The sequence below is a fragment of the Microtus pennsylvanicus genome, chromosome 14, assembly GCF_037038515.1.
Source record: "Microtus pennsylvanicus isolate mMicPen1 chromosome 14, mMicPen1.hap1, whole genome shotgun sequence".
Taxonomy (NCBI): domain Eukaryota; kingdom Metazoa; phylum Chordata; class Mammalia; order Rodentia; family Cricetidae; genus Microtus; species Microtus pennsylvanicus.
Genome location: NC_134592.1, coordinates 13,183,040 through 13,254,734, shown reverse-complemented (window position 1 = coordinate 13,254,734; position 71,695 = coordinate 13,183,040). Strand labels below are relative to the sequence as shown.

General features: G+C 48.5%; 1 protein-coding gene across 1 annotated transcript; it reads left to right on the top strand.

Moving 5' to 3' along the window:
* Window positions 1-16,710: 16,710 nt before the first annotated feature.
* C14H14orf132 (chromosome 14 C14orf132 homolog) lies at window positions 16,711-47,726 on the top strand. Its single transcript, XM_075947342.1, has 2 exons — window positions 16,711-17,175; window positions 42,122-47,726. The coding sequence occupies exons 1-2, from the start codon at window positions 16,810-16,812 to the stop codon at window positions 42,344-42,346; spliced, it is 591 nt and encodes a 196-aa protein (XP_075803457.1). The 5' UTR covers window positions 16,711-16,809; the 3' UTR covers window positions 42,347-47,726.
* The last annotated feature ends 23,969 nt before the right edge of the window (window positions 47,727-71,695 follow it).

Sequence of the window (71,695 nt, the reverse complement as noted above, 5' to 3'; positions counted from 1 at the left end):
GGTATGTACAGTATGTGTGTGTGTGCAGTGTATGCGTGTGCTTGTGGTATGTATGTGTATGGTGTATTTGATATGTTTTTGTGGTGTGTGTGTGTATGTGCATGTGGTATATGTGACGTGTGTGTGTCTGTGTGTGGGGGGTGTGCCTGTGTGCATGTGGTATGTACAGTATGTGTGTGTGTGCAGTGTATGCGTGTGCTTGTGGTATGTATGTGTATGGTGTATTTGATATGTGTATGTGGTGTGTGTGTGTGTGCATGTGGTATATGTGACGTGTGTGTGTCTGTGTGTGTGGGGTGTGCCTGTGTGCATGTGGTATGTACAGTATGTGTGTGTGTGTAGTGTATGCGTGTGCTTGTGGTATGTATGTGTATGGTGTGTTCGATGTGTGGTGTGTGTGTGTTGAACTTTGGATCCAAGGCCTTACCACGCTAGTGAAGCTCTCTATCACTCAACTGCCTTCCCAGCCCCTTTTCCCTTTATTTTGAGACAGAATCTTTCTAAATTGCCTGGGTAAGCCTGGAATTTAAATCCTTCCTTAGTGACATGGGAAGCTGGGATCCCAGATGTGCACCACTGTGCCCAACTGCCTCGTTAACCTTCATGATCACCCTGAGATGCAGCATCACTGTGCCTGCTTCACAAGCGAGAAAAGCTGGGGTTTGAACTCAGATCCTCATGCTGTACAGCAAGCATTTTACCGTTCACAGACTTCCTCTCCCCGAACAATTCCCCCGTGAAAGACAAGAACAAAACAAACAAAACAGCTCATCAGAAGAAGCACTCAAGTTACTAAACCCTGCAACTTGTAACCGAAGGCTTGGCTGTGCATCCCAGGGCTGGGGTGTGGGGCACATCCCTGCTTATTGCTGTGAAACTGTCCTCAGCAGCCAACAAATTAATTCCTCAAACACCTCCCCTGTCGTGTCTGTTTTATCCCCCAGGCTTCTATGAGCAGATTTCACCGCAGCTAAAAATAAAATGTCACAAAGACCTGCTGGAAACCCACGGTTTACATCTCACAGATGAGAGACCCAAAGATCCCCCAAGGTCCCTGAGCTGCCAGAGAAGCCTGCCCATTGCAGATGCTGTCCAGAGCTGGGCTCAATGTAGCTCAGAAGCAGAGAGCTGGCTTAGCAGCCTGAGTCCCCATGTTCTATTCCCAGTCCCCCACAAAAGAGTGGTCAAGGCAAATGCTGCCTAGCCCCAGGCTCAATGACAACAAGACTAGAACTTGGTTTATAAGCATCAGTTCCAAAAGCAATCAAGGTTTTGTGAGAAACAATTGCCAGTCCCCAGGCCAGGAAGGCACAATGTGAACTTAGAGCATCTGATAGTCTCTGAAATTAAGGGACCAAAACAACGATGGGGCTATGATAGTCAGTCCTGGTCACCTACCTGCTTGGTTCTGGAATCAACTAAGAGATGCCGCTCTGTGTTGGTCTGTGAGGACATTCTGGGAAGAATTAAATGAGAGGAGATGACTCTCCCCCAGCGTGAGCTTGTCTTCCCACAAGTGGCTCAGAGACAGTGACTTCTGAGGAAGGAGGTTGGTGTTTGTGTGGGAGTACACAGAAGTGGATCCATTCCACTTGGAAGGTCAGCGAGTTTGAGCCTGTTCTTGCTCCTTCAAGGTTATTGACAGGAGATTTCACGTAAGGTGTGGCTACTAACAAAGATATCTTGACTTGGGGTGTGGTTACTTGGGGTTTGGGGTATTACAATGGTAATCACTTTGTTACTTGTATCATGATAAAAAAAAGTCTTGCTTCCCCCCCCCTTTTTTTGGATTGGGTTATTTAAGGATCATAAGAAATAAAACTGGGCACATACAGTATTCACTGGATTGCCCTCCCAGTGCTATCCTGTGTCTCTATCTCTTTCATATCTCTGTTTATCCGGCCTAACATTTCCAAACATTTCTAATCCACATGCCCCAGCCTAGAATGTTCAAACCCATCAAGGCAGACCCTAACAGATGTTTCCCCAATGTGGGGCTATGACATGTTTGCCTGCTTGTCTTCACGTTTTCCTGGTAAGTGCACCTGTTGGTGCTGATGCTGCCACCACCACCCTTCACTGACATCAACCTCCCGCTTCTTTGGCATTCCAACATGGCTGAGGACCAGGAACTCTCCAGGGATCTTCTAAGACCTTCAGTGCTAGATTGAAACAGCTGGAGTACCCAGTTTCATGCATGGAGCAACCAGAAGGTGCTCTGCCTCTCCAGCGCAATGATTCAGCCCAATACCAAATTGCAAAATTACTTACTGCTGTAGGAGAACATTCTGCTCCTTCAGCCAATAGCCTTTAAGATATCAGCCCACTTGGGCTTGTAAAAGCAGCGGTAAGTGTGTGCCTACTCTCTTGCTTCCGGCTCTCAGCTCTGGCTGCTAGACTCTGTTTCTGTTCACTCAGAGGACTGTTGTCTAGGACAGTGATCTGTAAATTTTCCCCTTAAATAAATAACCCTCTTATTATTCATAATTTTGAACAGGTATGGGATTGTTTTGTGACTTACATCATCAACTTACAACATGACAAGGTATCTTCTGCATCACAATTGTGTGTTCTAGAGTATGAATTTTGTAGATATCCATGTCAGGTCACAATGTCAAGAGGTTAGACACCTCTGGTAAACTAAGTTTAATAAATGTGCTTTTATAATACACACATTCTATTGGTTCTGTGCCTCTGGGGAACCCCGTCTAATATGAGAATATAGAAAAGGATGGCACCAAAGAGACTTAGTTTGGCTTCCATAGCCAAGCCCGGCCAGAGTAATACAATAATGATTAATAAAAGCATGTAGCCCTCTGGTGCTTTTGGGGAAGCCCAACCCCACCGGGCTGGCATCTGGAGATGGAACCTTTCCCGAGTGAGTGTGTTTCAGTGAGGCCACGTTGACAGAGCTGCAAGTTGGAATTAGTGACTCCTTATAAGAGAAGACACCAAAAAGTGGCTCTCTCTTTCTCTCAGCCCCGTGGGGACACAGTAAGAAGGCGGCCGTCTGTAGCCCACAGACTGAGCCCACAAGACCTCAACTCTACCTGGGTCTTGAACTTCTAGTCTTCAGAATTATGAGACATTTCTAGTGTTTAAGCCCTCCAGTCTGTTGTGTTTTGTTGTAGGGGAGACGGCAGCTTTCCCATCCAGAAACCTGGAAGACAGCCACCGTAACCTGGCGATTAAATCATCATGGATAATGGAATATGCAACCCCAGGAGACCCTGCATGCTGCACTGGGGAGTGCACAGTAGCGATTTTCTGCTGCAGGGAATGGATTCTCTGCCCCAGCAGCACAGAGGCAACAGAGGAACCTACTAAGAAATACATTGTGGAGCAAAAACCACTTGCGTGGTAAAAACAAACAAGCAAACAAAAATCATAAAGAGACCTCCTCGGACTCATAATGTTGGAGGTTTTAGATCATGTCCAAACAGCCTTTTTGGTCTTGGGTCTATGTGCTGAGACAATACAAAAGGAGGGGGGAAGGAAAGAGGGAGAGACAGAGAAGTGAGGAGATAGACAGAAAAAGAGGGGGGGAATCCCAGAATCCCCTTTAAGGGCATATCTCCAGAAACCTAAAACCCCCCCGCAATGCCCTACGTCTTGCTGCAGTGCCAAGCTAGGGACCAAACAAATCCTCAACCTGCAGGCCCTTGAGGTTGTTCTAAAAAGCACAACAAAGCATTCCTTGGAAGCATGTGTCCTGAGCAATCTGAGTCCGTGACTGCCTTTGGCTCTGAGTTTCTAGGACTGACTGAAAGGCTGGAAAAGATTCCATTTCTGTGCTGGGCCCTTTCGGGACCTTGAACTACACTCCAGCCCCCAGGATAAGCTGAAGGCCGTAGGACCCCTCTTTAAGGGAAAGTATTAGCTAATAGAGAAACCTAAGTTATATAAAGTTGCTGACTACAGCCCATTTCTCCACCCAACTTCCACTCTCAGCTGGGTGATATCAGCTGGGCAATATTTCAAGCAGCCCCTGTGGTAAGCGCAGGGTCAGCAGATGTGTGGAGGACGTAACCAGGGGTCTGTTGCTATTAGATACCAATAGCCTATCAGAAACTAACAGCTGAGCCTTACCTCACCTTTAGCCAATTGTGATATAGGATAAGTAATTTTGTATTTTGAGACCGTAACCTTGTGACTGCTTTGTGGTTTTTGTCTTTATAAACCCCTTACGAAAATAGACGGGGTCCTTCTCCCTCCATCTGCTGTGTCAAACTGGAAGGCAGAGGGCCCATGCTAGCCCATACTTACTAAACGAAACCTTGCTTTTGCATTCGGAAGTGTGGCTCCGTGGTGGGCTTCTTGAGGGTCCTAGGGCTCAGGCACAACACTGACATTTCTCTAGAGCTTAAGACCTTGGGCGAGGGAGACAGCATAGATGGTAAAAGGCCTGCCACGCCAGCACGAGGACCTGAGTTGGATGTCCAGTGCCCAAGCGAGAGCTAAGCATGTTGAATGTGGATCTGTGTGAGGTGTGTGTGTGGGGGGTGGGCAATAGGGAAACAGGCAGACCCCCGGGGTTTGCTGGCCAGGCATCCTAGCCAATCAGTGAGCTCTAGGTTCAGTGAGAGACCCTGCCTCAAAAGAGACGGTGGAGAGTAATCGGAGAAGACACTTCCACACGCATGCATGAGTGTGCAAGCAGAATGCAGAATCTGATCCCGGTTGTCAACTGGAAGGCCACAGGGACCTTACTCTGAAGAGTCACGGCATGTGTGGTGGTGGCCTCTGTACCGGGCTTTTTCTTTTGGGTCACCAACCAGCTCCTAAGTCATGACACAGAGACTTAGTTATGAGTGCTCGGCCTAGCTTAGGCACTTTTCTGGCTAGTTCCATTAAATTAACCTGTTTCTCTTTCTCTACCATTTGCCTCAGGGCTTATTCCCTTTCTTCTGTACATCTTACTTTCACTGCTTCTCTGTATCTGGCTCGTGTCTGCCTGGCTTCTGGCCCCACGGTGTGTCCCTCCTTCTCTCCTTCTCTTGTTTTTCCCTTCTCTTTTCTCTCCAGCCTAGATTTCTCCTCCTATTAAATTTCTCTTCCTGCAAGCCCAGCCTATCCTTGCTCTGCCTGGCTATTGGCCATTCAGTTCTTTATTAGACCCATCTTAGACGGACAAGGTGAAACAGATGCTACACATCTTTACTCAATTAAACACACATCATTAAACAAATGCAGCATAAACACACCTTTACATTGTTAAAGTAATATTCTGCAGCATAAACAAATATAACAACACATCTTTGCATAGTTAAAATCATATTCCACAACAGGCCTTGACTTGCTAGGCCAGGTGCTGGGTTCAAATGCTGACTTACACGCAGTAACCACTCCAGGGAAATGCCTCCTCCTCTCTGAATGACAACTACCCTGCAGGAAAGCTCTGGGGATTGAGGGGACCCGGGACACAACACAGGAAAACAGGAGCAGCCTGGAAACCATGTGGGTCACTGTCATCAGTATCATCACTGTCCCTGTGAGACGACAGGTCAGTGCTGCCCTGGGCTGGAGGAGAAGCTCCTTCCTGCGTCACCCTCACTGCTGGCCACCCACCCACCCCAGCAGAACTGCAGCTCCCTGCCATTTCCTCTGAGTGCAATCAGCTCTTTAATTAAGATGACTTCATCTGCCAGCAAAGAAAGGAAAGGAGGCACAGCCTGGAGGAGAACGCAGGCGGCTCCTGTGAAGGTACGCTGGTGTGGGCAGCACGGAGGATCTGGCTGGGGAACTGGGGCAGGGGATGCACTTTCTGTGGGTGGGGCAAAATAATAGAAAACACATGGGTTTGTGGGGAGACCAGACACTGCTGTGGATAAGCACCCCTTGACCCAGCAGCCCAAGTTCCCAGTTTGCCTGGGACTCCACAGAGCAGCAGACAGCTACATTCCCCCGAGAGTGCAAGGTGAGCTTGGCTGGGCTGGAAATAGCTGTACTGTCAACTTGGGAAATGGGCCCTTGTTTGGGTTAGAGTTTCTCCAATGTGTTCCCTTGCTGAAGCCTCTACCTGTTCTTCTCTCCAGCCACCATCCACACATGTGGGGTCCTCCAAGACCACAGAGACTGCCCAGATCCCTCCAGCCTCCTGCACCCACTGTTTGCTTTGAGCTGTTTGAGCTAAGAATCTTCATTAGAAATGGAATACCATGGAGTGTAGGTGCAGGGGGGGGGGAGGAAGACAGTTCAGTGAAGTGTCTTCTTTGCCAGCACAAAAAGTGAGTTTAGTCCCTAGAGCCCACATGAAACAGCTAGGGATGTTTATGCACTGTGATCCCAGCCCAGAAAGTGGGGGCAGGTTGTAGAAGGAGCTGCGGGCTGCGTTCCTGCACCCAGCTCCCAGCCACCTGGCTAGCTTGTGCCCCAAAATAATGACACACAAACTGTATTCATATAAACACTGCTTGGCCCATTTCTATTAATGTGTGTAGCACCACGAGGTGTACTTACCAGGAAGATTCTAACCTACGTCCATCCTGGATTGGAGCTTCATCACGTCTGCCCTGGAGAGCAGTGCCTTGCATCTGAGCTCAATTCCTCTTCCTCCCAGCATTCTGTTCTGTTTACTCCACCCACCTAAAGACTGGGCTATCAAATGGGCCAAGGCAGTTTCTTTATTAGCCAATGACCTTCCTCCATCATTTCCCCTTTTTCTGTTTAAACAAAAACGAAAGGCTTTCACTTTAACATAGCAAAATTGCATATAACAAAGCAGTTATAAAGCAAGAATTACAGTTACAATATTTACATCTACTTTATCTTTTATCATAACTAAGGAAAACTATAACTATCTATATATTCTTTAACTCCATCAAAGACTCCAGAAGGATATAATATTACCTAAGCAAACAAGAAATAAACAACTTCCAAACTCTAGAAATGACAGAGACATCTCGCTGCCTGGACAGTCACCCAAAGTTCCTCTGTACCGTTGGGGCATCCATCTTCGGCCTACAGCCCATAGTTTCCCATCAGACATTTCCATAAAGCAGTTCAGTCACTATCTGTTGTGTCCTGCAGAATATCTCGCAGACTCTTTCATAAGTCAGGAACCCCAAAAGACTATCTCACCTTTAGGCAAGTTCAGCAGTCCTCTTTCTCTGGGTTCTTGTGTCCAGTTCCTGCATCAGTACAGGCAAGAGTAGTTTCTTGCCCAAATGGCTAACCAACTCCATAAGGAGCCTCTTCGATGCCCATCTTCCTTTTGAAGTAGATTGGTGCTGCCAGGAGCAGACATGTCTCATAGTAATGAAAAGCCCTAAGTTATTAAAACATTAAATGTCATATTCTGTAGTCTTTGAAAGATATGAAGAATATCTATCTAACTGAAATATATCTCTATATACCTAGAAAATCTAACTAACATGACTACAAGCTTGACTATTATTGATGATTATCCATTAACAACCTATATACATTACATTTTTAAATGAACTACACAATCACAATACCCTAATCAATACCAGAAATATATATATACATATAACAAAATTGACCTTAAATTTATATCAAGAAGCAAAACTTATACCAATGTAAATTATCCATATCTATATTATATCCCCTTTAAATGTAAAAGAACATTTATAAACAATATTTGGGAATATGGGTACAGTTATTTCTCTCCAAACTTCTTCCTGCTGAATGGGGGCATTGTTATCCAGGTCTTTCGTGGTATATAACCTGTGTGCTAGATTTATCTCAGTCAGCAGTCGAGTGAAGTAATTTTTGAAGGTGTTCACAGCAACCCTTCAGGAGAGCATGGTCTATCATACCATATTGGGATAGAAGCAATCCACAGGGTCTCATCCTCTGTGAAAACAAAAGAAGAAACTCCTTTCCAAAGCATCATGTCCTTAGATCCAAATTTTAAAGTCAAGGTATTTTCAAAATATCTATGTTGAATTAGTTCAGCAGCATTTATAAACAAATATCTTTTAGCAACTCTTGCTCTTTCCTCAGCATTCAAACAATTCAAACAGAGCATAATAGCATACAGTATCAAAATTCTCTGTGTATTTTCCATCTTTGTGCGCTTTATTTTAACCTCTATTTTGTTTATTTTTACTTTTATTTTTTGCTTTTTGAGACAGGTTCTCTGTATATCTTTGACCTGGAATAACTCTGTAGACCAGGCTGTCCTTGAACTCTCAGAGATTCGTCTGTCTCTGCCTCCCAGGCATTGGGATTAAAGGCATGTGCTACAACACCTTGAAGTCACAGAGGTCAATCTACCTCCCAAGTGTTGGGATTAAAGGTGTGTACCACCACACCCAACTACTCTCTTTCTTCCTTTTTTTTTACTTTAAGAACTTTAACTTTTAGCCTGCATATATTTTTTAACACACTGTAAATCATTTAAAGGTTTTTTGTTTTGTTTTTGAATCTCTCTTTACTATATCTTTATCTCTCTTCCTGACCACATGAGTCTTTAAATTACTGAGCAATATTGGTAGGATTAAAGCCGTGGCTTTGCCGGCTAGATCCAGCCCATTCCTTAGCTTTCCAGCCTCATGGCAGAGGTAACAGCTGTAGCCATTTTTATTGCCACAACTCTATGGCGTTTCAAGGTCCCTGCCAGCAAGCAAGCTGCAACACTATATCCACAGACAACACTCAAGTCCTCTCTCTGTAGCTGGCCCTCCTGCCTCAAAGAGTCAGAGTTTGCCCTGGCAGGATGGCCCAAAAAGCCGGCATTTTTAAACGACACAGCTTTTTTTCTGCTACGGCTGAAAACCTAAAAGCATGCATTCAGCTTTTCATCAACACCGTTTAAGTGTTTCATGGCAGGACCTCTTAAAAGAGCTGCAAGGTTTGCAGCTAAAGCTGAGTCAGGAAGCCTCTCTTAGATGAGAACACTTACTTGCCTCTAGCAGGCAGAGCAGACCCAAGAAATTGTTGCTACCAAGAAAACATGCTTTACTCTATTCTTTCCCAAGCTTTCTCAGGCTTTACATGGAGTTCAGTCATCCACATCTGGGTGCCATTCTGTAGAAGGAGCTGCGGGCTGCGTTCCTGCACCCAGCTCCCAGCCGCCTGGCTAACTTATGCCCCAAAATAATGACACACAAACTGTATTCATATAAACACTGCTTGGCCCATTTTTATTAATGTGTGTAGCATCATGAGGTGCGCTTACCAGGAAGATTCTAACCTACGTCCATCCTGGGTTGGAGCTTCATCGCGTCTGCCCTGGAGAGCAGCGCCTCGCATCTGAGCTCACTTCCTCTTCCTCCCAGCATTCTGTTCTGTTTACTCCACCCACCTAAAGGCTGGCCTATCAAATGGGCCAAGGCAGTTTCTTTATTAGCCAATGACCTTCCTCCATCAGCAGGTAGATCCCTGGGGCTCACTGTGATCCCAGCCCAGGAAGTGGGGTCATGTGGATCCCTGGAGCTCACCGGCTGGTTGGGGGAATGTGCTTGGCAAGTTCCAGTCTGATAGGACACCTTCTTTCTTGCAGGAGAATCTCTTGAGTTCTGAGCCAGCATGCTCTACAGAGCAAGTTCCAGGATAGCCAGGACTACACAGAGAAACCCTGTCTTGTCTTGGGGAAAGTGTGTGTGTGGGGGGGAGATAACTTCTGTTCAAGAGAAGGTTGGCAGCCCCTGAGGAATGGTCCCTGAGGTTGTCCTCAACCACCCCATGCACCCTTCCCCACCACAACAAAGCGACATATATACTGGTATAGTATGTGTTTAACAAATAAAGCTTGCCTGAAGATCAGAGGGCAAAGCAACCACACTAGTCAACCACACAGGCCAGGCAATGATGGCACACACCTTTAATCCCAGCCGCCACACTAGCTAGTCACAGAGGTTGGGCAGTAGTGTGCATGCCTTTAATCCCCTGCACTAGAGAGGAATATAAGACTGGAGGCTATAGGTCTCATACTCAGTCTCAGTCTGAGGATTCGTGGAGGCAGGACCACCGGTTTTGGTCTGAGGTAGAGGTGAGACCTAGTGACTGATTGATTTGCTTCTCTGATCTTCAACTTGAACCCCAAGATCTGTCTCTGGGTTTTTATCATTCGTGCTACAGACATACAAAGCACATAGATGATTTAGAATATTCTAGGCGTGATATTTAAAAAGTAAAAAGAAGCAGATGAAATTAATTCAGTGCTAGGCTTGGTTTAAGTCAGCATATCCAAAGTATTGTCAACTCTACATGTTGTGTTTAGAACGTTAAATGTTTAAACTTCATCTTCAAATCCTGACCACATTATCCCCTTCCCATCCGGCTCCTTGAGTTTCCAGGGCCATAGACAGTTCCCACATTGGCCAGCCCAGGTCTGAACTGTGAGTTCAGGGCTGGGCAGTGGTCATGCTTCCCTCCAGCACAGTACAGACAGACTGTGGTCTGGCAGAGGGTCCTCCCTGACCAGGGAGCCCGGCACAGTGCCCGGTACTTGGTTGGAGGTTCATGCTTTTATAGGTGGATGAGTGATGCATGCGAGAGCCCCTCTGGTCCCTTATGGAAGAGAGCGGTAAGATGTTTCTGATTCTCTGGGTACACCCAAGCCTGGGGACCCTGTTCCACATCTCTTCTTTCATGTGTTAGCTTCTTTTCTGTTTACTGGGGTGAAACACCCTGACTGAAAGAAGCTCAGGGAAGCAAGGGCTTGTTATCACTTCCAGTTCCAGAGGGATGGCATCCATCATGGCAGGGAAGGCCAGCCTGGTATCCAGGAAGCAGTCAGATCACATTTCACCCATATATACCAGAGGGGAGGGCAGAAGGTGTGGCTAAACTATAAAACCTCAAACCCCTGGTTACACACTTCTCCATCAGGGCTCTACCTCCTAAAGGTTCCGTGACCCCCCATACAGCACCACCAACTGGGGACCTAATATTCAAACACAGGAGCCCATGGGGGACATTCTGATTCAAGTCACTGTGTTTCCTGTGCTGCGAGGAACCTTTCACCTGTAGGGGATAGACTAATCCACAGGTGAGCCATGCCTATCCATCCAGTGCCCATTTATAAAAATGTCCTGGTGTGTGTGCCTGGGAAAAGGACACAGGCAAGGCCACTGAGAGTGTTAGAGGGTAGGCTTTGACTCCAGACAGTCTCCTAATTCTTGCATCCATTCATTTATTCACTCAGAAATCCTCCCAGAATCCTCCATTCAAGTCACCTAGGTGCTGGTGAGTTTTGCAAACTCAAGTTCAGGTGCCAAATTACTTTGGGCTACTTTTAGGCCCCATAATAGCCAATCATTCTTATCTCTGTGTTGGACCTGACATCCTGTGACTCTTAGGTAAATGTACAAACAGATCTCTTGCTTCGGGGTTAAAAAAAATGTTAAAAATGTGTAAACAGAGATTACATTTTCATTCCCCAACCATCTAGACCTGAATAATTACACAGGAACTTTATTAATTACAACACTGTTTGGCCAATGGCTCAGGCATATTATGTCTTCAATTAACCCATTTCTATCAATCTGTGTATTACCATGAGACTGTGGCTTACTGGTGCAACATGTTAAATGGTATCTCCTTCAACTCTGCCTATTCTCTCTCTCTCTCTCTCTCTCTCTCTCTCTCTCTCTCTCTCTCTGTTCAGAGTTCCCTCCTGGCTTTACTCTGCTAAGCTATTGGCCAAAACAGCTGTATTCGTTAACCAATAAAAGCAACACATATACAGAAAGACATCTTACTTTATCTCCCCTTTTCTGCCTAAATAAAAGGAAAGTTTTAACTTTGACATAGTTAAATTACATATAACACAACAGTTATCAAGTAAGAGTGACAAAGAGCGACAGTTATAATATTTAATCTATTTGTATTAGGCAAAAATTAAAGAAAATATTCTATCATCTATCTTATCTTTGTGAGTCTAAAGTTTCATATCTAATTTTTCTTTTATTATAACTAAGGAAAAACTGTATCTGTCTTCAATTCCATCAAAGACTCTAGAAGGAAATAATATTGCCTAAGTACACAGAAAGTGCATTGTAAACAACTTCTAAAGCTCTAAAATTGACAGAGACATCTCGCTTCCTGGACAGTCACCCGAAGTTCTTTTGTAATGTTGCGGCAACCATCTTCAACTCATAAATTTGAATGCTTGGTCCCCAGTTGGTGGAACTGTTTGGGAAGGATTAGGGGGTGCAGCCTTGCTGGAGGAGGTGTGTCACTGGGGATAGATTTTTAAGGCTTTAAAAACCTATGCCACTCCCAATTAACTCTCTCTCTCTCTCTCTCCCTCTCCCTCTCTCGCTCCCTCCTTCTCTCCTTCTCTTTCTCCCTCTCTCTCTCTTCCCCTCTCTCTCTCTTTCCCTCCTTCTCTCCTTCTCTTTCTCCCTCTCTCTTTCTCTCCCTCTCTCCCTCCCTCCCTCCCTCTCTCCCCCTCCCTCCTTCTCTCTCTCCCTCCCTTTCCCTCCCTCCTTTTCTCTCCCTTTTTCTCTCTCTCCCTCCTTCCCTCCCTCCCTCCCTCCCTCCCTCTCTTTCCCTCCCTCTCTCTCTCCCTCCATTTCCCTCCATCCATCCCTCCCTCCCTCTCTTTCTCCATGCCATGCATTTGTGGATCAGATGTAAGCTTGAAAGCTCTCAGCTATGCTCCAGTGCCACCATGCCTGCCTGCTGCCAGCCCCCACCCCATCATGATGGTCATGGACTCACCCTCTGGAACTGTAAGCCCTAATAAACACTTTCATGCTTTCTCTTCACAGTTATAGAAAATAACCGAGACACTCTTCAAACTGGACGCTTTGGTCACACTTTCTCCTTTAGAGAATGTAGTACTTGGAACATAATAAATGCTCAGGAAATCTGAACTGAATGGATAATTTTTTTTTTTGGTGTGTGTGTGTGTGTGTGTATTTGAATGTATGTATGCCATGACATGCAAATGGAGGTCAGAGGGCGGCTTTCAGGAGTTAGAAGTCAGTTCTCTCCACCTACCAACTGGATCCCAGGGATGAAACTCAAATCATCAGGTTTGGTGGCAGGCACCTTTATCTACTGAATTATCTCTTTACCCTGTGCTTGTTGAACTAAGGAAACAATGGAGGAGTGAATCCATTCTTCCATACCTGACCATGATTAGAGCTTTTGACCCTATCAGGCCAAGCCAGTTTCTTTATTAACCAATGGTTTTCACAGCATACAGAGGGAATCCCACATCAACCCAGCAATGAGGGGTTTAAACAAGGATGTCTCCAGTCTCCAAGAGAGAGCTGGCAGAGGAGGGACTGCTAGGACCAAGCCTCCAGGGCAGCAGGGTTTCCTCCTTCTTACCTCTATGGTCGTATGCTTTATTCTCTTGTCCGTTCCAGAGATGGGTACTGAGCCATACCCCCTGTCCCACCCCACCCTTTAAACTTCTTGAATAACTTATCAAGTCACTCAGTGGAGATTTCCTGAATTCTCAAAGCTGCCAAGTGTCAGTGGTGAGGTCATGCCCCTGCTGTGGTCTTCTGGCTGGTGCCTTTGAAGGGACACAATGTTCCTAGGCTCTGCATCCCAAATTCTCAGCACACATGAATTATGCATGCAGGGCTTGCCTTGGCAGGAGCACATCCTGACTGTCCCTGGAACCAGAGGCAGGAGTGTTCAGCCCCAGGCCAAGTGGCCAGGACCCAAAGCTTGCAGTAGCTTTTGGCCTCTTGCTTTCACTGGCTCTGAGTGGCAAGGTGAGCCACCGAACTGTTGTTGGCCTCAGACTGGAGAGATCAACCTCACCTGATCCCCAGGAGTAAGCTAGAGGAAAAGCCACCATCAGGCTGCCAGCAGCTCCCAAGACACAGCCGGCGCCATCTTCTCTGTGATTCTCATCACCCCCATGCCTGCAAGTCCCAGAGGCAGGAGTGACCCCAGGCCTGAGACACAGGGTTAGACACGGTGGGCTGTGTTACAGAAGGGCATTGTAGAGCTCCAAGAATCCACTCACTGTTCAGGAGTCAAAAAGGCCATCTCATGTCCAGAAAGGAAGACAGCCTCGCTAAGTCTGCATTACACACTGAAGCACAACTTGATAAACAGATCAGGAAAGAGCTCACCAGGGCCTGTGTTCTTGCCGGCCCTGGGAAAACTCAGGTGCACTAAGAACTATGGCATGTCACCTCTTCCAACAGGTAAGTCTTAAAGACAGAGAAATGCCATGGGGCAAATAAAATAAATAGATAAGATAGGCACAAGCCAGTATGATCTTAAAGGGCCTCCAATTAGACTTAGGTGGGATTTTTAATTTTATTTTTTTATTTCTAAATTTTAATTATGTTTATATATATATACGCATGCACACGTATATATGTTAGACTGTATGGGTAGGTGAGTAACACATGACTGCAGGTGTCTAAGGAAGCTAAGAGAGAGCCTTGGATTCCCTGGAGCTGGGCTCACAGTGGTTGTGAGCCACCCAAATGCAGGTGTGGGGAATGAACCTTGAATCCTTTGCAAGCGCAGGATGCTCTCTTAACTACTGGGCCGTCTCTCCTGCCATGGAGAGGTAGCTTTGGAAATAAAACCTGAACCACTCAGAGAAAGGTCCATTGCAGAAGGAACCACAAAGACTATGTCCCTAAAGGAGGCACACAAGCTGGTAGCCTCCTGGGAGAGAAAGAAGGTCCCTGGGTTGCCCTCAACATGGCATGGGCTGAGAAACGGGTGAGGCAGAAAGGAGCCGGGAGACTGATATCCAGTTCCTGCAAGATTCTCCTCCAAGCCGAGTGGTGGTTGCGCACGCCTTTAATCCCAGCACTAGGGAGGCAGAGGCAGGCGGATCTCTGTGAGTTCGAGGCCAGCCTGGTCTACAAGAGCTAGTTCCAGGACAGAAGACTCAGCAAAGACACTGTAGGAGGCACCGAGGTCCTTGTGCTCACAGATAAACACTAGGAGAAGCTGGACTGTTAGACACAGTGCTGGCCTTCGAAGGAAGGGATGCAGAACCTGTTATCCACCCAGAAGGCTGGGAGCGGATGTGGTTAATTGAGCTGTTTGTGTGGTGGGAGACTACACTGATCCCCCACCCTCTGGTTGTTTGTCTCAGTTTAATCTCTAGAACCATCTTTAGGGAAGGCATTGCGTGTGCTTTACAAAGAGTTTCACTGTAGTCACAGCTGATCTTTATTTAGCTCACTTTGTTCCTCGAGGAGATTTATATGTGCTTTGTTGTGCACACGGGATTGAGTTAATTATCACCAGGAAAGTTTTCACCAAACTGAATATATTTAAATATGCCTAAAATAAATGATGGGGATGGGGCAGGCAGACAGACTCCCGAAGTTTAAACCAACACCAGCTACTGTCATGGTTAACCGAACTACCTTCTGTCTCCCACGGGTGGTTTCTCTGCTGGCCGTGGTTTTCTCAGAAACCCTTGCCAGATACCTCTTCCTCTAGGCATACGGAATCCCTTACCCAGCCACAGAAGGGAGCGTAGCTGGCACCTCTGCACGTATAAGGCTTCGTGGTCAAAGTGCAGAGAAACAATGGGTTCTGGGTAGGCTGAGGAACTGCTAGGCCACACAGCAGTGGTTCTCAACCTCTGGGTCGAGACCCCTTTGGGGGTCCAATGACCCTTTCACAGAGGTCACATATAAGATATTCTGAATATAAGATATTTATATTATGATTCATAACAGTAGCAAAATTACAGTTACAGTTATGAAGTAGCGATGAAAATAATGTCATGGTTGGGGCTGGGGGGTCACCATGACATGAGAAACTGCATTAAAGGGTCGCAGCATTAGGAGGGTTGAGAAACACTGCCATAGAGGAATGGGACCCAGTGGGTAGTTCTGGGCGCTGAGACCGGAAGCAGGTATTTGGACTGTGTCTTAGTTAGCATCTGTATTGCGACAAAACACCATGATCAAAAAGCAAGTTGTAGAGGAGTGGGTTTATTTGGCTTACACTTCCACATTGCTGTTCATCAGTGAAGGAACTCAGGACAGGAACGGTGCTACTTACTGACTTGCTTCTCTTGGCTTGCTCAGCCTGCTTTCTTATAGAACCAAGACCACCAGCCCAGGGATGGCACCACCTACAATGTGCTGGGCCCTTTTCCACTGATCGTTAATTGAGAAAATGCCCTACAGCGGGATCTCATGAAAACATTTTGATAACTAAGGCTCCTTCCTCTCTGATGGCTCTAGCTTGTGTCACGTTGACACACACAACCAGCCAGTACAGACTGGAAGGGTGCAGAAGTGATGGCTGCCAGAGGTGGGGAAGAGTGGGAGGCGGGGAGGGAGAAAAAAGGGAGGAGAGAAAGATAGAGGGATGGACACACCCTGGAGAGCCCACTGGGCATCTCTGGGGCTCCCTGCATTTCAGCTAAGACACCTGCGTGGCTAGGGCTACCTTTCTGAGGTAAGACGTCTTAACAAAGCCACAGACACTATCTGCAGGTTGTGTATGCCGTCCTGGAAGGTCATTCACTCCATGGTCTCCACTAAGGGTCACTGGTCGTGCTACAGCTCACCCTATGGTGACATATGCCGTGTCTTATTTAATTCCTAGGTTTTGTTACTCGTGTTTTACAAATGAGGATACCCAGGCTCAAACACTCAAACTTCACCCAAAACACACAATACAGAAAAGCTAGACTTTCTGCTTTGTTCTGCCCAGTTTAAGTGCCAAGCACTCAGGAGTCTGGGCACAGGGCTTCCACTGAAAGCCGTGTATATATACTCCGGGTCACCCGGTAACTCAGCCAACCCCAGAAAAGCTTGAGTCAGGTGCCCTGGGAAGGGCGCCCACCACGCTGGATTTGGGTTGGAGGCTGGCTCACCAACCCAGCTGGCCACACTGCAGGCCTCAGTTTCCCCTTTTGGCCAAGGTAAAGGGAGGATGGCTAGAAATCAGGGGTCCTGCTCGGCCCGCCCCCGGGGGTGGGGCTGGGAGTGGTCACGTGGAGGGGCGCCGCGCCCGGGGTCTCCCGCCCAGTTGGTGTCGGGAGGCAAAGCCCGGAGTCAGCGAGGACGCCGTGAAGGCTGCAAAAGCGCCACCACGCCGGGGTTGCTGAGGTCACGGTCGCCGGGGCCTGAGGGCACCTGCTCGCTGTTCCGCCCGCTCCCTGATAGCTGTGCGGGTGGCTGGACCCGCAGCGGCGATAGCGACGACAGCAGCAGCAGCGAGGAGTACTGGAGCGCGGGCAGCAACAGCAGCAGCCACGCCAGCAGCGACACCATGGATCTGTCTTTTATGGCCGCGCAGGTAATCCGAAATCTTCCCCACGCTCCCTGGGTCGTCAAGTTTTCAGAACCCCGGCCTCGCTGCCTTCCCCGGTGCAGCTCTAGCGTCCGTGGCCAGGTCCTTTGTCCCGAGCCCGGCAGGCAGTCCCACCTGGTGCGTGTACCCGGGGCGGCAGCTTGACTGTCCTGGGTGGAGTGGCTCATGTTCCTCACACACCGAAGGTGGAGTGGAGCGAAGCTGTCTCCCTTGAGCACCCCACTTTTGAACAAGACAGCTCTGAGGAGCCTGGGGAGCTGAAGTCGCCCCTCCCAGCCCAACCCCCACTCACTATGTTAGTCCTCGAGCCCCCGGACTGGCAGAGGAGAACTGGAGAGAAGCTGCCCTCCCTACTCTGGTTTTGCTTGGCACTGGCACTCTGTCACTTGTTGGTGTCCTCGGGGCAACCCCCTTTCTCTCCACTGTGGGTAAGACTTTAGCCTCTGCTACTTAGGAAGGCGGTGACAGGGCTTTGTGACAGAGATGGATGGTTTAATGCATTTTTGCTTTGTGCTGGGTTTGAGCAGGAGACCACCACCCTTCCCTGCACACAAAGCAGGCTCCTTGTGGCAGATATACAAATGACCTCTTGGTGCATGGTGGTCTTGGAGGCAGGAGAATGCCTTGGAGTTGTGATCTTAGGTGTTGATTCTCTTGAGCCAGAACAAAGGCACACACCCTTTTCTGGGGTTATGCATGGTTCTTGGGAAGACCCAGTGCTGACCACAGTGTGTGGCTATAGAGAGAGGCTACATTTGGCTGGACACAAGTCCCAACCCACAAGACGTTTCCCCTTCTGCGGCCCTGTGAGGAAGCCAACTCTGTTGCCTCCTGGGTGTGTATGTCCAGGGCCCCGATCCCTGTTGCTTGTCTCTAGCAGCAATGTTTGAAGGGACACATTCCTTTCTCCAAACTTCACCCGTGTGGTGGAAGTCTGTTAAAACATAACATCAAAAGCCAGGCTGACTATAGAGGGTTGCTCCCAAATGGGAGCATCAAAGGACACAAAGTCTCCAAGTTAGCTCTGGGGAATCAAGACCCAGGGTTGGGCCGTCTTACGCAAGCAAGCAATAACCCTAAGGACTCTGACGACTCCCCCTTTTTGGCTGACAACCCATCTCATATTCTGCCCGTATGTAAATATTGTCATGCGGAACAGTCACTGCCATTGCAGATGGAAGGGTGTTTAGCTAAGCTGTAGCTGAAGTGAGGAGAGAAACTCACAGGATGTCTGTGGCTGCCTTCCTCTCTGCATCCCACAGAAGCTGGGGTTTCCATGGTTACAAGAGAAATTGATCATTACTGGCCAACCTTGGGGCTGGCTAGAGCATCCACAGTTGCTATGGTGACTTGACAAAACATACAGAGCTTTTCTGTACCTGTGGGCAGAGCCTGCAGGAGTCTGTTTTTTTGTTGTGGTGGCAGTGGGGTTTCACTTTTGTTGTTTTTGTTTTATAATTCACATTTCATGTGGCCAGTTTGTTCCTGCCAAAAGGCGGCACTGATTGCATGCTCAGCACCATGCTGACTAAAAGGAGCGGAAGTGTGAATGGGCACACCAATGGAAGACACACTAAGGTCTTTAGAGGACCTACTGTGTGTGAACTCTGGCAAGTCCTCTTAGCCTGGATTTCTGTAGGTCAACATGCCAGATGGCAGGAATAATTTACCCAAGGGTGTGCTGTTCGTGAGGAAGGGAGCTGATTTTGAATCTAGACCCTAGGCTCTGCAGAGATTCTGGGGTTTCCCCATGTGGCCTCACCTTGGGGACACATTCCAAGATGGCTTCTCTGTCCCCTTCCTCTGAAGGTGCTGGCGCCATGGTGCCTCCTGCTCTGCATGGCCTTGGTTGCGCTCAGTATCGCTTCCTGCTATAGCTCTGTCTCACCGGCCCCACGGGATGAGAACTGATACTTTTTTAAATAGGAAGGACCTAGCAGTATGTGGGAGCGGGCACTTGGCCTCTGTACACCCGGGGTGTGTGTGTGTGTGTGTGTGCGCGTGTAGGTGACAGCCCCTGCTTGTGTGGCAGTGAGCACCCACCGAGAAATCTTGGCACTCCATCTACTCCTTCAGCACCTTGAGTCATGGACCCTGTCGTGCACTAGGACAGGAGTGCTGAGGGACAACGTCGGATGGGACCTAGATCCCTTCTCTGGGTGCTTCCAGGGTATTGGTCAGACTACTAGGACCCAGAAGAGACATAGATCAAGTGCTGAGCCCAGCGCTGAACTGGCATGCAGTAGTTCTTCAACAGCCTCGACTGGATGGTTGGATGAGGATGATGAGATGCGTGCTTGGGAAAAGACACTCAGACCCACAGAGAGTGAATGCAAGGTATCAGATGTGACTACATCACCAGGACTTAGAGAAGGAGGCGGTGGGCATACTAGGACAACCAGCAGATGGTCCTGAACTGAGCAAGCCCGGGAATGCGCCTTCTTGAGAAAGCAACATGTAGTTACTGAGGCCTGGGACGTATTCAGAGCCCTTCAGCGAGCTGGAGGACAGGAGACCCAGTGGGTCAGAGAGTGAGCTGTCAGGGCCAGGTTACAGCAGGTGCTGATTTGCAGATGGGAAATCTGGGTTGAAGCAGAAAGCACTGGGAACCATTGTGGGTTCTTCAGCACAGGAATGGTGTATATGCCTGGGGAAATTCTCTCCCCCTATCCCCTGTGGAAAATGGAAGCTGGAAGAATGGGTGGGGTCAGGAGTGTGTTCCCTGAAGAAGAGAATGAAAGCAGCTCCAGCCCTGGCTTCCTGCCATCAATGCTAAATAGGGTTCCTGCCAGCATCTTCACGTGGTTCAGAGCAGGTAAGACTTTGGAAGCGTCTGGGGCTGCAAACAAGTGTTGAGATGATACTCTATCAGCTGTGCAGTGTGGACATGGTCCCCCGATGCAGAGGTGTGCCCTTTCTCCTTTATAGGACACAGAGAGAGAGAGTGCGCATAGGAGAGGCTCGCCTCAGAGGTTTAGGATAGAGCCCCTGGACCACAGCCTGGGGCACTTGGCCACCTATACTCCACCTGGGGAATATTCCACACAGTCCCTCACAATCTCTGGATCCTGGAAGCTTTGGAGATTGTGGACATGCAGGACATCCATATCTCTGTAGCCAGAGTTAGCCAGATGGCCAGGGTCACTAAGACTCCAGGGCTGGAGAGAGAGGGATGGTCACAGATCTCTAGGACTGAGCCCAGTTCTTACACTCTAAGATGGCTACCGCCCATTCTTTCCCCTCAGGAGCCCAGACCTGCTTTCCTCCCCTTCACCTGGACCGCCATCGTGACTTTACAGACCATGTTCTAGACTTTCTAGGGCATATTGATTTTTTTAGGGGGGGGTATTGTTGTTTAGTTTCAGTTTACATTCCAACCACAGTTCTCAGCCCCACCCCTCCTCCCGAGCCCCCTCGCTTCCTCCCCCCAGCCATCCACTCCTTCCAACAGGTAAGGGCTCCCATGAGGTGTCAACAAGTCTGGCACATTAAGTTGGGCAGGACCAAGCCCCCCTCCACCTCGTGGTATTAAAGCTGAGCATGGCATCTCCTCATAGGGAATGGGCTCCAACAAGCCAGCTCATGCACCAGGGATAGGGCCTGGACTCTGGAGCATATTGTGGAACGTATCGTATTGGTGAAACTTAGGAATCTCTGACATTGGCTTCATGGAGTGAAACAGGGAGGTGCTGCATTGTGGTGTCCTTAAGAGTAAGAGCCTGGTCTGCAGGTGTGACAGACACTAGTTTCCATGTGCCAGGCATATCTCTCTCTCTCTCTCTCTCTCTCTCTCTCTCTCTCTCTCTCTCTCTCTCTCTCTCTCTCTCTCGTGTGTGTGTGTATTTATAAATGTGGAGGCCAATAGTCAATGGTGGGTACTTTTCCCAACTGCTTTCTACTTAGCTTTTAATACAAGGTCTCTTGCTGAACAAGGGGACTGGTGGCTAGTGAACCTCGGGATCCTTCTGTCTCTAATCCCAGCACTGAGATTGCTAGTGTGTACCATCGTGCCTGGCTTCTTATGAGGGTTCTGGGCTTCAAACTCAGGTCCTGTTCTTGCTGTACAAGCCTGTCACCTATTATGCCATCTCCCCAGCCTCCAGACTGGATTTTTAAATGCTAACAATTAACTAGAAATCTGTAGCACACTGGCCAGCCACAGCATGGGCTGCTTGGTTACTGTTGATTACTGAGGTTGCTAGGAGATGGAAGGAGTTGTCTGAACTGCTCACAGTTTTGTGGGACAGATTCAAGAAGGACCCTGCTGGGTAGTTTGTATCTGCTGAAATGGTCTCTGTGTGACACTTAGGCTCCAGCTCATGGCTTCTGCACAGATGTTTCTGTCACCTCCCCACATGGTCACTCTCTATATGGTGTTCCTCTCTGCAGGGTTTGTTTTTAGCAGCTGGGGCCTCCTCCTCCCAGCACAGAGCCCACTCCTTGTGTAGTCTGTGTAGTGCTGGTTCTTCTAATGGGAGAGTCCAGTGGTCCTAGGTAGAAGCTTCAGGCTCTTGAGGACCCACCCTCAGATGTCCTCCCATGTCTGTGACAAATGCAGAGGGAGTAGCCCAGCCCATAACTCTCCATGTCCAGGAGGGTGGGAAGGCATGGACCACGGCATCCTGGAGACTGGGGACTGCACTGAAGCACACAGGACAGGGGTGTGGGCTGCGTCCATCCTGGAGCTCTGCTGGGTTTTCAAGGTCTTGTCTCAGCAAGCCTAGGGGAGAAGATAGTTACTCTGAGCTAGCTGGTGCTTATGGTGGTTATGCTGGGTGAACTAGCTGGTGCTTGTGCTGGGTGAACTAGCTGGTGGTTATGCTAGGAGAAGTGGCTGGTGGTTATGCTAGGTGAACTAGCTGGCAGTTATGCTAGGTGAACTGGCTGGCAGTTATGCTAGGTGAACTAGCTGGTGCTTGTGCTGGGTGAACTAGCTGGTGGTTATGCTAGGTGAACTAGCTGGCAGTTATGCTAGGTGAACTAGCTGGTGGTTATGCTGGGTGAACTAGCTGGCGGTTATGCTAGGTGAACTAGCTGGTGGTTATGCTGGGTGAACTAGCTGGTGGTTTGCTGGGTGAACTAGCTGGTGGTTATGCTGGGTGAACTAGCTGGTGGTTTGCTGGATGAACTAGCTGGTGGTTATGCTGGTGAACTAGCTGGTGTTTGCTTATACTAGGTGAACTAACTGGTGACTATGCTGGGTGAACTAGCTGGTGGTTATACTAGATGAACCAGCTGGTGGTTATGCTGGGGGAGCCATATGCAGCTGCAAATATTTGACCATTTCAGACCTGACACTTGTGTGACTTACCCTCATGGCAGAGGAGTCTGAGAAGGCTTTCTGTGTGTGGGGGGGAATGAGATTACCCCCTCATCTTCCCGCAGCCCACCCCACAGCATGACCTTGGCAGGTGGGAAGGCACCTGGAACAGGTACTAACCCTGGGCTATTTCTGGGAGGCAACCTGAGGGTCTAATCAATACTGGGAGATTTCCTGCCACCCCTTTTGCCTTCTCTCACCTCCAGGGCCTTAGGAGACTCACAGTAAATTTTCTTTTCCATTTTGTTTTTCCACAAAGCGGGAAAACCACAAAAGGCTTCTAGTCATAAGGGACACATGACTCTGTTTTCTCTTTAAAATAGAGGCCTTCTTTGTTTTGTATAAAGGAGTCTGTGGGATCATTCCAACAGATCTGTAAGAAATTAGCAGACATTTCTTGTCCAGAGAAACACCACTGCCCCAAAAATAGAATCTTGGGGAGCCAGGCAACCTGTTACTAGGACCGTTGACAGAGGCGGGAAGAGGGGCTGGAGGTTTTGGGGATGCCAGGCCTCTGCAGATGTCAGGCAGAGGAACAGAGAAGAATTGAGGTGGGACTGAAAACTCGGTTTGGACTGATATCATCAACCTGGACCACACCTCAGCGAGTTGGATGCCAGGCGGTTTACTGTCAGCATGATTTTAAATAAATTGTTTACTTATTCTACTTTTTTGACAGTACTGGGGAGTTGAACCTAGGACCACATGTATGCTAAGCACAATAAAACCTAAGGTGCAACTACACAGAAACTCCTTGGCAAAGTCCATGCGACCTTGAGGGTGGGCTCCACGCTAAAAGACCTAGGATCTGGTGTGGTGTCTGACTGAGACAGCACAGAGGTCAGCAGGCCATAAAATACATGTGACATTTCCCCTACGGGTGGGTTCTATTAACTGGGAGCTAAAGATAGAGGTTTGGGGAGGGAGAGTCTGGGGTAGACATTCTGGGGGATTTGGGTGTGGTCTGCCTCCACAGATAGCAAAAAGGTCACCAGGCCACTCACAATATCCACTCCCAGTCTTCTGGGTGGAAATAGTCAATTCTTCCTTAGAGGAGAGGCCGCTGAGTGTTTAATATTCCTGGCTCCCACAGTCTCTATGGGCTCAAGGGCTTTCATGCTAACAACAGCCCGTGTTTTCTTAAAGCAAGAATTATCATAAAGTACAAATTATCTATTATCTCAGGTGGTTCTAACCAGAGGGCCTGTCTTCTTCAAATTCTCACTGAAAAGACCTCGTAAGTCCTTGGGCATCGTCATCAGACCTCAGAAGGGGCTGTGTGTTGTTTCTTCAGGAAGGTAATGCACAATTAACAAAGGCATCAAATCTCTAGGTAGTATTTTAAAACCTAGGACTTCAGGGACCCTAGAGAACAGGCCTGGGGGGTGGGCGTGCGTTTCCAGGAAGATACTGCTTATATAACAATTTTGTGTGCTCTGCCTTGTATCGGGCCAAGCTCTAGCTTCTGTCCTGAGATCTGGAGACCCAGGGTTGCCCCTTCCCTGCCCATTCTGTCTCCCTGAGATGTGTGTGTGTGTTATAAACCACAATACATTATTGTGCTTATGTTATAAACCATAATACACTATTGTGTTTATGTTATAAACCATAATACTTTATTACTATCTTTGCTAAAAGTCAGTTTTCTTCCATTTATTTCAGTAATAAGGGGAAGTCTTACGTGTTTCCCCCATGCACTAGTTACTCCTGGTGCCTTTCTTTCATTGGTGTAGACTCTCATTTCTTTGGGGCATCGTTTTCTTTCTGCCTGGAAGGGCGTTGGCATCTCTAGTGCTACCGAATTGCTGGATGAATTCTCTCAGCTTTTATATGTCTAGACACTCTAAGTTGTTAGTCCAATTAAAAATATGGCTTTAACTTCCTGCTTGGGTTGTTTCCAGAGAAAGTCTTCTGCTCTCTGTATTTCGGTCCTCTGAGTATAGTGTCTCCTTTCCCCCTCTGGCTGCTTTTAAGATTTTTATCTTTTTCTCTGATGTTGAGCAATTTAGAGAAGCTTTACCTTTGTGTGGTTCTCATGTTTCTAGTGCTTGGAATTTCCAGATGTGTGTGCAGGAGGCTGGAGAGGGGGCTCATCCTTTGAGAGTGTGTGTTGCTCTTCCAAAGGACCCCAGTTTGGTTCCTAGCTCCCATATCTGGCCACCATCTGGCCCTGTACCTCCAGATCCAACACTCTCTTCTGGCCTCTGTGGGTACTGCAATCATATGTGCATATATTGCCCCACAAACATGTACACGTCATCAAAAATAAAATAAATCTGAAAAGCGCCTCTGTGGGTTATAGTCTCATCACATTTGGGAGCTTTTCTGGCATTCATTCTTCATTTTTCTGTTCTTCTTGCCTTTCGACATTCTTTCTGGTTACACAAGGCTGCCTCCAACTGGCTCACACCCATTGGCGTTCTGCTCTTTCTCTTGATGTTCCGTTTGAGTCACTATCATCAGTACCCCTTCAGGATGGCCACCGTTTTCTTTGGCCATCTTTCAACTAGTGGCAAACCCATCCAGAGTATCACCATCCCAGAGATTATGGCTGTTGTCTCTAGACAGTAAGTTTGTGTCTTTTAAAAATTATCTTGTCTTTTCTTAACATGTTCCCACTCATTTTTAGTCTTTTGGGGTGTGTTTATGGGATGCCCTCAGCTCCTATTTCAGGTTGTATCTCCTTGCCTGTCTGGTCATTCTTGGTCAGATGCTAAACACTATGAGATTCTTTCCCCCCTCTTTTTTCCCACTCTCTCTTCCTTTCTTTTTTAAGACAGGGTTCTTCTGTGTACTCCTGGAACTCCCTCTATAGACCAGGCTAGCCTTGAACTCTGAGATTCACCTGCCTCTGCCTCCCCTAGTGCTAGGATTAAAGGTGTGTGCCACCACACCTGGCTAAGCACTGTGAATTTCACCTCATTGCATGATAAGTATTTCTGTATTCTCTAAATAGTCGTCGTCTTTATTCTGGATGAAGACCACTCATTTGGGAGCAGCTTGGACTCTTCAGGGATTTATGATTTGCTAGGCATGACAAGGGCCATATTTAATCTGATGGTGACTATCGCGGCTAGCGAGGCCGGCCCATTCTCTCTGCTGCCCTGTGAGTTGTAAGATCCACGAAGTGGCCAATGGGAGAAGCAGGAGTGGTGGTTTTGTGTGGGTGCCAGGCACTGCTCAGGGTCATCCATTTGGTTGACTCTGTCTCAGCAGGCTGTACACATCCATGACTCACCAGCCATAGTCTCTGGGGACTGCGAGCACCCTCTGCCTGCCCCCAGGGTTCTCCGTATTCTGTCTGTCCTCAAGCCTTCTTGCTTGACATCAAAGTCCTGAAAAATTGTTTTCATATACTGAACTTGTTTTTTTCCAGTTGAGTGAATGAATTAGGTCCCAATAACTCCAACTGGGCTGGAAGCAGTATTTCTTTTTTAAAATTTTTTTATTGATTTTTATTGAGCTCTACATTTTTCTCTGCTCCACTCCCTACCTCTCCCCTCCCCTTCAGCCCTATTCCATGGTCCCCATGCTCCCAATTTATTCAGGAGATTTTGTCTTTTTCTACTTCCCATGTAGATCTATGTAAGTCTCTCCTAGGGTCCCCATTGTTGTCTAGGTTCTCTGGGATTGTGATTTGTGGGCTGGTTTTCTTTACTTTATGTTTAAAAACCACCTATGAGTGAGTACATGTGATAATTGCCTTTCTTGGTCTGGGTTACCTCACTCAATATGATGTTTTCTAGTTCCATCCATTTGCCTGCAAAATTCAAGATGTCATTATTTTTTCTGCTGTGTAGTACTCCATTGTGTAAATGTACCACATTTTCCTTATCCATTCTTCAGTCGAGGGACATTTAGGTTGTTTCCAGGTTCTGGCTATGACAAACAATACTGCTATGAACATAGTTACATAGTTGAGCACATGTCTTTGTGGCATGGTTGAGCATTCTTTGGATATATACCCAAAAGTCGTATTGCTGGGTCTTGAGGAAGGTTGTTTCCTAATTTTCTGAGAAATCGCCATCCTGATATTCAGAGGGGCTGGACCAGCTTGCACTCCCACCAGCAATGGAGGAGTGTTCCCTTTATCCCACAACCTCTCCAGCATAAGTTGTCGTCAGTGTTTTTGATCTTGGCCATTCTTACAGGTGTAAGATGGAATCACAGCGTTGTTTTGATTGGAAGCAGAATTTAAGCCTGTGTTTTTAACATCTGTATTTCCACCCCTTTTTTTCCCACTGTGCTAAAGAAATGTACACTGGATTCATTCTGAAACCTTGGACATGAATTTCTCTTCCTGAATGAAGGCAATACAACTTAAGAGCTCAGATCACTGCCCTGGACAAGAGGGTCTGTGTCCGCGCTGGAGAGCTAAACTCTTGTGCAGCTTGCCTGCCTTGGCCATCTGGGTTCTTCTGTGTATGTGTCCTGTGATTAGACATTCCAGAAGAGGCTGAGAGAGCTGTTGCCTGAGACCTGATGTTGAGGCTGTACTAGGTAGCCTGGAGGGATGCAGCCCAGTCGCATAGCTGGGTCTGAATCTGGGGGAGAGGGGTGGTTTCCATTTTGGTGGGGCCAGACTGTTCTAGAACATCCTAGAACTTGCAATCCTCCTGCCTCCACACTCAGTCTCAAAATGAGGACCCCAGGAAGCCCCTTAGAAAGAAGAAGGCAGAAGAGGGGAGCAGATGCTGCAGACTGAACATGGCTACCTCCCACTCAGCCTGTCCCCTGCCAGTCCCACGAGGAAACCCCATCTGTAGCCTCCACCCGCAGCTCTGGAAGCTGATTAGAAATGCATTAAGACTGGGCTTCTGTGCCAAGGGAGGCCTGAGAGGTGACTAATGTGTTCTACTGTCCCGTCCCCCCCTGCTGTTCTCCCTGCCTCAGCCACAGCGGCACCACTTTAGCTGCTGCCTCCTCCTCCTGATTTCCTGCCCTTCCTTCTCCCTCCTGCGGAAGTTCATCTGACCCTGCTGGGCCAATCAGTCAGCATGGAAAGCCATGAGCCATGCACATGGCCGGTCGGGAGAGCGCTGAGGAGCCAGGACCAGCTTCTCTCCAGCCCTCATCCCCTTGGCTGTTGCTCACCCCATCTCGGAGCACATGTGATGTAAAGAACACCATCAGGGAGGCAGGGACCCCGCTCTCAGGTAGAAGAAGCCAGGATAGAAAACAGAGATGACACCCCAAGGGGCGAGTCACCCCCAGTGCCTGTCTAGTGAGCACACCCATATGGGAGGAAAAACCATCCACTCAAAGGCTTTAAGATGGTGCCCAGAGTCGTGCAGGCAGGGAGAGAGGGACCCGAAGAGTGACAGCTGACTGACTGCAGTGCTGGAAGGGACATCTGAGGCTCAAATACACGGGTTTTTCTGTCACAGTCTCTTCAGGTCTGGACTCTGTGGGCAGAATGGACCATGGCTGAGGGACTTGTCAAGGCTGGGATGGACGGCTGTCAAAAATGGAAGGAAGGGACACCACATCCTTCCACGCAGCCCTCCTCCCTCCAGCACCGTGCGCAGTCTGAGCCACCCTGTCTGGTGCTCCCTGACAGCAAGGACCTTCATTTCGTACGCACCTAGCCCAGGACCAGTCCAGGAAATGAAGTCTGGCACAGAGGTCAACCAAAGCAGAGAGTACTAGGAAGCAGGTCGCATCCTGGTGGACCTAGAAGGCCAGCTCTTCCTACCAGCACAAAGTGTCCCACTCTGTCCCTCAGACTTCACCCTCCTAGTCCCTTGCAGTATGCTCGCTGTGTGCCAGGACCTGCCATATTTGACTTTCTGTATGGCATTTTGTTACAACCTCTGGCGCATCTTGTGAGGTACACCTGGGGTGCTTCTCCGCTTACTGAGGAGAAAAGAGCCAGAAGGGTGGGGATGCCTGCCTGGGGCCACAGCACACAGGCTCTGGGGATGTATCTGAAGAAAGGCCTGACCCGCAGAGCCTCCATGCCTGTCTGTCAGGTTGGTCACTGAGGTACACCGTGATCAACAATCTCAGCTCTCTCGGGACTGGAGAATTTCACCTCCCGAAACCAGGATGGTGCCAGCTACACTGGGATGCTCTGCCACCTGCGGAGGCCGTGTGGGGCTTTGGGAGGCCTCAGGGAAGACACAGCCTGCTGCCCCAGAGTTCCGTGCCCCTGAGAGTGCTCCCTTGAGGGGAGACTGGAGCTGTCTGCTGAGTTGGTACAACCCTAGCTACCTCGTTGATTCCTCAAATGTCTGGCAGTTGCCCAGTATGGGCCAGGTACTGTTCGAGACACTGGGGCGAAAAGTTCTGAAGGACATTCCTTGGTGGCTTCATGTCCTGAGACGTGGTGACCGTCTGTGTGGTGTGGTCAGGATGAGAGCTGTCGACTCAGCCCGGTAGTTCAGCAACATGTAGAAAGAGCTCCAAAGTGTTGACTTTGGCTGACTCTGTCAAGAATGCAGTCGAGAGTAAGCAGGCACCCGGCGCATCACGGTCCCAGACAAGCCCCCAACAGCCATAGGGGGCTTCACAGAGAGAGCAAAGTGTCTCTGACTCCCCTCTCTTCAGCTTGCAGCCTGGGAGCAGGGCTGTAGGAACACAGCCAGGCCACACAGCTCACCACACGGGTCCCCAGCTGGAAGGATATGTGAAGGAAGTAGTTTTGCCTGAGGAGAGTCAGAGAGCTGATGTGTCAGGTGACTTGAGCCACACCCTCACAGGGCAGATGCAGTGCGTTCCCTTTCCACACATAACTGCCTCCCTCTGAGACCCTCAGGCTAGTGAGCAAGCAGCACTGCCTCTAACCCGTGGGGCCTGGTACCATGAACATGGAGTTAGAAACCCTGGTGGGAATTCTAACAGCCGGTTCATCTTTATAGAGTGCTGGCCGTATCTTCCGTGCAGAATCAGTCCTTACATCATCGAGGGCGAGTAGCCCACTGTGTCTGCATCTCCAGTGATGGGGGTGGGCTCACTGCCCCTCAAAGCATGCTGAAGGCAGGTAGCCATGCTCATCCTTCTGCTGTGCTGACAGGAAGTCCCTGAGGCGCTCCAAACTCCTGTGAGCCTGGCCACACCGAGCAGGGAGGGGATTTGTGGTCAGTTACGAGAAGCGTCAGGGCGCTGCAGTCTAAATATAGCAGCGTGACACCCGGACGCGCCTGGCAAATTGGCTGATTCAGTGAGACCAGCAAATCTTCTCCCCTTCCCGCCGCCTGTCATCCTGGGTGGCAAGTCTTATCATCTCACGCATGGCAGCCTGTCCTCGACAGCCTTGGAGAGTGCCTAAGATGGGAAACAAGTTCAAGTGCCAGGCTCTGACACTTGTCACGTGGGTCGAGGTGCTGAGCCTCAGTTTCTTTGTTCGACAGGAACGGTTGCACCTACCACGCGGGTGGAGAAGAGGAGCAAGCGAGATGGTGGCTGTGAAAGCACACGGTTTGCCCAGAGTGCTCGGGGCTCTGCTTTCTAACTATAGCGTAAAAAACAAAACCCCACAATTAGGAGATGAAAAATAGCCAGCCCCACAGGGTTGTACAACTGCCAGTAGGTGTAACGCTTGAGCATCGCCCTGGATCCTCCCTGTGTCGCCGTGTCCTTTCCTGGCTTTATAAATTGACACGGGGGTTGGACCTAAGACTCTGAGCAGGCAGGACCTGCATTCTACCGTTGGGCTATATCCCCAGCTTTATAAAACAGGTTTCTTAGAACATGGTTATCTCAGAAAACCTAAGATCTTTGGATCTTACCCTGATACTCTCATTATTGTTTTGCGATACAATGTATCCCTCATTGGGCTGTGGGAGCCAAATTTTGCCTCATGTAGTGCTGAGCCTCTGATTTATCCTGCAACACAGGTATTCCTTCCCGCATGCCTCTGTTCGGACAGGTTTTCCCACCCGCCGTATGTGTACAATAGATATTTTGAACCTTAGCACAATCAAGAACTGAGATTGGCCTGAGACTTCCCCTGCCTGTATAACTTGAGAGATGCTGAGGAGAGATGCCAGACCTCTGGCTTGGAGTCAAAGGCCTTTCATAGCCACTGGACTCAGCAGCTGGGGCTCATGTTCACATCTGCAAATCCTCTGCGGGGTGTGCAGAGTGATCTAAGGGGTCTGCATAGGGACTCGAGCTTAGGGACTTCACCCACAGCTGCAAACCCGCCCTTGGCTGCTCTTCTATCGTATTCACCGAAGAAGGGTTCTCAATCAAACCCAGACAGAGCTCAACAATGTGGCTAATGTTGCCAGTCAGCTTGACCTGAGGATCCACCTTCTGAGGTGGAATCAGGTGGGTTACCATTCCCACTGTATATGGGTTCTGGGGATTTGAACTCCAAACCCCACACTTTTAGGGCGAGTGCCTTAACCACGGAGCCGTTTCTCTAGCCTGACTGCATTGTCTTTTAAGTGGCACTTATTAGTCACTGTGTGACCACTGTGAAACAGATGGTGCCTTTAAGACCTCAAGATTTAAAAGATATACTTGCTTGACCAGAAGTTTTTTCATATCCCAGGGAATAACCGTTCTAACTGCCTTCCTTTCTGACTCCCCACACACCACCCTAAGGAGGCTTTAATGGGACTTGACCCTCCTACCCTCAAGGCTCAGCCCTCTGCCGTCCAGCCCTTCCGCACATTCAAATGTCTAAACCAAAGCTGTGAGTTCCATATGGGGTCCCATAGCTGTACGTGGGAACTGAGGACAATGTGGTAGGAGTGAAAGGTTGAAAACGCACAGCCACCAAAACTTAATTAAAAATCAAAGAGTAAAATGAGCCCTAAAGTGGAATTGTCTAGATCAGGCTGGCCTGTGGGAAGATTGTGGGGGGTGATATTGTTAATTGATGTAAGAAAACCCAGTCCTTTGTGGGCGGTACTATTCCCTAGGCAAGTAGACTGGACAGTACAAGAGAGGAGGCTAGCTGAGAGCAGGCAAGGATCCATGCATCAGCTCTCTCTCTGCTCTTGACTGTGGACACGATGTTCCTGCCTTCACTTTCCCATGGTAATCCACTGTAACCTGGAATTATGATTCAAATAAACTCTTTACTCCCTGTCTTAGGTAGGGTTTCTGTTGCTGTGAAGAGACACCATGACTATGCCATAATGCAGTGAGCTTTTATTGACTACCTGCAGTGTGCCGGAAAAGTCATGGTCAAAGACAGCCATCTCTCCTGAAGGATTACCCTCAGGGTAGCTGTCAGTGTACAAAAAGGAGGACCTCAATCCCAAGAGAGGCAAATTATTTAAGCTGAGGCTTTCCAAACATCTGGGAGCTAGGCAAAGATGGGGATCAACCCATCTATTCGACTATGGCGAACAGAGGAGTCCTGATGTAGCATCAATTTGCAACCATGGGACAAAGTCAAGAGTATCCTAGCTGCATACTCTCCCCCAGCCATGCTCAGTGCCTAGACCTAGACACACACACACACACACACACACACACACACACACACACACACACACACACAGTGGACAGCATGGACTAAGAGGTTACCTCTTATAAAGCCCTCTCTTTCTGGGGGACAAGTTGGCAGCATCCTTTGAGAGTTAACTGTATTTGCTTTCCTGGAAGGTCCCTTTAACACCCTAGTCTTATGGCAAGGCCCACTGGACAAGAGGATTTGACCCACCCACAACACACCCTCATCTTCATGGCAGCATGACTTGTTCCCTGGGCTCAGTCAAGGATGGCACTTCTAGAATGTCAGTGGAGACAGAGGATTCTTCTCTGGCTTCTGACCCAGGTGGACAGATAGAAATGACCACAAGTGAGCCATATAGAGTCAGCAAGGCCCAGCTGCCTCTGTGTGTCTCCTGCTCGTACAGGCGTCCCTGCGACCGCAGTTCTCCCAGGAGCTGCGATGCTGCATGCAAGAGACTGGAATGCTGGAGACGTCTTCTTGTCATTCAGCAGCTCCCTGGTGTAGAATCCAAAGCGTGTTGGTGGCTCAGGCTCAATAGAACTTCCCCAGGCAGGGAAAGGAAGAATGACCATCCCAAAGGATTGGATCAATGAGGCAAAGTCTGGATACATCATTATCCCAGCTCACCAGAAGCACTACCACCACCACCACCATCACCATCACCGCCGCCACCACCACCACACATACTGCAGGATGCACCCACTCTCTGCTGTAGGCTCTCAATCCTGTTCCATTTCTTCCCTTCCTATACCGCCCCCTCCTGTCCTCCTCCAAGACAGGGTCTGTGTTTTTCTCTATGCATCTGCCTTCCAGCCTGTTTTTAGCATATAGTAGATGCTCAACAAAATGTCTCTTTAGTCTATGAATGAGTGAGCAGTTGATCAGGTTCACCACCCTTCACCTTGCAGCCCTGAGACCCTGAGGCCCTGTTCTGTCCAGGGAAAGGGAATATACACTCGGTCCCATCAGTGCTGCTGAGTCACTCTAGAGGCTGTCTGGAACCTTTGGAGGTAGATTAGGTTTGGTTTGCAACAGCCTCTGCCAGCCAGCCCCCTAAGAGACAGCCTTAGAGCCCTCATTGTCTTGTGTCTGCTTAGCAGTTGACGGTTTGAAAGACCCTCCAGAATCTCGCTGACCTTCAGAAGGAGCATCATAGCCACTCATGGGTGGGCAGGCATGGCCAGGAGGTGGAGCCATCCAGCTGGTCTTGGCCAGTTTTTCCTTGATGTTCTCAAGCAGTACCTTCTAAGACAAATTGAAGCCCAGGCTCCTCCACGGCCCCCCGAGTTCTCAACTGTGGCTGTGGGCTACACCACAGAGAACAGATCCCAAGTGGTGGCCAGCCACATCCAACATGCCTATCCCCAGGGCTAGTGTTCCCTTCACTATTTGTAATCAAAGATGATGGCTCCATGGAGACAGTATTTTTTTTGCTGTGTGCTGAGTTACTATGGCAACAGCCTCCAAAAGGAGTCTGCTTGCTTTTTATTCTTAATTCTGCAATGTTCTCTGGTTTTCCAAAAATACCCTTATTTTCCTGGGTCCCTCTGTGGGGTTGGGTTCGTAGAGCAGGCAGCTGTCTGTATGCTGTGATGTAGCTCTCTCTGCTCCCGGCTGTCAGTTGAGCAAACAGGTTTTATTGCAGCTTTCTCTTAGCATCTCCTTCATGTATGTAGCTGTGCCGTGCACCGGGATCCAAGGAGAAATTCAGCTCCAGGCTGTCTGTCTGTAAAGAGCTCAGAGTCCGGGGAAGATAGACACGCCTGTAATGTAAGTGAATGACTAATTATAGTAAGTAAGATAATAATAAGTGCAGGCATGTGCAATGCAATCAATCCTTGGGCCTCCACAGAGGTTTCTTTGTGTCGGGCTCCAGCAGGGAAAGCTGTGAACTTGGGGTAGGAGACAGAGGTTAGAAGTTGGCCAGTTTGCAGCTCTGGTTTTGATCAGTTCCTTATATGCTGTGTATTCTCAGAAAGGTGACCGTGCCTCGCTGAGTCCAGGATCTGCCTCATGCTGGGCTGTTGTGAACAGATGGTACAGCACCCAGGCGCAGGGTAGCTCTTCCCTGGGAGACCCTGCTCACCCACCACCAAGCTCCTGGGACAGTCAGGACAGGCTCAGTAGGGTGGCTTAGGATGACGAAGGGTGTCTGCAAAGGGCCACTGGCAGTGGTGTGGCAAATGATGTTGGGTTTTGGGGGAGGTAAGAGAGCAGAGGGTTCTGTGCCAAAGCTGGGGCCCCGGTTCGTTGATCTCTGGGCTCTGATGGGACCCCATGGAAGTCACCGCTGAGCAATGATAGCTTGCGGGTTTGGTGCTGCTGAGGGAGGCAGGAAAACAGACAAGGCCTGTGTCCTCAGTACAGAAGCTTGCGTCCCCATGTCGCCATCCCTGGCCACATTTGGGTACTGCAGTCTGACTTCTGAATGCCCCCACCCGCTGAGATCCCTTCTGAAGGAGGGAAGTGTCTCTGCCCCTGTGAGGTTAGGACTAAGAGGTTACAGTGGCTGCCAAGGTGACAGATTGCTTGCAGTAGCCCAGGGGATGGTGCTGGGCTTCTGTGTTGCAATACCTGGTTAATTGCTCATGAGCTATGCAAGCTCAGGGAAGTCATTGTACTTCCCTGAGTCTCGAATCTGTCGCTTTTCATTTGTGCCTTAGTTTCCCCACCTGGAAAACAGGGATGCCAGCCCTTTCTCATGGGCGGGACTGTGACAAAATACCCTCAGGTTGTAAAGGTCCCAGCCCCCACCTGGCCTGGAGCAAACTCTGAGGAAATGTTTCTCGTGTTTTCCTTTCACACGCTTTGTTTTACATAGAAAACTGCAGCGTGGGTGCTAGGCAACGCGGAGGGCAGGTTCTGCTGGGAGGCAGCAGATTTTTCCATTAGCTGCCTCTCTGTGAAAGAACCATGCGGGAGGGGTCACCCAGCATCTCTGGGGGAGTCTTCAGATCTGCAGCCATTAGCTTTTCTCCAGTCACCTCCAGATTTCGGCAGAGAGGGAGTTGATAAAGCAGAATGTCACCCTACTGCCGGGGTAGTCGGGCTAGATGGAGCCCCACTCCAGGAGCAGGAGCTGCCATTGCTGCTGAGCCAGGCAGCATCCCACCCCACCCCCATCACTCCAACCACCCCACGGGATGCCACCCGCAAGTTCATCTCTTACCACATGCGCTTCCTATTGTTCTTTCTGGGAGATCCCGTTCCTCCACCATCAACCCTGGTTGGGCTGGTCCTATAGTCTGTACCCAGCCATTTACTTTCTAAGCAGAAAATGCCCACTCACCTGGGCATTCCTAAAACCCAGCCTGGTCTTCCTGGACCCTATTTTTGTCACTACTTCGTACTCCTTCTAAGCCAATGGACACCGGGAGGAACCTGTAGCACACAGAACACAGGCCATGCTTATAGACTGTGGGAGAGGAGGGAAGGGGACAAAGGAGACACTTGGATCTACAACAGACCCTACTTAAACTGTGTGTATTGCAAAGCTTTGTTTTTATGCTTATTTTTGAAACAGATGAATCAGTTCTGACCATAGGAAAATCCCTAGTCATTGCATGAGGCTTGGGGAAAGAAAGAGTGCTTTAAGGCATTTCTAACCTATGACCTAATGCAGGAAGCGTATGCATGTGTGTGTGCATGCGCACTATTATGAGAGCAGAACACTCGGGTGTGAAGAAGATGGCTGAAACCAATGCTCTGTCACCTGACCCTGTGTCAGCGCTCCAGTGCATGGAGCCGTCTGTGACTGTATTCCAGTCTGCCATTTGTATCCATTAGAGTCAAGCTGCAGATCAAGCCTTTAACACATGATCTTTGAAGGATGCTCAGGACCCAGGCCATGATGGCATCACTGACACCTCTCCTGCCCTCTTGTTACAGAGTTAGCCTTCAGTGTCTGCTGAGTCATAAGGACGACGAGGTCACTGAGTCACGCAAACCTCGGTGTTTAGACCATAGATTCTGTGAGAATTTAGCAGGGAGAGAAATCAGCTGTGTATTCATTCTGCCTGGAGGCTTGTCAGGAATTCTCTGGCGAACTAGGTCACCCAAGATGCCACAGATGGTATGCATCTGAAGGGATGCACCTGAGATTGTAAACAGGTACCTTGGTACCTGTCCTCAGTGTCACAACCTTAGGCCAGTCAGAGGGAGCAGAGAGAAACCTAGGGCTGAATCCCTGTGGAAGGTGAATGTCAGATAAACAGTAACTTCTAGATATGTCTTGTACTGGAGTTACAAGATGTCTTAGTTAGGGTTTCTGTTGCTGCAAAGAGACACCATGAACACAGAAACTCTTATAAAGGAAAATTGGGTGGCTTACAGTTCAGAGGTTCGGTCTATTATCATCATGTGGGACACGGCAGGTTCTGGCACACATGTCCTATGTCTTTCAGGCAACAGGTAGTGGTCTGAGCCACTGGGAGGTATCTTGAGCATATATGAGACCTCAAAGCCCGCCTCCACAGTGACATGCTTCCTCCAGGACCACACTTACTCCAGAAGGCCACACCTCCTAATGGTGCCACTCCCTTTGGGGGCCATTTTCTTTCAGACCACCACAGTTGGGGATATAGCTGTCAGTAAGATGCCTGCTGTGTACTTGTGAAGACCTGAGTTTGAGGCCCAGAACCCACATAAAAGCTGAGCATATACCTACATATGTACTCCCAGTCCTGAGCGAACAGAGACAGGGACATCTCAGGGCTCACTGGTCAGCCACCCTAAAAGCTCCAGGCCATTGAGAGACTCTGTAGAAAATATAAGGTGGACAGAGCCTGAGCAGGGACACCCAAGGTTGACCTCTGCCCTCCCACATGCATGAGCATCCACACAATCACATATCTCTGTAGCAAGATAGAGTCCTCTGGGTGTATAGCTGGATCTTGAGGTAGATCAATTCCAGCTTCCTGAGGAACCCCCAACACTGGTTTCACTAGTGGCTGCATAAATTTGCACTCTCAACAGCAATGAATAGGTGTCCCCTTTCCCCACATCTCACCAGCATGAGCTATTATATATATATATATATATATATATATATATATATATATATATTTGGTTTATTGATCTTGGCCATTCTGATTGGGGTAGATGAAATCTCAAATTAGTTTTAATTTCCCTGATGACAAAGGATATTGGACATTTCTTTAAGTGTTTCTCGGCCATTTGTGTTTCATCTTTTGAGGACTCTACTTAGTTTTGTACCCATCTTTATTTTGATATTTTTGGTGTCCAGTATATATATATATATATATATATATATTCATTCCTAGATCCCACATGGCAGCTCACAACTGTTTGCAACTCCAGTTCCAGGAGATCCAGCTGCAGTGCCCTCTTCTGGCCTCCATGAGCACTGCATGCACAAACATACAGAAACCCATATAGGAGTGTGCAAAACTGTGCTTAGCGTCATAGAAAAAAAGAGAGGGAGGGCAGGAGGGAGGGAGGGAGGGAAGGAGAGAAAGGAAGGAAAGAAGGAAGGAATCAGGCAAAAGGGGAAATTCCTAACTAGGAAAGGAGGGGTAGGGGAAGAGTGGTAACGTGGCTTGTGTTTGCAATAGAGTGTTACACAAAGCAGCTGCTGCAGTGTATCCCTGTGATCCCAGCTACTCAGGAAGCCAAAGCAGCAAGGCCACAAATTTAAAGGCCTGCCTAGGCAACTTAGTGAGTCCGTGTGTGTGTGTGTGTGTGTGTGTGTGTGTGTGGTTATTGTTATTGTTGTTCTCTGACCTCCACATGGCACGGCATGCATACACTCACCCACCCCATACACTGAGTAAATGTAATAAAATAAATAAACAAATAGTAAAAATTAAAATTATAAAGGGCTGGATTTGGGTACTGTGCTTTTTAAAAAGAAGGAAAGAAAGAAAGTAGTGCTTGAGCGATGGCTCAATGGTCAGGAACACTTGCTCTTCCAGAGGGCCTGGGTTCGGTTCCCAGCATGCTCATGACATTTCAACCATCTGTGATTTCAATTCCAGGGCCTCCAACTCTCTCCTCTAACCTAACCTCTGCGGGTACATGCAGATCATACATAGACATACATGTGAACAAAATGCTCGTGCACAGAAAATTTAAACTAAAAAGGGAAATTATACAATAAACTAAGATTTTTGTCAAAGTCTTGATGTTTTAATTTTACAAAGGAGCTACACAATAAGAAGACCTGAACTTAGGCCATGAAAATGTATTCTAAAGTATGATCAAACTGAAATCACTTAAGTATAAATAGCTCAGCTTTTGTGCAAGATCGGATTTCTATTGAATCTCAGCGAACCTGAAAGTCATCTCTTTGTGAAGGGGAAGCTCACGTTTGGGTCCGTTTCCAGCTCTCTCTTCTCTTCTGTGTAGAGGGACCTTGATTTTTCTGTCTGAAAAGGCAGGTGTGTCACTATCCTTTTCTTGGTAGCTCCACACCTCTGTCCTTTACTCTGTCCCTACTTCTAACCTTACCTGAGACAGACACAGAGAGACAACTGAGGGTCGTCATCTTAGTGACTTCTTAGGCGTGTGACAGAACACCATGACCAAGGCAACTTATAAAAGGAAACCTTTGCCGGGCGGTGGTGGTGCACACCTTTAATCCCAGCACTAGGGAGGCAGAGGCAGGTGGATCTCTGTGAGTTCGAGGCCAGCCTGGTCTACAAGAGCTAGTTCCAGGACAGGAACCAAAAGCTATGGAGAAACCCTGTGTTGAAAATCCAAAAAAAAAAAAAAAAAGGAAACCTTTGATTTGGGGCTAACCACTTCAGAAGGCCCATGACCATCACGGCAGGGAGCATGGGAGGAGGTAGCATGGTGCTGGAGCAGCAGCTCATATTCTCATCTGCAAGTAGGAGGCAGAAAGAGCTAACTAGGAATAGCATGTGTCTTTTGAAACCTCAGAGCCCACCGCCGGTGACACACCTCCTCCAACAAGGCCACACCTCCTCATCCTTCCCAAACAGTTCCACCAGCTGAAGAAACAAATACTCAAACATGTAAGCCTCTGGTGGCCATTCTCATTCAAACCACCATAGACACCAGTTTTCCTCCCCCAAAGTCAAAGCTGAATGGTCTCATGGGAAATCCTCACTCCTAGTTGTAAGTGTTTGGAGAAATGATGCATAGGGAGAGCCCTGGTAACAGCAAGCAGGCACGGGGCAAGACTGTTTAAATCCTAAGGTAGATGGGGAAAATGCCATCAAATGCTGCTCCTTGTTTGCACAAGAGTGTCTTGTAAAAACTCCGTGACACTTTACAAAACTGCACATCTGGACACCCTTGGATGATCTCATAGGTCCGGTGTCGTAAGAGCCATGCTGTCATTGAATGCAGGGACCAGCCAGGTGTGTGACCTGAACATTAGACTTGTGGCATGCTGCAGGCCAGGCACAGAGGTCTTCCTTGCATTCCCACATTCCGTAGGCTTCTCTTCTGGAAGCGTCGGGAGGATTTCCCCCCACTGGGAAGCTCTTCTGTGCTGAAGGAAAGTCTTAATACATGGACTACAATCGTCCACAGGCCAGTGAGCGTTTCCTTTCTCCCTCATGTTTGACAGTGAGCTGCAACTGAAGTTCTGGAATGCTAAAAGCAGATAGAGATGTCACCCCTTCTCACCTGTGCACACACTGAACACAACTGTCCTTCTGAGACGGTTGCTCACACAGAGCTTGCCTCTTCTTTGCCGGTAGGGCTCAACTCCATCCTTTTCTCCTATGTTCCTAGTTCATGTGGCATCAGGGGTGGTGCTGGGCAAGCATCTGTACTCATTCACCCTATTTTGACAGTTAGTACTAGGGGCCCTGGAGCTGTGGGGGTTGATCCACTAACAGTGACACTCACATCTTGGGAGGATCCCTCCAAAGAACATGTGGTCTTCACTCCCACAACTACGCAACCATCCACCACAGGGTCTGTCTTCTCCACTCGCTGTTCTGAAGATTGTCTAGTACCTTTCCCTCAGAGGTCTGGACAATTTTCTCCTTTACTACAGAAAGGAACGAGGCATCACACGCACATATGCACACGCGAGTGCTCAGGCGTGCGTGTGCACAATCACACCCACACACTCACATGGGCACACCTCACCTGCTGCTCCTTCTTCCTTCACTTGAACCGAGTTTGTAAAAGCTTTGCAGGCTCTGTAAATGCCTTTTTTCATTAAGTAAAAGATGCCACTCTAATTCCCAAACTGAAGACAAACTATGCTGCAATCTTCCTGCCAGAAGTGTGGCCGCCAAGAGCCATTCATCCCATGGGTCTATAGATGAGTCATCTTCCTGACAGTGACAATTGTCCCCAGCAGCTTATCTTGCCAAAAGTCTGTTACTTTGAATGAATTCAGACAACTGGACTTTAAAGGCGTCCTTTAAAGGGACTCTCCTTGTCTCTATTCCAACCAAGTCATCTATCAAGATGAGTTTTCCTCCAACTTAGCAGCAACCTGGAATTTCATTTGACACACAGCACACGTTAGATCTGGATGCTGCAATGAAAGCCACATTCCCTGCCCCCGAATCCAAAACTGGAAGTGCAAGAGGGTCTTCAAATGGAAGCTCGCACGCTCTTATATGAGCCCCATAGGGGAGCGAAATGAACTGTTTCTTGAGAGCCTGGGCCAGCAGGGATATACTTAGCCGATTGTCAGTTGTTGTGGCTGTGCGGACTTACCCACAAGTCATTACTATACTTGCTATACTCGAGAAAGATAATGTCTCTGTCACTCACTCCTTTGTGATTTCCGAGAGCATATAAACAAAATCTGGTAGGTATTCCAAACCATGTAACCTGACTCTGAAAGCTTTAGAGTACAACTTTATTTGTGCAAATCAGCCCCAATAAAACCATACCAAGATTGTCAGCCTCTCCTGCCCAACCAGTGGAGGACAGTGACAGACTGGCAACGGTGCCGGTTTGGTACTTGCAGAAGGTGGTTTGGTCATGCTGCCATAAGAGTGAGGGACCATGAAGGGCTGTGGGGTTATTTTGCAGTTTTATGGCCCACAATGATGCTCAAAAGCTTTTCAAGGGTTTTGGACCTCATGGTCATTCTTCTAGCTCTGTGTCGAGCTGCAGGGGAGGTTAGTTCCAGTTCTGGAGGCTGGTGCATAAGTTGAAGCACATGGATGTGAAGGGGAAGCTTTCCTTGTCTGTGCTGAAGAATGGGAAGACTTGGGAGGCAAGGCAGCCAGACTCCAGCATCTTCACATGGAGCTTGGATCCGCAGCATCCTCCTCCCACACCCGCAACACGGGGACCTCAGTGTTCTAACTCCAGAGCTGTCCTGTGCCTACCCCGAGAGACACTGAGGGTTGAGCCCATTTTTTTAATTCAACAGGTCCCTCTAAATGCTTACAAACCTCCCTCAAGCATCCACCAGAACATTCTGGAAGCTCCCAGGGTACACGCAGCACATTGGGTATCCCCAGCCCTGAAGCTGTGATGTATGTGGGGGGGGAGAATCTTCTAAAATGGGGGTTTGGTGGACTTTTAAATTCAGAACTAGAAACTGGCATGTTAAACCACTTCTCCCTCTTCTCTCTCACAGAAAAAAAGAAATTAAAAAAATTAACAAAATGTTAACTAAATAAATAGGGGGTGATTTGCAGTTTTCCCTGCCATTTTCTTATTACTGCTTTTGATTTATCTTTTTTATTCTTTGTATTTTTGAGACAGCTGTTTTGCTCCTGGTTCCTTTCCTTTGGCTGCCTAAAGGCTAGCCCAGAAGGCATGAGCTACCACCCCTAGCCTAAGATGTATTCTCATTTAAAATTAGAATAGGAACAAAGGTGTTGTGCAGCCTGTGAGGGTTTGGAAGGGCCTGGCACAAGGGTGGGGGGGATGGGAGCTTGTGGAGTGAGACCCATCAAGCGCTGTGTGTAAACCAGGCTCAGGGGTGTCTGCCGTAAAGCTTGACGCATATGCTCAGGGGTTGTGGTTGGTTTGGTTTGGTTTGGTTTGGGTTTGTGCTGGCTTAGAATTCACTATGTAGCCCAAGCTGGCCTTCAACTGTTATCTTCCTGCTTCGGCTCCCATGTGTCAGGATTGCAGGCATGTACACAGCCCACTGGAATACTCAATTTTATGTTGTTCGTGCCGTGTGAATCATACTTCCTTGTGGGCCCATTGGGTTGGTCCCTTCTGGGAATGTGTGGTCTCTGCTGGACAGGCCTGGTTCATTCTGCTCCTTCTTCTTACAGTTGCCCATGATGGGAGGAGCGTTCATGGACTCACCCAACGAGGACTTCAGCACCGAATACTCCCTGTTTAGCTCCCCTGCCAACATCCATGCGACCTCCAATGGCCACGGCCAGCCAGAGGAGTCTCCTCGCTCCTCCAACGACGCTGTTCTGCTATGGATTGCCATCATAGCAACACTGGGGAACATAGTGGTGGTAGGGGTGGTGTATGCCTTTACCTTCTGAAGGCACCGGGATGCCGAAGCTGTGGGGAAGCCCTTCATGCAATGGACTCACCTAGCAAGGCTGTCCACGTGGCTCCATCTTGCTCCCAGCCACTGGAGATGCACCTGTGTTCTAGACCTAGGCTGGAACAGCCTCCGGAGGGGCAGCCACCCCGCATCTGTAATTATCTCCAGGCAGTTCCGATTTAGAATATCCTGGGTTGTGGCTGAGCTCATTCAGAAAGCCTTGAAGTTGGTGCTTCCAGCCCCTAACAGCTTGATGGGTTAAGTCCTCCCAACAGCAGGCTGGACAGTTTTTGCATTTTCAGTCGGTCCCAGAGCACAAGACCAAGGTTGAGCATCCTATTAGGTTTAAAAAAAAATGTAGAGCTGGTTTGGTGATGCTTCCCTAGCAGTAAATTGTCACGTGTGTGTTGTGTTTCCTGCAGACTTACTGAACCCAGTGTGTGGGGGCTGGGATAAGAAGAACTTTCACAAGTTAGGATTCCCACCTTTTCATTTTATGTTCCACCGCTTGGAATATTGATGGTAATGTTGTAGGGTAACAGAATGCTGTGAAACTGACTCATAAACAGTGCGTTGTGACCAGACACTTGGGCCCTTGCAGGACCCAAGTGCATCAGAAATCCCAGGGACTGGGATGAAGTTTCTGATCTTTTCAAAACAAGCAGAGGATGCCTTCAAAATTTAGATCCCCAGACAACTAACCCTTCACTGCCCAAGCAAAGTCACCATCTATTCTTTGAGGATTCATAAAAATGAGTTAGTCATGTCCCTTCATCATTGTACAGATTTCATGGAGAGGGACACGATGATCTTGTAGTTAGAGAATGGTGGAGTCAGAGCAGCAAGGCATTTCCTAGTCTGGCTGAGTCTGGTCTCCACCCTAGCCAGGCTCTCTAGTAAGTGTATCCCCACCTAAGCAGCAGAGGCAGAGACGGGATCCCTGGGAGGTGTCCAACGTGGGGACTTCCCAGGTCATCCATGTCTGTGCTGTAAGATGGTGTAGACATTGCGGCCTCCCTCATAGGTCTGACTCCCCACATCTGTCGCTGTACCCAGCATACTTGCAAATGTTTTGGCCCCAGGGGAAGCTGTTAGGACTGAGAACTGGTCTGCCCTCCATAGCCAAGAAGTGGGAGTGTAGAGTTTCTGCTGAGATGCCCAGGATCACCCACAGGGCAGGATGCTGGGCTGGTAGTTAGCTGGAAGTTGCTGGATGTTTGCTCTGGCTTCCAAGTCTCCAGCAGGACCCTCCTCATCATACCCCCAAGTCTTTTCCTAGAGCAAGGGGAGGCCGTCCACCTCATTAGAGAACCCAGGTCAGGGATGAGGGCAGGAGTGTACTGTGGTGTCTTTATGAGCCACCTCTGTCCCAGTGCTGTCTGATTTACCGCAGGGGAGTAGCAGCCGGTGGTCCATCCCCTGCCTTGTCTCTATGGAAACAACAGGTTGAGAAACAACAGGATCTGTGCCTGCTGTGATGCGAGAGGAAGGAACAGAAAAGATAAAGACAGCTTCTAGCCTTGTAAAGTATTGGCTTACACACACACACACACACACACACACACACACACACACACACACACACACACAGTTAAACCCATGCCAGCGTCTCTCTCCTGTGTCAGAGCCACAGATGGTCACAAGCATTAGAAACCCCTTTTGCCCATATGACATCAGCTGGTCCCTTTCCATCCTTCTGTCTCCTGCAGTTTCCTCTCTGAACTTCCTCACTACACAGAACAGCGAGGAGTAAATGGCAGGTTCAGCCAGAGCAGCCGAAGTGAACCTCCTGGCTTGGTCATCAGGAAAGGAGCAAACAGGCCTGCCTGAGCTCAGTGCTTGAGCGCTGCGAGCAGGCACGGTGCTAGATTTCCATGCATAGCCTTCGTCCCTGTGTCCCCTCACAGCACAGCGCCCGAGTGCATGGGAGGGAAGCCAGGAACTCAGCGCAATGGAGTTACCACAGTATAGAAGTGAGGACCTGGGATTGGAACCTGGGAGGCTGGGCTCTGCAGCTAGCCCTCTCTGAGGCAGGACACTGCCTTTTGAGGCTGACAGCACCATGGAGGGACATTTGAACTGGTCTTGAATCCTCAGAAGGTGTTTCCCAAAGTGTCACAGTCTGGGCCATCCATGGCTGTCAGATCATCAGAATGGGGCCGCCTCAACTTCTCCTAGACTTGAGGTGTGGTCCTTCCCCCACCCGGGTAAGACTGACCTTGTGTCTCCACGTTCATCTCCAAGGAGGGTCCCTGAGGTAGGGTTTCTGGGGTGTGTGTAGAAAGGGTCCCCAATAAGGTATGCATGCCCTAAAAAGCTGCACAATAGGAGTGCTCCAGTGGACATCCCTGAGGTCAGAGTGTGGGGCTCACCTGTGTGGCAAGTTGACTTAAGCTGGGGTACAGTCTTTCTGTGAGCCTCGAAGCTCTCCAGAGCAGGGAATGTGGACCTTCCTTGGGATCCCATTGACTTCTCCCTGGAGAAGTTGGGCCCCAGAGCCTCCTTAATTTGACAGGAAGGACCTGGCCTTTCGTGTAGCTGGCCCTTGGAGAAGAAGTACTTCATTTGCTGGGATGTTCCGTGGTTCATTAAACCCAATTAGAGAGACTAATGAATCCTTTACGCTACCCTACCCAAAGCAAGCACTATCCTTCCTTGCTTGAGTTTCTAGAGTCCTGGGGAGCAGGAAAGGGAGCAGATCAGCGCCACACAGAGAGGCCAGCATCTTGTCCTGGTTTGGATGTCTGCCAGCCCACCTTAGCATTCTCGGGATCTGTCTGGGAGCCAGAGCCATTCGGCTGCATGTGTGCTCTTGGCACTCTGGTCCTCTCTTGCAGGAGCATAGCCTCCCTTTGGGATCAGTGCGTAGAGAAATGGCTCATCTCTCCTGCTGCCTGTCCCACTGACCGTTCATATACTTCCCAAGTCAGGGCCAGAGGAGCCTGGGAGGAGCCTGGGAGGAGCAGCCAGAGGCCGAATGGCACATGTGTGCCTGTACCAAGTCTTCTTACCCTCCATCTCCAACGACCACTCGGTGCAAGGTACGGAGGAGAGGGTTCTGAGCTGGCACTGAGAGCCCAGAGGTGCAGACAGAGGTGGGTCCCCTCTAAGAAGCCCAGGGCAGTGAAATGATGAGCCCCGGGTATTCCCTGCACCTCCTGATATCAGAGTATGAGCAAGAAGTGTCATGGCGGAGAGAGTGAACCACACAAACCACAGGACTAAGGGCGATGCACAGTATTATCAGGAGACAAAACCCTGTCACCTGTCAGGACAGATGGGGCTACATATGCTGTAAGTCTGAATCCTTTGTCCTGGCTCACTGTGTATGTCACCTGTGGGTTTTGATAGGGAGTAAAACCAGAGGGCTCAGTTGGTAAAGTGGGAGGACCCGAGTTCAGATTCCCTAGAATCCCCATTAAAATAAAAGGTCTGGGCATAGTGGTGCGTGCCTGTAATCCCAGCACTGGAGCGTGGAGCAAGACAGGTTCATGGAGCTCCCTGGCCAGCTATTCTAACCAAAAAGTTCAGGTTCATTGACAGACCCTGTTTTTTGAGTTTTGTTTTTGCTTGTTAAAGCTGGGGTAGGTTAGTGATTGAAGAGGAACCTGATGTTAACCTCTGGCCTCAACAGGCAACTGCATGAACATGTGTGCACACATATACACATAGACAAGGTAGAGGAGGGCAGCAGAGAGGAGAATCAGAGGGCACAGACCTTGGGGAGACGGTATAGGTGCACCTTGCCCAGGACAACCTGGCACAGTGGTACCCTTGTGCCTGCCTAGGTCAAAGCATTGAGAAGTCATAGCCTCAGCCTCTGGTTCTTCTTCCAGCCAATTCTGCCTCCAAAGGGTTCAGACCTGCTTTTCTGTGGGTTAGACCCTATGTGTGCTCAGTGTGCAGGGAGCGTGTGTGCTTTGGCCACAGGGCACTACAGAGCCCTGTTTCTACATGAAGCCCTCTGTCTGCTGGAGTAGCCCAAGTCGCTGTGTCTGCCTCCTGGATTCTTTCTTCATTCTCTAGACTTGCATGCTGTATGCGGCCACGAGTGACTGAGCCTAACTGTGTATCCCATCCAACACAAAATCATACACTTAAAATGTTATGAGGTTTTTGTCTTTTGTAACCCAGTTATCCAGTTTGGGGTGAAAACTTTCCAATTGACATCACTGTCTTGAAATGTCCAAGAGCTGGCCCTGAGAATCACTGCTTTGTAGTTCACAGTATGTTCTGTTCCACCAGTGGTTCTGGGTGGAGGCTTACAGAGAGAGCATGGAAGCCCAACCTCTAGTGGGCCTGGGGACATTGCAAGGTGAGGCTGCTCAACAGAAGAATGGAGTCTTGTCCCCAGAGTGCCCAACCACAGAATTCCCATGGTTCTACATTTCAGGCACCTTGTTTCCCTGAGGGACATTTGGCAATGCCTAGAGATCATTCTTGTCACAATTTATGGAGGAGTGGGGACCTACTGGCATCCGGTGAGTGCAGGCCAGAGGTGCCGCTTATCCACACACAAGACAGACCCATGGCCAATGCTATCCAGCCCCCAAATGCCAACAGTGCCGAAGATGGGAGAGCCTATTTAGACGTCCAAAGCAATGGAAAGTTCTCAAAAGCTCCAATGTCCATGGATCATCCACAAGTCCCCTCGTGGATCAGAGCAGATCAAAGCAGAGATCACCATGACTGCCCCAAGTTGAGAAAACTCCAGGGGCAGGACTGGACCTTGAAAGCCTGCGTGACTGTTTTCCTTTGGGAAGACCCCTACCTGTGTGGAGACAACCCCCAATATGGCCAGAATGCTGAGGCTGATCTTGTCCCCGACCAGTGACTGTGTCCAGGACCTCCAGTGTCTGACCCTCACAAGTGCGCCTGAGAAGCTCAGTTGGTGGAGAGATTCTGCTGGGGACAGGGAGGCTGGGGAACAGGAACAGCCGCCAGAAAATTCAGGTGTCCTTTCTCATCCTCTCCGCGTCCTCCAGCCCTGCTCCCCAAAGCTGCAGGCATACTAACTCTACTGTCTAAATTCTCCTGGAATTCTTATTCATCACCCGCCACCCACAGGTTCCTGTTCTTTGCGTGGCGAGCATTGGCTGAGCTTCTGTGTTTTGTAATATTTTACTGGAAAGCTTATAAACACGTGTATGCGACGTGAAGTTATTTTAACTATTGTTCCAGGTCCCCCCCCCACGCGCCCAGGTGCTCGGTTCCTCCATCTGTCGCTGGCTTCTACTGCAGTGGGAAGGCTCCTTGCTCTTATAGGACTTCAGCGTGCTCTTTAGTGGAGGTGTGGCTAGGTAACACTCCCTGTTAGCTTTCCTTCTATAGTTGTCATTTTCTATTATAATAAACAGAACAGAAGTTTAACTCTGTCTGGCTCTTGACTGCTTGTCTTTGAAAGCCACAGCTCCAGGGTCCACTGAGGTAAGATAGGTTCCTTCCTTCCCTGCTCCCATCTGAGCTTAGTCCACTGCCACATCTGAGATAAAAAGGCAGAGGCTGTATATGGCCACCCATTGGTTCTCCTGACTCCTGCCCCACCATCTGAAAACAAAGTTTATCTCCCTCAACTTTCCACCTTTGGGACCTACACTGTCTCCCATGCACGGAAGTACCCAGCAGATAGATATTCAGGGAGTGAATTGAATGAATGAATGAATGATGCCCGAATATTATATTATATTCGGCTTATATTATTATATTACATATGGCTTAGTATATTGCTAAGGAACACCAAGTGTGCAACTGTAATGGTGTTCATGTATTCACTAGTCACAGAAACACCAGAAAACATCAGGAGTAGTGACTTATACCTGTAGTCAGCAGCAATAAGGAGTCTGAGGCAAGAGGATCACCATAAGTCTGAGACCAACCTGAGCTACTAAGTAAGGCTCTGTCTCAGAAAAAGAAATAACGAAGCCAAAAAGAGAAACACTGATGTAGAAATTATGTGTCTGGTATTCTGAGCTCCTGGCCTGTAGGTCAGCTGTTGGGTGTAGGTACTGCTGTATCTCCATTGCACAAATGAGGAAACTGAGGCAAAGAGACAAAGTTGCCCAAGGCCTGCACCTGATAACCAGGACTGGAAATTGACTCTGGGATCATGTCTCATGAAGGCTGGCAGCCAAGGCTGGCCTGCAAGATGACAGAGCAGAACTTGGCCACCAGAGCCCACTTGATGCCACAGGTAAATGTTCCCAGTTTCTCTGCGGTGTTAAGCACCCACCTTGGCAGCAAGGAGTCAGTGGGCTCACTGAGGACTTGGGGAGGACTCTGCCTTGCACATCTGGAAGGATGAGGGTCTAGCAGGGTGTGCTTCCAGTAACAGAACTGCTGGAGCCAAAAGGTAAAGGCAGGGGAGACGTGAATAGGGGGGGGGGGTAAAACTTGCTGGCCAGGACCTGGAATATCAGAATGAGGATCCCGGAAGGTCAGTGGCCACCATCAGTGTGTCCCCGAGAAGGCCAGGCTCAGTAGAGGCAGGAAGTCTCTGGAGGCAAAGTGACAGTGTGTCAAGGGAACCAAGCAGTGACTCCAGTTCCATCTCTTAAGCCTCTTCCTGACCCTGCCACCTTCCCTGCTCTATAAAAACCTCTACTGGTGCCTTGGGGCTTCCCCCTCATCTTGTGTCTGGTGAAGATGATTGGGGCCATCATGGTTCAGTGTGGACTCTGTTCTCAAGATGCACCTCCAGCCTTTGGGACCCTAGGAAAGACTGTCCATGAGATCGTTTCCTCCACAGGCTGTGTCCACAGCCCAGCGCTACAGCTGGTTCAGCCCAGGCCATTGTCCACTTCCTCTGAACATTGTCCACTTCCCAGCTCCATCCTGCCTGCCAGCATTTGTACTGCATTTGGGGACTTACAAACTTGGCATGTAAACACAAGCCTTCGCGTACCATGTCCTGCCCCCTGGATATCTTGGCTCATGTGGGACGAGGCAGGTTTGTTGTGATAGAAGTCCACGTGAGCCCGAGATCTGCTGAGATACGTGTGTCAACAGCCCAAACTGCCCCTGTCCTGGACCCTGCTCATCTGTGGGCAGCTAGGCAACTATCTCTCCTGGGGACAGGCCTTCCCTCCCTGTAGGGTGCACCCCTGAGGGCACCTCTTCTTTCTCTCATGGGCACTCAGAATGGCGTAGTAGTAACTTCTGCATACAAGTAGCAGGAAGCAGCTAAAGAGCAAGTGAGAGAAATAGGGTGAAGCAAGCCACCACCCCCATCCTGGCGCCTGTGGGTCAGTGGCTTCTTTTATCACCTTACCAAAATGGGCTGCCCCTCTGAGGAGCAGGGAAAAAAGGGGCAGGACCCCAGGACCATGGTGGGCTCCTCAGTGGTTAGTCTGTTTACTTAGCTGCCCGCTACCATCTCCCAAACCCGCCTTCTCTGGGATTTTTCCATTCGGCTTCTAAATGCTCTGTCTCCTGCAGCCCACAGTTAACATTTACATAAGCCAGGATGCTGGAGCTGTCCGTGTGGATGGCACAAATAGCGTTACCCACCATGGCAACTAGCACTTGTGTGGACACTGCCCAGGAATCTGCAAGAACAGTCCAGGCCAGCCCTCTAGCTTCAGGACCAGAGCTCCAGGCATCTGCCCCCGCATGGCAGGCAGGAAAACTGTCCTTTTCCTTCCGGGGGAAAAACAAATGACCAGTTGAGACTTGTGAAGTGTGTGACATTGAGAACCACGGGCATGGGTACGAGGAAGCCCAGAAAAGGCGTTGCACCAAGGTGGTACCCAGGAGGGACACTCATGACCCCAGAGCTCAAAAAGAGAAAAGGAGGCTGTGACCTACTCAACCACGGCAGCAGTTGGATGGTCTAGGCTCTGCTCTGGGCAGTGAACAAACAAATCTCTGTCCTGATGGAGAAAGCAGAGGAGACGCAAATAAGGAGATGGTTTGAGAACAGAAGAGCAGGTGGGTGGCACAATTGGCAAAGCGCATGCCTTGCAAGCGCAAGGACCTGAGTTCAATCCCCAGGACCCTCGTTTTTTTTTAAAGGCCATGTGTGGCAATACACACTCTTAGGGGCTCCCTGGCCATCCAATTTTTAGCCTACTTAGTGAGCTCTAGACCAGTGTGACCCTGTCTCAAAATAAAAAGTCGATGATGCTTATCTTAGTGTTCCTACTGCTGTACTGAAAGAATTGGGGAGGAAAGGGTTTATTTGGCTTACACTTCCACCCTGCTGATCAGCATAAAAGGAAGTCAGGATAGGAACTCAAACAGGGCAGGAACCAGGAGGGAGGAGCCAATGTAGAGGCGATGGAGGGGTGCTGCTTATTGGGCTTGTTCACCATGGCTTGCTCAGCCTGCTTTCTTACAGAACCCAGGACCCAGAACCACCAGTCCAGGGATGGCACCACCCATAAATCACTAATTAAGAAAATGCCCAGCGGCCTTGCGTACAGCCCAGTCTTATGGAGACATTTTCTTAACCAAGGTTCCCTCCTTCCAGATGACTTTAGCTTGTGTCAAGCTGACATAAGACTATCCAGCACAGTACTTTAAAAACAAAACCCTAAGTTTTTGTCCAGACTCTGCACGCATGCACACGCATGTTTGCATGCACCTGCCCACATGTGCACATGTAAAGAATGGAGTGATGAGTTGTGGGGAATTAAAGGTTGAACAGGGCTTCAGGGGATGATGCACTGTGACTTTGGGGTCTGTGGTTAGGGCATTTGTGACCAGGGAGAGGTGACACAGAGGCTCAGGCACAATTTTGAAAAGTGACCTGAGTTGCTCCCATGTGCCGACATCTTGAACCCAGTCTTCCAGACTCCAGAGCTGCAAGAAATAAAATTTTGTTTATAAACCATCTGTCCCCTGGTGCTTTGTTGCAGGAGCCAGAGCTAAGACGTTGCACAAACACATGAACGTGCCCTGGTCAGCACAGTGCTCTGCCCATGTCCCCTGGGATACATCGGTCAGTTCCCATTACTTTTGTGAAATGCCTGAAGCTGTTAACTTATAAAGAGAATAGGGTGGGAATGGCTCGGAAGGTAAAATCACTCGGTGCAAAACCTTGAAGCTAAGTTCAATCCCAGCAACCCACATGTCATAGTTAGGGTTTCTATTGCTGTGAAGAGACACCATGACCACTGCAACTCTTATAAAGGAAACCATTTAATTGGAGTAGCTGACAGTTCTGAGGTTTAGTTCATCATCTTCATAGCAGAACATGGTAGCATACATGCTACCCCCTTTTACCCAGGGGTGGGTAAGAGGAAGCCAGAAAAGGCATTGCACCAGGATAGTACCCCAGGACAGACACTCACAACCCTGGAGTTCGAGAAGATAAAAAGAAGACTGTGACTTGCTCCCCAGTGGCCGCAGTTTGATGAGCCAGGCTCTGATCTGGGCGGTGAACAAAACAAAGCCCTGTCTTTCTGATGGAGAAGGCAGAGGAGAAGCAAATGAGATGGTTTGAGAATGGTCTTGTTGATCCTGCTTCTTTGCAAACCAACTGTATGAATTTAGGGTAGAGATGGTCCTCTCTCCATCCTTCAGGGTCTGACAGTAGTCAGTGCTCCCAGGCAAAACTGCTCTTTTACAAAGCCCTCCAGCAAGGTTATCCCATACCAGCTCAAGTCCCTCCCCACATCCCATGTGCTTAAAGTGAGCTTCATTTTGAGAGGGCAGGCCAGTACGTTGCCAGGTGAACAGGATGGAGTCAGCGCCATGAGACTGACTACAGATCTGTCACCATCCCAGTGGTGGGTGTCAGGTGTTTATGGGAGCCAAGTTGGGAAAGGGAACTTGGAGGGGCTTATTGGAGCTGTGAACCCCACCTCTGTACGTATATCTAGAGGAGTCAAACCTCAGATGGTGCTGGGGTAGGTGCGAGATGCCACTGTGATGCCCCCTGCATCTCTCATCCCTTCTACTAGGAAGGAGTGTGTATGTAGATCGGTGTTTGTGTTCCATCCTCTCCTCTTAGGGAGTCTGTAAGAGACCCTGCCGAGAGCAGGATAATCCAGAAACTAATTCATTCCCCTAAGTGCCCCGCAGAGCACAAGGTCAAAGAGAACACCCCCAAAGAGTTATGAGGTGAGAGAACATGTCACAAAAGGGTAGAGTATGAGCCATCCCAGCAGGGGGCAGTGTGGCCCTAGAAACCATGGAAAGAGCCCCAGAAACCTCCTTGCCCCACCCTCCCACCATAGGGACCTTGTGAGGCCAGGACCCTCACTCAGCCTGCTCCAGTGTGGACAGCAGCAACCATAAGGTGGCCTTCATGCTTTGATGTAGTTTGCATGGGCTCACAGGAGAAGTTGCTAAACCAGAGGGTCCCCACAGATCAACCTAGCTGATGTCCCATGAGCAATCCTCCAGCCCATCTAGATAGGGGCTAAGCAGACTTACAGGAGATCCAAATAGGAGATCCCAGGCTCAACCCAGTCCCTGGGCTTTTTTGGATTAGGACATGGAAGCAGGAAAAAAAAAGCCCAAGTCCCTGTGTACTGTTCAGTGAGTCCTCAAAGTTGTTACACCCACACACTAGGAACCACGATAGGCCCAAGTCCTCTCAGGACACCCCAAACCCCTAAATCCGGCATTGTCATGAAACTCACTTTAGCCAGCTGCCCACAGGGACATTGACATGGAATTTTCGTTTCTGGTTTGGCTTGACCAAATGGAAAGATCTGCTCAGTGGCCGCTGGCCATGACAGTGGGGAAGGGAGGAGCTCTGGGCCAGCATAGCTGTCTGCCTGCTGTGAAGGGCACCCATGCTCTGCAGATCACACCAGGACCCCTGGCACAGTCAAAGGGCTCTGTAGGGCCCCTTCCCTGTCCTGCCTGCCTCGTGCGAGCCTCTCCCATAAGGCAAGGGCCTTAAAGGGTCAAGACAATATGTCCGCCAACTTTTTTAGGTTTAGGGCTAGGGGCTAATTGGGCCATGTCCACCTGTAACAGCCTCTCTCGGCTGCTGTAGAGGGAATGTCAAACCCCTTCCAGGAGCTTCTTTGTGCATCTGCAACCCCCTAACAGGCTCCTCGGGTGCTGGATTGAGATGCACGGTTCTCATTCCTCCAGGTAAATTTGCAGCCCAGGCTACCAGACACAGAGGCATCAATGGACTGCTAAAGCAACATATTCCCCACCTATATAATGGTGTACCTTAACTAAAAGGTGCCCCTTCTCCCTGACATTTTCAGAATCATACATTCTTCCCTAGATCTCACTCTCACCTAGCCTCCCCCCACCCCAGTGGAAAATGGTGTCTCCTCCCGCTTGCCATACCCCTGGGAATCAGAGACAGCATGTCTGCAGGGCTATGCTGTAGACTGCGCATCAATTACATGGAATGAACTCTTCCTTTTCCTCTGAAACCTGTGAAAAGAAGGCAGCTCCCTCCAACTCCGTGTGTGGACATGAACCATCCTCAGAGCTCCTGCCATGCTGTTTTCTCCATGCTAATAACGCTCTAATGAATCTCTCCCCTCAAAGATGATCCATCTCAATATCCCCCCTTGCCCTTCAAACCCAAGGCCTTTTTCTTGCTCTGCCATTGCCTTTCTAGATCACCCTACAGTATGTGGGACTCCAGAATCCTGTGTACCCTCCTCTGGCCTAAGTGGGTTTGTACATTTAATAGGTCACTGCCATGGGGGTCCATACCCTTTGGCCCCAGAACAGTGCCATGGACAGTTATCATGAGAGAAGCCGGGCACCAAGTGGAGCTCAGAGCTGCATCATGAGTGGCTTATCTAAGGAGCTTAGGAGGAGGCGTGGGGAGGCAGCCACACATCCGTCTGCCTATCATCCCACCCTTTCCCCCACACAGCCCACTGCCAGCCCTGAGTTAGGAGGACCACAGACAGAAGAGGCCTCTGTGGCCACTTAGGTTGTACAGGGTTCACTGCCCAGAGCAGACATCCCAGGTCAGCCAGGGCTGATGTCCAATAGTGCCTGTCTAACCAAATGCCTGCCATGGGCTACTTCTGCCCACAGCCAGGGGCAGCATGCTTTCCTTGTCCTCCAGCACCCGGGCTTTGCTCTCTCCTAGCCCTGGCCTTGGGCATCAGACATATAATACTCTCTCTCCCCCAGCCTTGGTCTTTATCTATGACGTGAAGATGGGAATAGTGCCATAGCAGAGTGATGACGGCTCTCCAGAAGGCACAGGTTCTAATCCTTCAGGCCCAACAATAGATCACCATCCTCTCAAAGGGATGCCCAGATTGATTCACCTAGAGATGAGAGGCGACCCTGGACTCTCCAGGTGGCCAGTGACCTCATGAGATCACGTGAACAAAAGATAAGTTCCAAAGCAGAGGACAGAGGCCACAAGAAGCAGGCAGAGGCAGAGGAGTGGGGGAGGTTGCTAGGGGCTATAGAAGGCAAAGAGTCTCCCTCAGAGCTGCAGGAGATCCCAGGCCAGCCTTGCCTTGACCCTGGGACCCTGACTTTAGGCTCCTGTTCCCAGCACTGCAAGACAATGGATGCTGACTTAAGATGTTCAGCTGGTGCGGACAGGTCACAGCATCAGCAGGGACCCACACTGGCCGTGAGGGGTCACTACCTGTTTCCTTGCAAGTGCCAGGCAGAGCTCAGTCACTTTTGCACAAGGTCCCTAAAGAGGATTCTCCCACCTCTGCCTCCCTGCCTCTTCCTTTGGCCCCAGGATGACTGTGCTGCAGGAAGGCGGGGGTGGGGAGTGGAGGGGTGGGGACAGTGAGGGTGACCTATGACTGTTGGGAAGGGACAGCAGCCAATGGAAGCCATGTGGTAGAGATCAGAGTAATTGCATCCTGGCCCCTTTCCGGGCTTGCCCCACCTTGGAGGAGCCAGTGTGGCAGCCAATACATTAACTGCAGCTCTGGCTCCCAGCCCTAGTCTCCAGAGCAGAAACTGATGCACACAGAGGTTAATCTCAGACAACCTGTCAGCAGCCCACAAAGCAGGATAAGACCTACGTCACAGAGGCACACAGGGACAGTCAGTCACCCTCCACACACTACCCTTTGTCCGGCTCAGTCCCGGCCTCCCTGCCATACTTCCCTGGGACCCGCTACAGCTCATCTTTCCTCCAGGAGGCTGACTTCAGGTCATGGTGCCTTTCTGAGCCTCCTTTCTTAGCTGTAGAGTGGACTGTACACGGGCTGACACATGCAGCCTGCCTGGTCTCGGATGCCGTGTGGATGGAGTCAGGGGTAAAGGCTGGCTTTCTTCCTTTGGCTGAACCAGAATGGGAGGCTTTGGGAAGGTGGCTCATTCCCTACCTGGTCCTTTACAGAGTGTCAATGACACTTGTAAAGCGGCCAAGCTTACAACTGCAAGCCACCACAGAGATGCCCCAAGAAATGCAAGACATGTAGGAGGAAATGGTGGCCCACTCCTGTAATCCCAGCACTTGGGAGGCAGAGGTGGGTAGATCTCTGAATTCAAGGTCACCCTGGTCTACAGAGTGAGCTTTTAGACAGCCAGGGCTACACAGAGAAATCCTGTCTCGAAAAAGCAAAAGCAAAAGGAGGGAGGGAGGGAGGGAAGGAGGAAGGAAGGAAGATAGAACGAACGAAAGAAAGAAAGAGAAAGAAAGAAAGAAAGAAAAAAGAAAGAAAGAAAGAGAAAAATATGTAGGTGGGAGGAAGTAGATTTCCGAGTCTCGAACTATTTGCGATCCCTGAGATCCAGTGCACCCATCCAATAAACAAAATGTCTCAAGTGTCTATTGAGTGCTAAGCAGAAAATCAACTTAATGCACATGCCTTTCTTTTCACTCTTCATTTCCAATGGAGCAAGACACAGCCCTGAGAATGTTCAGGTCCAGCCTGCAGTCTTACAGGCATCAGCTCCTTGTGTGTGCAATCAGAAAGCGTTGAAGCTTTACTGAAAGCTTCCCTCAGGGAGCCGCTGTCATTATTAATTCAAGAACATTATGGGGAAATGACTCCCCTCAGGAAGGTCGGGCTTGGGGACGGTATTCCCCTCTCTGGTGTGCTGTGAGTCTTTCCTGCTTGTGGATAATAAGCCTCAGACCAGTGTGGTCCCTATTTCTGTACCAATCTAGGTGACTTCTGGCTCAAACCACACAAACTGGGGTTTCTCTGGACCACAAGCCCAGTCACAAACGCTCAGTGTAGAGATGAGAAAGAAGCGGTTGTCATGAGAGCTGTGGAGAATTGTGTTGATTGACTCTTTGCTGGGGACTTTCAAGCAAGAAAAAGCAGCCAGGAGTGGGGGGCACAACACGCCAAGAGGAGTCTATCTGATCAGGCTATGGATGCTCCCATAAGAACCTGCCATAAAGCCCCAAAGCTGAGCATACAAACTGGGGGTTCAGAATGCCATCATCACCTGCCATTCCCAGAAAAACTGCCAGTTAGAAGCTGAAATCCTGGTGACTTGATACAGGAGAGGGAGAAAGAAGAGTTCCAGAGATGGGGGATAGAGAAAGGCCCAAGGGCATAACCCAGAAGAATGTGGGGTTCACTAAGAACAAACAGTGGTGGATGATTTGGGCAGTTACTGAAGTTACCTTCAAGATGGCTTCTAGAAAGGACTTGTGAGCCACCTGCCTTCCTGGCTACCTGGTCACTGATATGTAAATGAAGTAAGGCAGTGAGGACAGGAACAGAGATACCTGTGGATAGTGAAGACCACTCAGGGAGCAACAGGCATCCACGTGGTGTCCCAGCTTCACAGGCATCCACGTGGTGTCCCAGCTTCACAGGCATCCACGTGGTGTCCCAGCTTCACAGGCATCCACGTGGTGTCCCAGCTTCACAGGCATCCACGTGGTGTCCCAGCTTCACAGGCATCCACGTGGTGTCCCAGCTTCACAGGCATCCACGTGGTGTCCCAGCTTCACAGGCATCCACGTGGCGTTCCGGCTTCACAGGCATCCACGTGGTGTCCTGGCTCCACGGGCATCCAAAGCTTCACAGGCATCCACATGATGTCCCAGCTTCAAAGGTATCCACATGGCGTCCCAGCTTCACAGGTATCCACGTGGTGTCCCGGCTTCACAGGCATCCACGTGGTGTCCTGGCTCCACAGGCATCCACAGCTTTACAGGCATCCACGTGGTGTCCTGACTTCACAGGCATCCACATGATATCCCAGCTTCAAAGGTATCCACATGGTGTCCCAGCTTCACAGGCATCCACGTGGTGTCCTGGCTCCACAGGCATCCACAGCTTCATAGGCATCGACATAGTGTCCTGACTTCACAGGCATCCACATGATGTCCCAGCTTCAAAGGTATCCAAGTGGCATCCCAGCTTCACAGGTATCCACGTGGTGTCCAGGCTTCACAGGCATCCACGTGGTGTCCCAGCTTCACAGGCATCCACGTAGCATCCCAGTTTCACAGGCGTCCACGTGGCATCCCGGCTTTACAGGCATCCACGTGGTTTCCCAGCTCCATTTCTGAGGTGATAAACACACTGATTATAAAGGAACTTGGAGTGGAGAAGTTACCTGGCTTACCATAACCCAAGGCTACAGTCTATCATGTGAAATCAAGACAGAAGCTGGGACGGCTAGCCACATGACATCCTAGAGTAGGGAGGAATAACGGCCTGCACGCTCTCTGCTCAGCTCAGGTTTTCCATTCCCATGCAGCCGGGGGTCACAAGCTTAGGGGATGGTACCACCACATTCAGGGTAGGGTTTTCTACCTCAACACAATTAAGAATACCTCTCAGACACGTCCACTAGCCAACCAATCTAGAGAGTCCCTCACTGAAATGGTTCTAGACGGTGTCAATTTGACAATCAAAACCAAGCATCACACATGGTTTATTAGCAAGTATTGAGATTGACATGTAGGGTTAGGGACCAGGCAGGTTAAAAACAGACCTCCTCGGAGAATTAAGGGGTACCCTTGGCTGGTAGTCAGAGCATGGACACCAAGATAAATGGGATCTGGGGTCTGGGAATGTAGCTCAGTAGATAGACTACTTGTCGATCAAGCATAAAGTCCTGGGTTCAATCCTCAGCCCTGGATAAACCTGGTGTCACCACACCTGTGCATGCCTGTCATCCCAGCACCCAGAGCTGGGGCTGGAAGATCAGGAGTTCAAGGTCATCCTCAGTTACATAGCAAGTTTAAGGCCAGCCTGAGATACATGAGACACTCTTAAAATATTAATAATATATAGTAATAATAACCATGATAGAGAGATGGGTTAATGGGTAGGAACACGTACTGTTCTTACAGAGAATCAGAATTCAGTTCCCACATCCACAGCAAGTAGTTCACAACCATCTGTAACTCCAGCACCAGGAGGTCTGATGCCCTCTTCTGGCCTCTGTAAACACCCACACAAAGACACATACACATAATAAAAGTAAAAATAGGACTGGAGAGATGGCTCAAAGGTTAAGAGCACTTTCTGCTCTTCCAGAGGTCCTGAGTTCAATTCTCAGCAACCACATAGTGGCTCACAACCATCTATAATAAGATCTGGTGCCCTCTTCTGGCCTGCAGGCATATATTCAGGCAGAATACTGAATATATAATAAATACATCTTTTTAAAAATATATATCTTTTTTAAAAATTAAAAAAGATAAATGTGAGTCTTAGTAATGGTTTTTAAGGTCAAAATTGGTACCAAAATATCCCATGATGGATAAAATATTAAAATTTTAAATAATACAAAGAAGCATTTGGCAGCAGGCCTGGGGCCCATAGACTCTCTCTGAGTGGCAAGGCTGTTCTGGGACAGTGGTGCCTGCCTCCCACCGGCCCACCCACCAGCTAGGAGAACCAAGCATATGGGCCATTTGCCTCTTAGGAGTCAAGGAAGTTTTTGTTTTGAGAAAACTAAAAAAGAACATTCGTTGGTAAGATTGACATCTTTTTAAAAAAAAATGGGGAATGGGGCAGCTGGAGAGAGGGCTCAGTGGTTAAGAGTACTGGCTGCTTTTCCATGGGACCTGAGTTCAGTTCCCAGTACCCACATTGGGTGGCTCAAAACTGCTGTTAACTCCAGCTCCAGAGAATCTGATGCCCTCTCCTGGTGTGTGTGGGTACTGCACAACGTGGTCTCTCTCTCTCTCTCTCTCTCTCTCTCTCTCTCTCTCTCTCTCTCTCTCTCTCTCTCTCTCCATATATATATATGTGTGTGTGTGTGTGTGTGTGTGTGTGTGTACATGTATATATTCTAACAAAAATAAATATATATTCTAACAAATATATGTATGTATGTGTGTGTGTATATGTATATATATATATACATATATACACACACACTCACACACATATATCTTTAAGTTTTATGGTAGAAGACTTAAATCCACAAGAAAATGAATGAGCCATGGGCAGCATCCAAATATAAACGAGCCTCAGTAGAAATAGTTAAATGTATAAAATATGAAAAAACAGAACCCCACAGTATTTTTAGTACCATTACTAATGGGGGGGGGTGGAGGAATGAATCTGGAAATGAGTTTTAACAGCAAGTTTTTCTTTTCTTTTCTCTTCTTTTCTTTTTTCTTTTTCTTTTTTTTTTATAAGACTCTGTGTAGTCCTAGTTGTCCTGGAACTCACTCTGTGGAATAGGCTGACCTCGAACACAGAGATCCGCCTGCTTCTGACTCCTGAGTGCTGGGATTAAAGGCGTGCGCCACCAGCACCCAGCTCTGAACAGCAATTCTTAACATAAAACAAGCAGGAGTTTAAGCTCTTTCCTAAATGGTCAGATAGTAACACAACCCAAATTTAGGTTTTAAATGCAGCGGAGATAACATTTATTGAGGTTGAATATAACATAATTATCTCCTGAAAGTAATTCTGTCCTCTCCCAGGGGCCCTGTTTCTGTTTCCTGGCTTCTTCTCTCTCCCTCACTCCCAGGAAGAAATGCACATATGAAATTGAGAAGCTCAGATCCGAATAGGAGAAAGATGATGCAATATGTGGCTTTCTGAAAACTGCATTTTCCTGATTTATCCATTTCCTTCCTGTAAATTTTATAATTTCATTTTTCTTAATAGCTGAATAAGAACTCATTGCAGATTGCTTGTTTTTTTTTTTTTTTTAGCTCAGACCCTCATTTGGTCCTACTGTGTGCCAGATGCGAAAGCAGGGTCTACTGAGATGGGAAGGTAGAATAAAGCAGGTCATGGTTGATGCCCACACACAGTGTGGCAGCACAGAAATGAGCAGACCATGCAGGCCGGGCCCACTGTCTGGGTTACTCCGCCTCTCTGAAGAACCCTTTGCTCTGCTTGAGTGTATGCTGGGTTTGTTGGTTTTTGTTTTGCTTTTTTTTTCTTGTGGTTTGTTGTAATGTTCAAAACACGGGCTAAGTATCTCTTACCTAAAAGGTTTGAGGCCGGAAATGTTCCAGGAATATCCACCTTTACCTCAGAGATGCCTTAGGAATTCTAAACAAGCAATCCGTGGCTCATCTACCGTACATGCGCAGTGGGGAATTCTGGACAGCATTGGCAGTGTGCCTGTGTTTTGACTGGGACCCATCCTGGGAGGTCAAGTCTAGGTTTTCTGCTCATAGTAAAAAGTCAGTGCTTCAAAAGCTTCAGGTTGGTACTGGAGAGACAACTCATCCATTAAGAGCTAGTCTGTACCTTCAACATATATGACTTCCCAAAACACAATATGTCAAGATTAGCAATAAAGAGAAAAGTGGTCCCTTAAGGTGTGCTTACACAGATTCAAAGCCTCTGAACTTGCTCAACCTTGTGCTGGGACAATGACTCAGTCAGTAGTCCAAGACCCAGAGCCAGCCATGTGGCAGGTGCTTGCAACCCCAGCAAAACATCCATACATATAAAAAAAATCTTTCAAAAATAAAGAAAGCTGAACCATACAACTGTGAGTCTAAGGCCAGCATGGGCCACACCATGTTCCTGTCTCAAAAGCAAACAGACAAAATCAATCAATCAAACAAAAACCAGTAGAGAATTAAGGCACACAGAGATCCCAGGATTCTATGCTACATAAAAGATCTTGGGAAGGTGACAGTTTGTAACACATGGAGAGTGGCCTTGGGAGGGGAGGACCTTGCCTCCATCCTCTGGGACTAGCTGCAAATGGATGTCCGTTTGTACTGCCCAGCCCATGGTGTTTCTGTACAGCAGCCCCAGCAAGCCAGAACACATCTCTATGCTAAAAATAAAAATCCCAAATCCAAACACCCGCTCCTACCTCCGCCACCATTCTGAGTACCCCTGCTAGGATAGTCACGGACCTTCCCCACAGCTGCAAGCAGACCCCCCTTAAATCTGAGCAGAGCTGCTGGGTGGAAAATACCAGTGCTGTGGGGATCTGTCTGTTAGAGCAGGAACCCCACAGCAGGGAGCATGCACAGTACTGAGGAGCAACAACCTTCTTAGGGCTGCAGGGGCTTGCAGAGTGCCGCCTGGGGAGGGTTAACCACACAAATGCTACCTTGCCTTATTAGGAGTGTCTGCATTCCTTAGGAACACTCTGTTGCAATATTTCAACCCCAAATCTGGCCAAGCAAACAGAGCAGACTGCAATAAACAATTATGGGTTCAATGGACTTAAAGCAACCACATCCTAACCCAAACAAAAAAACACCTCACTAGATAGGGTTGGCCAGGTCATTTCATGTGCCTACAGGGAGTTTTTGTGTGTGTGTGTCAAGGGGGGTTAGGCTTTGACCCATGTCAGGGTACAGATATGGTCATAAAAGGGACTGAGATTTAAAAGCCTGCTATCCCACACTGGTGACCTCCTAGCTTTATTAGAGTCTTTAAGGTAGGGAAGTCTGGCGGTAGCTGGATCAAAGAAACTCAGCAGCTGAGGCCCTCTCACTCCCACTGTCTCTGTAACTGGGTCATGGCGTCTTTGATTTGATGCCATCAATAGACAGGAGTTGACCATCACTCAGGGAAGCAAGGACTCTGTGAGTTTAAGGTCGGCCTGACCTACATAACAAGTTCTAGACCAATCAGGGCAATAAAACCTTGACTCAAAAAGAAGAAGAGACTCGGGGAACTGGGTCTAATGGCTCAACTATTAAAGTGTGAGATGCTTAAGACTGTGGGCCTTAATTCAGACCAGGACCCGTATAAGCCAGTCTTGGTTGTCAAAGCCTGTGATGCCGACACTGGGGAGGGGCGACAAAAAGGCTCTCTGGGGCTTGCTGGACAGCTAGTCTAACAGAATAGGTGAGCTCCAGACTCAGAAAGACCCTGTCTCCAAATACAAGTTGGAGAGCAATGGAGGAAGGCATCAAAGATTGATCTCTGGCTTCCACATGCACACATATGCATGTACACCTGCATACACATCACATATGCGTGTGTGTATGCACACACATGCACACAAAACAATTATAAGTGCACATTCTACTCAGATGTCCATATGACTAGGGGAAAAATGTTACAGAGACCAAAAGAGTGAAAAAAAAGTCACAACCAAAAGAAACTCAATTTTACTATTGCGATCAATCGGGCAGAAATGAAGCTATACTAAAGACACACACCTATGTCCTCAGTCTCACAATGGTGAGCCCCCCAAAAATGGGACTGTCCCCAAGAATCTCATGCTGGGAGAAGGAAAGGGACCTAGCCATAGGGGAACTTGTGCATATCCCTGGCTTTCCTTAATCTTCAGCCTCACTTCAGGAACCCGAAAATGGACTTAGGTGATTCACTGGACCTCTGTCCCTCTTCCCAAGGTGACCATCTTGAACAAACCTGTTTTCAGCTCTCTGCTATTTATTCGAGCCTTTCAACCCTTATTGAGCATGGGTGGGCAGACGGGGACTAGGGCACAAGTTGTGAACTCCAAATTTGATAATACTATTTAGTTTGTCAATAAAATATCAGATTTTCACATCATAGCCCCTCCCTCCCCGCAAGGCTCGGGGGACACTGAAGAAGGGATAGAAGGATTGTATGAACTGGAGGACAAAGAAGACATCCTGAGAGAAACAGTGTCTTCTGGATACTTAGGACCGTTGCACTCAGGAGTGACGGCAGCTGCAGGTGACTGCACAGGACCTACAAGAGATCAGGACAGTCAGCATCCCAGCCAGTGGGAGGGACACAGGGTTCCCCAGGCCTAGGTGAGGATTGCCGGCAGCTGATGGCTCCTGGGAAGGAAGAGTCAGTTTCCTTCAGGGGTTTGGCCCTCTAGTATGTCAACCATGCTCCAGTGGATGGCCACATACCCTTTCACATACAAGTGACCATAATTGGACTCACTGAATCCTTCTTAAAGGACATGAAGGTAGGAGGGAGCCATGGGAGGAGTCAGGAAGAGCTGGGGTAGAGGTGGGAATGCTTATGACCAAAATTCTTTGTAGACGCACATGAGATTCTCAGATCATTAATTCAAATGTAAAAAATAAGTAAACTCTGCCCATAAACCATCAGAACAACATGGAAAATTAATATTAAGTAAGAGTCAGAAAATATGCTGCGTGGTCAGAATCTAAGAATCTTCACTCGGGGTGAAGAAAAATTTATGGGTCATGGAATCTTACAGAATTATCAAATAAACATGCTTCAGATTTCCAGAGGGGTCAGAGAAGGCATCATTCTCGCCCAGGGAAGAGACAATAAATGGAGGCAGAAATTATATAAAGTTGGTATATAAATGGAGATATAAAAACCTCAGGATCCTCCATAAATGAAGAATGAAATCTTGTCATTTGCAGGAGAATGTGAAGAACTGAGATTCTGATCTTAAGTAAAAAATCCAGGATGAGAAGTTCAAGTATTCTATATTGTCTCTCACACATAGGTGCTAACATTAAAAATAATAATATATTGAAAGCAGTAGAAAAGCCCCCCAATAGGGTAGGCAGATCATACCCAGGAAGGGAAGAGAGAAACAAAGAAGATAATACAGAGATGAGAGTGCAGGAATCAGTAAAGTCCGTCAACACATACAATCAACGTACATTGATACTTAGAATTTCTGAGTGTTGAGAAGCTTAGTCTTTCTATCAAGATGTTACCAATTTCTGGGTTGCAGCTACCTCCACAGGAACAGGTACAAAGACGCAACCACCAAGGGAGCAGGCTCAAGACAGAGACCTCTGTGGGACCGGGCGCCAGTCATTGACCTCCAAAGGAGCAGATCTGAGCCAGGGACATCTGTAGGAACAAGTCTGAGACAGTGACCTCGGCCCGAGCAAGCCCAAGGAAGCCTGAGACAGTGACACAGTCAACAAGACAAAACAGCAGCCTGTAGAATAGAAAAAGATCTTCACCAACCTCACATCAGACAGAGGGCTGATCTTTAAAATGTGCAAAGAACTCAAGAATTTGGTCATCAAAAGAACAAATAATCCAATAAAAAAAGTGATTACAGACCTAAACAGAGAACTCTCAACAAAGGAATATAAAATGGCTGAAAGACACTTAAGGAAATGCTCAACATCCTTAGCCATCAGAAATTCAAATCAAAACAACTCTGAGATTCTATCTTATACCTATAAGAATGGCCAAGATCAAAAACACTGATGACAACTTATGCTGGAGAGGTTGTGGGGAAAAGGGAACACTCCTGCATTGCTGATGAGAGTGCAAACTGGTACAGCCCCTTTGGATATCAATGTGGCAATTTCTCAGAAAATTAGGAAACAACCTACCTCAAGACCCAGCAACACCACTTTTCGGTATATACCCAAAGGATGCTCAATCATACCACAAAGATGTGCTCAACTATGTTCATAGCAGCATTGTTTGTCATATCCAGAACCTGGAAACAGCCTAAATACTCCTCAACTGAAGAATAGATAAGGAAAATGTGATACATTTACACAATGGAGTACTACACAGCAGAGAAAAATAATGACATCTTGAAATTTGCAGGCAAATGAATGGATCTAGAAAACATCATACTGAGTAATGTAATCCAGACCCAGAAAGACAAATATAATATGTATTCACTTATAAGTGGCTTTTAGACATAAAGCAAAGAAAACCAGCCTACAATTCACAATCCCAGAGAACCTAGACAACAATGAGGGCCCTAAGAGAGACATACATGGATCTAATCTACATAGGAAGTAGAAAAAGACAAGATCTCCTGAGCAAACTGGGAGCGTGGGGACCATGGGACAGGGCAGAAGGGGAGGGGAGAGGAAGGGAAAGGAATGCAGAAAACTATGTAGCTCAATAAAAACAATAAAAATAAAAGAATTTTCCAGAGCCCCATGACTTTAATCTCAGCACTTTGGGAGGCAGAGGCAGGTGGATCTCTATGAGTTTGAGGTCAGTCTGATCTACATAGCAAATTCCAGGCCATAGGGAGATTTTGTCTTTAAAAAATCATGTTACCCTTTTCTAAAAGAGAGCTAAGTGGGCTATTCGCTGATATGAAGACACACCCCAGAGCTGAAGTTGATCATGGGAATGTGGTATCAGCATTAGGGAAGAATAAATAGTGCTGGCGGCTGAGGCTCAGGGATGGAGTACTCGTCTAGCATGGGCAAGACCCTCGGTTTGATTCCCAGCACTGCAAAAGAGGCAGGAGGTAAACAAATAGGTCAGTGCAACCTAAGTGTGGAGGCAGAATGTCATCTGTCCCGGCCTGGAACCTCTGGTTGTGACCTTATTTAACACAGGGTCTTTGAAAGGATAAGAGCAGACTGGAATTAGGATGGCTCTAAGTCCAGTGGCTGGTACCCAAAGCGTCAAGTACACAAGACCCAGGGGAGACAGGCACAAAAAGCTGAGGCAGGCTAGAGCGAAGCTGCCACAAGCCCAGGAAAGCCTGGGGCTACCAGGGCCTACAACAGGGAGGAAGGGCTTTTCCTATGAGCTTTTGGAGGAGGCAAGGCTGGCCACCACCTGGTTTAGGGGCTTCTGTGGTTTTCAACTGTCCAAACCATGTTGACTTGTTGGAGTAGTCTTCAGCTTCTCTACTTGTGACCCCTTCATCCCTGGGAACTCTCTACCTGTCTCTACCTGGCCCTGGGTATATAGGTGAATAAAACAGATAAACAAAGCATTTTCGGTAATAGGTCCAGAAGAAATTTATTTGACAATGATTATTTTGTACACATACAACTTTACTATCTACTGATGCCAGAGCAAATCTGCACACTGATGAGGTGTATTTCTCATTGATTTTTACATAAAGAACTGGATCTTGCCTGAAAATTTGGTACTTTAATACTGTTCAACAATGATTTATACTTTATTTCCATAAACATCAATGCTGAGGACATCCCTTCCCATAGTATAAAATGGCAGAAAAATAGTTTCAGGACTCATGGAAAGTCTGTGCCAACTCCAAGCCAAGGTTCATTTGAAGTTTTCTGTTGTTGTTTGTTTTTTATTAAAATTCAAAGCCAGGCAGGTGGTGCCCACCTTTAATCCCAGCACTTGGGAGGGAGAGGCAGGCAGAGCTCTTATTTTTATTTATTTTTTATTTTTATTTTTTTTTTGGTTTTTTGAGACAGGGTTTCACTGTAGCTTTGGAGCCTGTCCTGGAACTAGCTCTGTAGACCAGGCTGGTCTCGAACTCACGGAGATTCGCCTGCCTCTGCCTCCCGAGTGCTGGGATTAAAGGCGTGCGCCACCATCGCCCGGCCGGCAGAGCTCTTGAGTTTGAGCCCAGCCTGGTCTATAGAGTAGGAAGCTAGGACTACACAGAGAAACCCTGTCCCCAAAATTAAATTAAATTTAATTAAGTTTAAAATTCAAGATAGCAACTCCAAAAGTTATTTTTAAAGGCCAACATTCCAGCACAAGGCAGACTAACAGTAGACGGATGTGTTACTTCGTGCAGAGTGATAGCGGTAGGGGAATCTCAGGATGACTTCTGTAACTAAACCATTAGATTTCTACAAGAGCAGGAAATTTTGCTGCCCAGTAAAAACAAAGTGATTCACCGCACACAGATACTCAGATGTGATGCAAGGTATTGCAGATGGGTTCGCTGGTGCTGCACAGCCCGATGGGAGTCCCAGTGTCAATGTGTATGATATGTGCTCAGAACAAAGGCTGCAGAGAAGTCACGCGACGCAACACAGTGCTCGCTGCCAGAAACGCCTTGGGCTCCCTGCATGGCTGGCTTGGAATGAATCTGGGGTCACTGGGTATTCAGAAGCCTCTTGCTGCTGCCGAAATCTCTGACTACCCCACATTCAGTGACGTGACACCTTAAAAGGGGTCACTGCCTACAGCTTACAAGCCGAGTGACAAAGGATCCACACAGTCACCTGAATTTCCACCGAGAACCTGGTGCAATGCCACAAGGGGTCTTTTCAAAGAGTGGAGGAGCAACTTGCTATTTAAGGCGAGAAAATGAACCCTTAGCCATCAGAGGCAGAAATACATTTATTTTAAATGAATCATAGAGCTAAAAGCCAAGATCATAAAACTTCAGAAGAGATCAGGGGACATGTTATGAGCCTTCAGTAGGGGAAAATGTAAGACAGAAAAGCATTTAACATAAAAGAAAAAATAAAATGGACTTTATAAAATCCAGATTTTCAACTCTTCAAAAGATACCATGAAGGTCTGGAGAGATGGCCCAGCAGATAAAGTCACCTGCTGTCAAGCCTGATAGTCTGAGTTCAACTTCTGGGATCTGCACCAGTGGAAGGAGAGAACTGACCCCTGAGGGTCGTCCTCCGATCTCCACGTGCATGTCACGGCATGAGCACACCCCCCCACACGTATACACACTCCACAAAATAACTATGTAAAAAATAAATGAAAGATACCCTTATGGGAAAGGAAGTTACAGGTGAAATATCTATACTTACATCTAACAAAGTATTTGTGTCCAAAGTATACTAAGAACTCACACGTACTTAATACTCAGTAGTGAAGGGGCTGGAGAAACAGCTCGGCAGTTTTTGAGCATGCGCCGCTCTTGCAGAGGACTCAGGTCTGATTCTCAGCACCCGCTTTGGGAAGCTCACAACCGCCTGTAACTCCAGCTCCAGGGAGACCTGGTGGCTCTGGCTTCAGAAGACATCTGAACTCATTTGTGCACATGCTCACACGTGTACACTCGTGTGTGCGCGCACACACACACATACACACACACAACTGAAGACAAAACAAAACTTCAAAAGGTCAGCAGTGAAATGTGTACTGTAGCAGCTCCCTGGGACATTAGAGGTGTGCGGTGAGTATACAGTGCGTCCTTCCAGCTGCTGTCTCTGCAGGGACACGCATCTACCTTTTAAAGCAGGCTGTAGCTGTCCTGTTCCACCCAAGAGGAAGGCAGTGCACTGCACAGATTCTGTCTGAAGATATATGCTGACCCAGTATTCGATGGGAGGTAGCTAAGCCCAGATTCTGGGAGGGAGGGGAAGCTGGCATCCTTTGTGATGGGCAGGACGGTAAAGGCCTCAGCAAGTGGTGAGTACAGGCCCGTGATCATTTTTGCAATCCACTCTATTCCGCCCACCACCATCCCATTCTGTGCCAAGGTCCAGAGACGCTGAGTGACCCTTCGAAGGCCACACAGCCAGCAAACGGCACAGCTGGACTGCAGCGTCAAAGGCTCCTGCAGCAGAACCTCGATTCTAATCTTCAGACATTTCCAATATTTTACGATGTGCAATTCCCTCTTTCCCCTACCAATTTACAGCCTGAGAAGATGAGAACATGATGAAACAGGAAGCCCACAAGCTGTGGATCCTTCTGAGGTGATTCCAATTGTGACCTAATTTCTAAACAGAACAGAAACCCATGTCCTGTGGACAGTGTGGGGGCTGAGAATGTCCCCAGGATATATTACCCTCAGATCCACAGTGGCTCATCTTTCAGAAAACAAAGAACATAAAAATGCCCATGCAAACCATTTCCTAAGAACTTATGGGGTTCCAGGGTCTTCTCTGGACTCAGGAGGACATATGTGGTGGCCATGGCATGTACCAGAGGGAGAGGGAGGAGGGGAGAAACCTTCTCTGCACAGGCTGAACAGCTAGTCCACCAGTTCCTATACATAATCCCAAGACTTAGCAAGCGGATACGACCCCCTCCTCTACCACGTTTAAGAATTTTATCAGGCTGTTGCCAAAACAAGTCAACTTGGAGCCGTGGCAGGTGTTTGCCACATGAGGCTGACCACTACCAAGGGAGCGTTATTGTTTCTGAGATCTCAGCAGGGCGTGGGTGAAACATTTGGACCACGCTCATTCAGGGCAGGGGCCAACTGGGTGGTGATTGCCCAGCCAGGCCGATGCAGGGTGTGGGCAAGGTGTGGACGTGAGAAACAAGGAGCCTGGCAGTGTTCGCATATACATTGACAAAGGGAGGAAGTGACCGCAGCGGCCTGGAAGCGCCTGTAGCTGGAGCTCCTGTCTAGAACCGGGACTATAGAACGTTGCATCTGCACGTTTGAATGAGTCTGTCTCTTTCCAAGGTAGACGGAGTGGGGCTCACGCTTGCCCAGTCAGCACTGAGCTGCAGAGCTTGGGCACCCTCCTCCTGCCTGTGGGGGGAGCCTGACACTACTGTAGACCTCAGGAAAGGTATTTGAAAAAGAGTACCAGGTAACTATGGCACCCAAGCATGGAAACTGTGGGCATGCAGGTGCCCAGGGCTTCCTGATGTCTCTCAGTTGAACAGGCTGGAGAATATTCAGAAAGGAGAACTCACTCTTCTTGGTGGATGAGGAGTGATCAAGGGTAAGTGGATTCTTAGTGTGCTGGTGGGAGATAGGCCTGGCAGTCTCCGAACCCCAGTACTAGAGATGGCTCCTGTTCTGGAAGCCTCCCTGTTACTGGGACAAAGCACTGACCAAAAGCGACCTCGGGGGAAGTGTTTAATTCATCTTACAGCTTCAAGTGATGGCCATCACTGAAGGAAGCCAAGACAGGAATCTGGAGGCAGGAGGTGAGGCAGAGACCATGGAGGAACACACTTCCTGGCTTGTTCAGCTAGCTTTCTCACGCAGGCCAGGCCCATCTGCGTAGGGGTGGTACCACCTACTGTGGCTTTGGCCTTCCTACTCAATTATCAATTAAGAAAATGTCTCACAAACATGGCCAGAGGCCGATCTGATCTCAGTTTGTCAGTTGAGGGTCCCATTTCCCGGGTGGCAAGTGGACACAGACTAAACAGAACATTCCTGAGGCCCTGCCGTGAAAGATATCAGTCACTGTGGGTGAGACTAATGTTGGGTACTGGGAGGAGGTGAGGCAGCAGACTAAAACTGGGGGTCTTAAGTACATACCTCCATAAATGGAAGTGGCTCAGACCTGGGAGCATCACACTGCTCAGATGATTCTCTAGGTGCTCAATATAGGCTTCCAGGCTACACAGAACGCTTGGGGTTTTGGATGCAGATCCTGGGTTTTCATGCAGGCAGCCTGACTTTGGTACCTGGCAAGCATGATTCCAGTTTCCTTTTGCAAAGGAGGCTGGTGGTGGGTATCAAACAGATGCTGATCCAGTGTGTCCCTCACGTCCAGGCCATTGTATGGTCATTGCTTCTCCCTTAGAGACTGTAACATTTAAGATACCCCAACTTCGCACACCGTTGGGGACTGGCTGTTTTCCTGTCAGCATGGTGCTGGAAGAGCACACACCCAGGCCTACAATCCCTTTTGCTGCAACAGCCATGCCCCAAACTGGAATTCCTGGAGATGCACCACAGAGAGCAGGACGGACTGCCCTGCCCCAAGCATCGTTCCCCATAAAACCTGACACGGGCAAGGGGCCCTGGCATATTTTGTTTACAATCTGCCTGTGACCTGCTTCAGAAATATTAGTGAGTCCCAGTGAAGCAGATCTCTGGTGTGGGGATGAATGGAGGGGTCTCATAGTGGATGGAACATATGTAGCATTTTCTCCCTGTAATCTGGGAAGTTCTGATGCTGGAATAAACTCCCAGGGAATTTTCTGAGAAGGGACCTATCTTCCTCAAATGAAAATAAATCTGGAATTATTTGCTCTAGTGACATTTTTGAAATTATTTATGACCTTGGCCCTCCTAATCAATTAGCAATTCATATAGCCCCTTCTACTGTTTCTCTCCTATAGGCATCTTCTAATCAGTGCTTGGAAGCTTCTAGAACCAAAACACTCATGAGGCTGACTTTAGCTCCTCAGAGGAGGTCTTTTGTCTGCACCAGATCTGTCTCCTTTGAACCTACCTTCCTGGTTCCTATTAGCCCTTTGGAACCCAGAGAGAGCCTGGCAGCCCCTCTGCAGCCAGATCCATCTTCGACCTGCTATCTCATTTAGGGGGTAAAAATGGGGGGCTCTGATTCAGAAGAAAATTTGAAACAACCCAAGGGAAAGACACCACTGAAGGTACTAACAGAGAAAAGATATCACTGCTGTTTCGTCTCCCCTGGTGTTTGTACTTAACAATTTAATAAATGGGCAGGGGGTGTCAAAATGTTAAGTCATTGGCCTGAATTTGGTTGAACGTATTGGGATTGTGTTTCTAAGGTCTGGGCAGT

Excerpts from the sequence above, each read along its gene's own strand:
- C14H14orf132 (XM_075947342.1), top strand. The coding sequence starts at position 16,810 with ATGGCTAGAAATCAGGGGTCCTGCTCGGCCCGCCCCCGGGGGTGGGGC. Across the intron at positions 17,176-42,121 it reads TGTCTTTTATGGCCGCGCAG|TTGCCCATGATGGGAGGAGC; the intron begins GTAATCCGAAAT and ends TTCTTCTTACAG.